Here is a 72089-nt window from a genome sequence, read left to right on the forward strand (position 1 = left end):
GGAATTCCATTAACCACTTTAGGAAGTGCCACGTCTCATCAGTTTACTAAACTGCAGTTCCCTCAGTACAGAGCCGAAGGCGGTTTGAATGTCGACAAATGCTATATACAACGGTTGCTTTATTTGGTAATGTTTGGCTATGATTGCATTTAGGGTAAGTAAATTAATGCCAGTGCCAAGGCCAGCAAGGAAACCTGTTTGAAATGGGTCTCTTAAATTCTCTTTTGACAGCCAACAGTTGAAGCCTCTTAAAACCAGGCGTGCAAAGATTTTACATGGACAATCTAATAGGGCTATGGGCCTGTATGAGCTTGGATCTAGTCTATCACCTTTCTTGAAGAATGCTATTAACCCAGACTTCTTCCATGAAGGCTGTATCTCTCCTGACTTTATAACCTGACTAACGATTTTATTAAGAATAGAGGCCCATATCTCAGGGTACTCCTTTAGTATTCTATTGTCGAAGCCATCAGGACCAAGTGCTCGAGACGTGCTCAGTTTGGAGATATAGTAAAGCAGGTCATCCCGATCAAACCGCACTATGTGATTCCAATTGCCTCCATTTAGGGAAATCTGACAATCAGGCAAAGGGGTTCGATAAATATCCTGAAAGTAATTGCACCATGATTTTATCGAAAATTGAATTTATTTGTACAGAAGCTTGGGATAATAATGTCTTTTCATTTAATAGCCCCCATATCTCAGCTGATTAAGACGCCATTTTTTTTGTTGAAAATTTGGTTTTATTGAGTTTTTATAATCATGTCATGAATAAAACAGTGCTACATCATTTGGAAAAAAAAACAAAAGATTAATGTTCTCAACTTTTCATTTTCATCCCCCCTCCCATCGTTCCCACCCCCCACCCTCTCCCACACCATGATACATTAATTAGCGATATCAGCAGGGTTCAGCATGTCATTTCACGAAGATCAAAATCTCAAGTAGAAGGTGGCCCCCCCTTAGGGAGGGTAGCTCAAACCGCCAGGGCCAGGCTGAAGGAGGAATGTCCCACATTTTAACAGGGCCCTATTGGGCATAGCGGAGGTGTCGAGAAGACAGTGTCCAGATCTAATAGACTGTCCAGGGCTTGTTATAGTCTATCAGGCCGTTCTCCCATATCTGTCGAAAAATGGAAGCCACAGGCCTTCGATGTTGGACTTGGATTCGTCTATCAAGTGGGTCAAGAATTCCATATAATAAATCGCCCGTACTTTAGAAATCCATTCCCCCTCCTCCGGAGCTCGAGGTGACTTCCACTTTTGGGCCCAACAACACCTGGCCGCCACTAGCATGACGTGTAGCATGTGGTTGTGTTTCACCCTTGGACCCCCCTCAACTTCGATGCCGAACAGTATTAGCCAGGGGGATAGGGTCCTATCCATTCCATCTACCTCTTTTATCCAAGAGCGGACTTCTCTCCAATAGGTTTGTGCAGCGTGACATTTCCACCACATGTGTACATAGTCCCCCATTTCTGTGTGGCATTTCCAACAATGAGGATCATAACCTGCTCTCATTCTGGCTATTCTTTGCGGGGGGTAGTGCCATCTATGGATCAGCTTTAGAGCCTGGTGACGGTATTGGGGGGCGGCTGTGGAGTTGCTGGCCTGTCTACATATCTAGGTCCATCTTTTCTCCGTTATGGGAGTGCCTAGATCCTTCTCCCACTGTGTCTGGGAGGATGGGGGGTCTCGTGGGGTGGAGAACAGCAAAAAGCCGTAGAGCCGTGATATAGCCCCCTTCGTCCCCTTGTGTGTAATAATAAATTTCTCGAAGTCTGTTAGCTCCCTCCTGAGAGTGTCTCCCCATCTACCTTCGGTAAGGGCACCCTTTAGTTGTAGGTATCGAAAGGGGGAGAGATTGGGAAGGCCGAGGGCATCCTTCAGATCCTCCAAGGATATGAACGCCCCATCCTTCCAGAGCTGACCGGCTCTACAAAGACCTGCCTCGTACCACTGCTGGAAGGCCAGTGGCTCATTGATACCCTCCCAGAGTGGAGGAGCCCAGATGCAACTCAGGGGCGAAGGCCACGTTGTGAGCACCTAAGATAGCCCCCTTCCTTCCATATAGTCCATATCACCCCTAGGACTGGGTGTCTCAATACCCTTTTTGGAATCCTAACTTTCGGGACCCAGAGCCATTCATCTAGCGTGACCGGGGAAAAGAGCAGATTGTACAGCTCTACCCACTGTTTCTTAGGGCCCGTTGTCAAGTGATCTACTAGGACTCGCAACTGGGAGGCTTTATAGTACATGTCCAGGTCAGGGAAGTTAACTCCGCCCTCGTCTTTGGGCCTTATCAGAGTGTCGTATGCAATTCTGTGGGATTTTCCCGCCCAAAGGTAGCAGAGGAGAGTACGCTTGATCTCTAGGAGGAACGGCTTCGGTAGCTGAGTCGGCAGCATTTGGAACAAGTATAAAAATTTGGGAAGGATGACCATCTTGATGGAGTTAAGGGGCGCCATCCACGAGAGACCAGATTTCGTCCAGCGTTCCAAATCAAGACGCCATTTTGCCCAGCATGTGCTCACTATCCTGCTAGTAGCATAAAGCTTTCCATCCACATCGCCAATTCTTGAAAACTGACTTAAGATAATTTATTTGAATCAACCTCTCATGCAGTGGATGATGATTCAACTGCTGAATTTGCCGTCTTAAATCAGATTTCTTATCTTTTACTACAGGATCAAACACATGTTGATGTTTATAACTGTGACCTTGAATGACAGATTTGGTTTGGATGTATTTCTGCATTGAGGAGACATAACATTTTCCTCGTTGCACTGCTAGTGAGTTGTCAAAGTCAATTAAGAACTTCTTAGACCACCTTGAGCGATTTCTACCATTGTTTGCTACTACTTGCCCTCTATATTTATCTTTATCTTTCCTATTATGCACTAATGTCTACTCCCAAATCAGACGCAATTGACAGCTGTCACTCATGTCGCTCGACTTTACATTTAAGGACTTAACTATGTTCATAAAGGCACTGAAGGCACGATTAGTCAAGATGTAATCAATCGTGGCCGTTAATGGGCCTTTATGCCATGTATTGTGTGCGGGGATATCACCCTCAATAGCCCCGTTTAAAAGGACATATTGCCTTTCATCCATCAGCGAACACCATCTTTGTTCTTCTGATTTGTGCTTTCCACTTAACTTAGAAGTTAAGTGGAGATTCCAATCGCCCACAATCAAAACGTAATCTATATTGCGTTCCAAAGCTAGATTGTCAAGAACTGCTTCTAAATGGTTAAAGAAGGAATCAGGCGTTAGATAGAACCTACCCCAGTACATTATTATAATCATAATGTACGCATCTTTCAGCAGCTTGACCACTTGTATATAAGGAGTAAGCAAAATATACGAACTAGCAATGAAGTCTTTGGATTTTCTAGTGGCTATCATTAAGCCCGGCATAGGGCGGCCTCTGCACTGATTCAAGGCAGGCGTTGTGAGTATATGAAATTCATCCCATATCAGTGTCTCCACTAGCCGCGTCTCCTGGAGTATGACTATATCGTAATTGTGCAGTTGACTTTCATTTGAATTAATGAAATGATGGAAACCTCGAGTGTTCCAGGAGATGAGCTGGATGGTCTCAGATGTTGGGGATTGTTATGCTTGATATTGATTATCTGACCTGTCATATTTATTAATGCTAGAATGTTTGACATTTAACTGAGCAGCACTCAATCGGTCTGCACCATATATTCACAAGCTCTTCTTGGATGACCCCTGTCTATCATCCAAATCTGACTGGCTATGATCTTGAATTAAATTAAAGCCAATTTCATGTAAGGAAGATTTTTCCCCCACATGATGTTTGCTATGACTGTTGAACGTATGAATATTCGCGACCTCCAAAGATCGCAATCATCCAAGAATTCAACTCTATCAATGTCTGTAAAATTTATGTTTCGCAGTTGCAGAAGTTCTCTACAAATGTTCAAAATACTTGAACGATTTAAATCAAATTTGGCAAATGGATGGGCACGACATTCGATTATAAATCGATGGTAACTCATCTGAATTTGTTGATTATTAGACAACAGCCTGTTCTTATATGCTATATCCTGCGTAGAAGGCTGATTTTTTTTTCAACTGAGAGTTCTGATCAGAGCAAACATTATGTTGTACAGGTTCTTTAGTTATAACATTCAAGGCTCTGGGGCCATGTAGAGTTGGTTGGTAAGAGGGGACTGGCATCTGATTTTTATCAGAGAGTCCCGTGCTCTGATCCTCTTGCCTATTAGACATGTACCATGCCACTGATTTATTTCGTCTCTTATCTGTTCTGGTAATAAATTTGTTGGAGCACTTGCCAAAGGCGGTATTGTTCCACCATATCCTTTTATCTCATCTCCAGTGACAGGAGGCTTTTGCTGTAAAGTTTTTTCAAAGGAATTTGGGTTAACTGACGCCGCAACCAGATCATCAAGCGGCTTGTATGTCATACTAGCAGGGGGCTTCATTTCACTAGTGATGGATTGTTGCGTTTTTGGTTCATTCCGTTCTAATTTGTCTTTTCGGTTTAAAGTCTCTGTTTTTTTGTATGGTATGCCTGTAATTTTTACAAATCACCTCGTCTTTGTCATGCTTTCAATGTTTTTTGGATTGATGTTAATTTTCTGTTTTTTACTTTTTTTAGATTGGATAATTGGGTCGTTTTCACTTTTTTCACTTCCTCTTTAGAAGAAATATTAAATGCATTTACTTGCAATGCTTTGTTTGTGTCATTCATTTGATTTGTGGTAAGCTTTACAGTTTTGGAACTGTTAAAAGAACCTACATTCTTATGTGAATTTGGCATTTTTGCTTTTAAAACGTCCACTTCCCTGTCTACTAAACATGGGTTTCCAATTGGGGCTTGATTAACCTGATCAGAAGATATGATCCTAATTTCATCTACAACCTCAGTTTGCGAACCTGCTTTTACTTGGTCACAGTGTCTAAACATTTCATATGCATGATCTGTTAAATTTATATTCTCACTAGTCACATTTTTGTCAGTGCTATTTGATAATTGCGACGAAAGAATTGTTTGATAATTAATTTTTTGGTCCATCGCTTCATATAATTTTGCCAAAGTTAACAGTGCAGTATTCATTGCCATCAACGTGATATTGACATTCATTGAGTCAATATGTGGTTCCACAGAAGGCTTTTGAGTTTTAGGCACATAGGTTACCTCGTGACGCCCTACAGCAGAGGTTACCCGTCGGGGTGTAGGTGGAATAAATGACAAAGAATGCACAGCAGCGCTGTGCTCTGAGCATTCAAATGAGACAGGTGAATGCGATATTGTGTGTTTTCCTAGCGTAGGTTTGCGCCTCAATATCATACTCATTCGACACAGGTGGATTAATGTTGGATAGACTCTTAATTGGGGAAATATCTACTTGCATTAGATCTACTGTGTTTGAATGCACAAATATAAACCCCAGTTTTTAGTATAAAAAACACTTTTTTTTCCTATACGGAAACGAAATAATGCATTTGATCCTTTGACTGGACACCGTTGAAACTTCAGAAGAAGTGTCTTTCATGGCATCAATTTCTACATTAATTTGTGCATTCAATTTCATCAGCTTATTTTGTTCAGTATTTGTCTCACTTGATTGACGCCCGTGGGATACCCCTTGATTATAGTACATGCATATGTCGTTCTCATTTGACATAGTGCGATGACGGGTTTTAATGGAGGTTTTTTTATCAGCTGCTAGAAAGGGCGTTCTTTTTTGAATGGGTGTATGCATATTTATTGCAATTGGGTTTGCAATTGTGTTTGTTTATGTAATTTCTTTTAGAAAATGATTTGCCAGCATGCCGGAATTTAAACGAGAACTGGCTCAAGGACAAATCGGCTGCACGGTCTCACTCACTTGTACTATGCAAGAGATAAGCTTTCACTTGGTCAATCAGATGGAGATGTTACTCTTCTTTACAGTGCGGTAACGTGGGTATACTAATGAGCTTTTTTAACGCTAGACCCAAGTTCCGTACAGATACCAGAAAACTCTCAAGAGTAACACACAAAAGTGACTGCAGTGACGTCAGTATGAAATTCACACTATTATATTAACCATGCAATACATCGAAAACACAAACAAAAAATAAAGGAAAAGGGAAAAAAAAAGAAGAATGTGCCTATACACAATGTGTTTCAAGGCGCAATAAGGCAAGGGGGGGCACGGATGACCACAACAAAAAACAGTCCTACTAGGCCTTGTGACATTCGGATCATGCAAGTGCAGTAACAAGAAGTGTGGGGGAGAGAGGAGGGAAGGGCCCAGGAGAAAGCGAGTGCCAGTGGAGGCCTGGTGGACAGAGCCAGGGTAATGCAGAGAGTGCACTTGAAGAAAGGTCCACGAGCTAATTACTTGGTGCAAATCAATCCATACCTTTTTTGCTAACAGGGTGGGGTCTCATCAGGCTAATATCCAACGGATCAAGGAGATTGTGGATGTATTGTTGCAAGATGTCATGAGGGAGCCGCCATGTGAGGCCACTACCCATCTCTTCGATTTCACCCCTTGCTCTGAAACATTTATTACACAGACCATTGCCGAAATGAAACCCACGTCTTGTCAAAACGACATTTGTCCATCCACTATGTTTATAGAGTGTAAAGACATCCTCGCTCCTTGGGTCACCAAGTTTGTCAACTGTTCCTTTCGAAGAGGGTAGTGTTCCCTTATTTTTGAAGGAGGCTTGGGTGACCCCCGTGCTAAAGAAGGAATCTTTAGGCCCATTCATCTTGGAAAATTATCGTCCTATTACCAATGTACCCTTCCTGCTGAAAATTGTGGATAAGGTGGCACACTCACAATTCCAAATGTTTCTGGAGGGTAATGATGTTCTTTTGCCTTGTCAATCCGGTTTCCGGAAGGGGCATGGTACTGAGACCACCATGCTTGACCTACAGACAAATCTATTATTGAACATGGACCAGGGACAATTATCCATTCTTATGTTGTTAGATTTATTGTCAGCATTTGACCTTGTGGACCATGGTTTACTCAGAGGCAGATTACAGTCCTTGGTCGGGTGTTCCCCCAAAGCAGCTGGTTGGATTGCTTCCTTTCTGGGCCCCAGAGATTCCAGGGTAAACATAGGCGAAATTTACTCAGAACCCTCTCCTGTCACCTGTGGGGTGCCGCCGGGATCTTGCATCTCGCCTACTCTGTTTAATGTTTATTTGATCCCCTTCCTGCTTCTGTTAATCAGCCTTGGTGTCCATGTGGCTAATTATGTTGACGATACACAGGTGACTGTTAAATTGTCAGCTTCCTACAAGGAGGATGCAGAAAACCTAAAAGTCATCTATAAAGCCATACATTCATGGATGGCGGCAAACACTTTGGCCTTAAACGCCAGAAAAAATGGAACTCTTAATTGTCGTAACCACATCAAGGCTGAGGTCTTTGTCAGCTGAGTATGGTCAGTTTCGTCTCCTGGACACCTTAATCCCAGTGACAGAGAGGGTAAAAACCCTTGGCATATTCCTGGATGCCGAACTATCTATGTCACATCAGGTCGCGTTGATTCGGTCCACATGTGGGCTGATCACAAAGCTTCTCTGGAACATAGGCCCTTTTCTTGCGCATGAGAACTTAACCACGCTGGCTTCTGTTCTCATTAATACATGCTAGGATTACTGTAATAGCCTGCTCAGTGGCTGTGCTCACTCCTCCATAGCAGCCCGGCAGGTCTCCCAGAATGGGGCAGAGAGGGTAGTTTCAGGGCTTACTAGGCGAGCACATGTTACAGCGGCGAGGCGCAGCCTCCATTGGCTTACTGTCAAGCTCAGAATAAGACACAAAGTTCTGACCCTCACACATAAATGTGTGACGAATATGGCACCCGGTACCTGGGAGCCCGCCTTCAACTCCAGTACCGTGTGAGGCTGGTTAAACCCATATTTAAACTGGTAAAGGTGGGCAGACGCAGTTTCAGTGTACAAGGTCCTGGTCTCTGGAATTTGCCCATGCCTGAGTTTACAGCTGTGGACACCACAGTTAAGTTTAAAAAGGAGTTGAAGACGTTCCTGTTCAATCTTCCGCCCTTAGTGTGCTTTTTGCTCTTCTATTTGACTCAGAGTTCTGCCATGGATTCCTCCCTCTCTTGCATCGCTCCATTGCTATTTGTCTGTCTTGTCTTTTGTGTGTGTGCCCTGAGGCCTGCGGGCGTGTGGCACGATGATATAAGAATTTTTAATAAATAAATGCCCAGGCTCTTTCGGAGGGTCACTTGGAGGCGCTTTCTGAAAAACCTCCAGCATTTGGAGACAGATCTTTTCTCGGTCAGCAGAAGATGCCGACTTATTCGGGAACTTGTCTGTCAAGAGAGGAGTCCGACGAAGACGACAGCAATCTATGGCGTTGTCTCTTCACCTTTTTGTGGGAGGAGGAGGGGGACGAGTGTTGAGATCTGGATCTTGGGCACTTCCAGTGTTTGGAGCGCTTTCTTTCCGGGGAAAAGTCCATGGAATCGTCCGACGACCTCCTTTTTGAAGGGGAAGTACAAGGGAATTTTGAAGGGGGCTTACCTGCCACGAGTTTCCCCTTCCTCTCCCTCAAGGCCTTCACTATTATCGACTGACAGGAGCCGCAGTCATCAACTCTGTGGTCCACACCCAGGCACCACAAACAGATCCGATGTTGGTTCGTAATGGACATTTTAGCCCCACAATTGGAACACCACTTGAAGCCCGTGTTCGGTGTAGACATATTTGACTTTGAAGAAAATACGCAGAAAGAATTTACTGAGGCAAAGAACCGTCCAAAGCGTGCGTAGCATGTTGAAAAACAGAACTGAGGCAACGGGGGCCACGCAAGCTACTTACATCAGCATCAACGTCACGGCCGAAGACAGGACGGAGGCTGTTGAGGGCCACGACTCAACAACACACGGCACCCAATACTAAGAAAATAAATGCCCGAAGCTGCAAGCAGCCTTACGTATATATCAAAGATGAGGAATATGTGGGAGGACACAATCCATTTGAATAATGAACTAAGCATCATGTAGACTTATTGCTCTGACCCATACAGAGAAGAACGGGTACGGGAACCCTACAAATATAAATATTTGGTTTTGCTTTTCCTCCCAACTATCCCTCAAGAAAACATGGCTGAACAAAAAGCCACCATAACCTGAAAGGGTATGCCGTGGTTTCAATTAAGTACATTACTTTGTTGTAATTTACTTTATGGGTGTTTCTTCAAAATACTTCAAATATCCATATGCATTTATAAGTTAACGGGCAAAAGGAGGGTGGGGTGGGGTTTATGGCAGGGGTGATAGAGATCGGGTAGGGGGGTTGGGTAGGAGCCCTCTCCCAAAAAAAATCAAAGTAACATTTTGAAAAAAAAAACACGAAGTAAATTCCAACAAAGTCATTTAATTTGTTGCAATGACATGGAACTCCTGAGAGTAAGTGGTGATGGCAATCAGTAGGTTCTCAACGTAAAAAAGCCAGGACCAGATGGTTAACTCCCCTGTTTATATATTTTTTTAAAGGAGTTGCCCAAGACTACTACCCAGCCATTTAATAGCTTCTTTGAAACCCGAGAGTGTCTTGCTACGCTCGTCCAAGACTGAATGTACTATTTCCTTACTTGTTAAATCTGAGGTTGTTTGTCTGGATTACTCCTCCTATTGACCGATTTCCCTGTTAAACCAAGAGGCCAAGATTTTTACAAAGGTTTTGGCTACAGTCGCAATCCCATTATGCCCTCCCTGCTCTAGCTGAACGAATCTGGGTTCATAAGTAGCAGGCAAACCTTCTATAGTTCCAGAACTTTTGACTTTATGAAATTGTCCAGCAAAATTCAACCACCTTCCTTGTGGCCCTCTTGTTCCTTAATGCTGAAAAGCCAATGGACCACTTAAATTGGATATACTTGAATAAAGTACTCACTAAATATGGTTTTGGTCCCATTATATCCACCTTCATTACAGATTGCCTGCATATTACAACTGGAAGAATCAGAGTCAATGGTCGCATTTCCATGGTGGTGTACCTTGAGCAGGAAACTAGACAAGACTGCCCCTTGTCCCCTTTAATCTTCACCATAGCCATGGAACCGGTTGCACAAAATATCTGACAGAACAACATGCATCTTGCGCTGCCATACCTCCCAGCAGCAGCACATGCTGGCTCAATTTGTGGACAATATTCTTTTCTATCTGCACATGGCTGTGCCCTCTTTTTTGCATGTAATGCAGGAGATCACATCCTTCCAGGCCGTATCCTGGGTTCAAGGTAAACTGTATGAAATCCAAAGGATTTAATTTAATTGAATCCCCAGCTACAGTTGCTGGTTTCCAGGCATCGTTCTCCTTCGCTTGGGAGTAGAACTACAATTGCTATTTAGGTGTTAATATCACCTCTAAAGATTCCACTTTGTACAAGCATACCTTCCCTTAACTGCTAGCAGACATACACCAAGATGTAAATAGATGGTTAAAATTGTAAATCTCACTCTTAGGGTGTATCACTATTTTAAAAAGTAACTTTATGTCTCGCCTACTATATGTCCTGCAGAATACGTCCTGCAGGCTCTACCCATTGATGTGCTGAACAATATAATGTCCTAAATTTAGGCTATACTTCATGCCTTCATATGGAAGAGGAGACTAGCATTCTTATTGATACAGACTGCCGTCCACATTATAAGACAGGCAATGCACCCCAGGCCTGTCTATACGTTTTTGCAGCGCAACTGATAAAAGCGTTCGAATGCTCCCTCTAACAAATAGGCAAACTCTATCGGAACACTCGCATTCGAGGATTGTATGAATCCCTGTGCCTCTTATACACAGAGTGACTGTCCAAAAATGACCCTGAAGGAGATCGTCTGTCCACCTAGACTATACTGTTATTCTTTAGGAAAGGTGTTACTAAATATCGCACCACCGCAAATCCTTCCCTGCTCACCGCAGTATTTGACAACAGGCACTTCATTCACACCAGGACTTCCCGACTGCTTTTTCACCAGATGGAAAGCTGGTGGGGCCAGTCAATATCGAGGCAGTTAGACGTTGGCGGTACCCCTTTGGACTGCATGTCTGTAAAAACACTTTCGGTCTGACAGAAGCAAATCGATACACTTATGTCCAAATTAGACATTGGATATTGCACAAGAAGGTTCTGATTAGTGGTTTTAGGGCTTTGATTGCTTTGGAAAGATGACTACATAATACGTTGGAAGTAGACCCAGCCCCCATCATCCTTTTGATAAATTTGCTATACATGAGGAGGTAGGAGCTTCAATTGGGGAGATCTTGGAGTTTGGCTAGAGTCAGATTTGGGACATTTCGACAAGATCCTTGCATTGCATTTAACTGCGTAGAAAATGCTTACAAGAACTTCCCTAACCCCCACCGCCTGAGATGTTTATGAAGATATAACCTAGAACATCCCCCATCTGCTGGAGAGACTGTGGAGACATGGGTGCAATGAGCCACATCTGGTGGGATTGTGGTACACAGCTTTTAGAGATATCATGTCCTTAATCTGATGTACTATTATTCTTTTTACTTTGCTGCTCGGCCCCGTGGTTCAGTTGATAAAGAAGAGATGTTCCCCCTCAGGTTCCCATCTATCAGGCGCATTGCGCTCATAATTTTGGCTGCCAAGGTAGCCTGGAGCCAATGGGAAGTGGCGGACTGGCCTACAGGGAAGTCTGGAGACTGTGGGCTTCTGTTTTCTGAGAGCACTCCCAATTGTTTGTATTTCCGCGTGCACTTTAGTGCACTTTAGTCCAGTCCAGTGCCTCTTGGTTCCCAGTCCACTCCTGCGTCTCATGTGTGGCATTACATTTGGAAACAATTGGTTATGGACGAATTAACATAGGTACTTTTGAATGTCTGTTTCAAAGTATCTAAATATGTGTGCCACGCTGTTTGGTTATATAGACACACGTGTACATTCTGTCCACATATATGAATCTCTATGCGATTCCTCCTTCTCCTGGAGGACTTCAGCCTCATGAGTTAACACCCATTTGCCCTTAATATATGAGGTTGATATTCCACGACCATGGGAATAAGCAATTTGTTGTATTTTTCTCTCCGAGTCTTAACCTTTAATTAGTAGACATATGTTTTAAAATAAAAGTATGGTGGTAAAGAGGTGCTGGCTCCCACTGGGATATTTGAAGATGTGTTTCTTACTTTTCGGTCGCCCTTGTTATGGATTTTGGATTTATGTGGCTCAAGTTTATGGGAGAACTGTTTATACTACAAATACGTATCTCTAAAAGGTTACACGGGTAAGGGACCTTGAGTTGCTCAATATGGTTAAACTGTTGTTTGGTTGCCTAAATCCGTCGGGAAAGTAGTTAGCTAATGTGCTTTAATTTGAATAAATAGCATGCAAAACAAGAAAAGAAAAAAAGAGAAACATAGGTATGGTACATTTGCACTGTGAGCTCATAAATGAAACTGACAGGAGCTGTAATCACGTAACACGCGTGTTTCTTGTTAAATTGCACAGCAGCATCAATGCTGAACACATTTAAACATACACTGAAACACTATAATACCATTCTGAAATCGTGTTAAAATTATACTTCACATTATGCTGCAAAGTATCAGAAAGTGGAATGTTCTCTTTAATTAACGGTATACTGATTTATTGTGTCCGGGCTGTTCTGACTATTGTCGCCTGTAAAAATAAGCTCTTGAAATGTTGCCAGTTATTTTTAGTGTTCACAGAAAATACAGAGGTGTTAGGTTTCGGACTGTAGCTTGGCCGAACGGCCTTAAGGGGCAGAACACAAATGCTGATCAAGCAAAAGGACATTGCATATAAGAGGGGCTGGTGTCTGTGAAGCTTTCAGGGACTCGGTGAGTACTGCTCGTCGTGCGTGTTGTGTGTTTGTCTATGGGGATGTTCTCTGTGAAAGTTGCTGCTCTTAAGATCATTTCATAGATTTAATGCCACCTACATTAGAAATAACATGTTACTTTGCAGCAGTGCCTTGTGTTCAGTTTTAAAACATTCTGCCCGTTATTTACTGAACACATTATGCGTGGTTAGATGCTGGGTGCGTTCAATGGACTATGTGTTCTGTTTTGTTGCAGACTTGTATTTAGTAGTGTTAATAATAACTGTATAACTCAGCACAAAAGCGCACGTGTACAGAAAGCGTCACACGACAGATGAATGATATATGTGTGCCTTCTTGCTTCTCTCTACAGGGCAGGCTAAAGGAACATTCTTTTTCTGAATAGTGGCATCACAAGGTAAGACCCGGGTTTGACACATGGGGCTGTGAAATATTATTCAACGTGTTCACGAAGTAGATAATGGCCCCCCATATTTCTATTACAAGATGGGGAGCACTGCCCCGGTAGCCACCTTGAGAGCGATGTTGTATGTTGAATAGTGACATTTTGGTCAACTGGAAATTATAATTGATCAAATAATTGATATAATTTTACACAAGGCATGTTTGTGAGGTTTAATGTAAGAATATCGTAGGTATGCACTCATGCGATGTTCGAGGAAATGAGGATCAACTAATAAGTATTATCCTGCCAGCTGACCTGCCTTTGGTTACTGCATGTATCCACGTGATCAAATGGCACTCTCTAAACACAGGGCAGAGGCAGAAAAGAAAAGCAAACATTGGAAAACAATTGTCTTCCTTGCGGTTTTACAGGAATTAGCAATTTGGGCCAGGGGTAATTAGCTGCAATGCAGATATGTCTATAAAAAAAACATCCGAGAGCAAAGAATTAAAATGATCCATCTTTAGGGTACAAATATTGTGCCAGGACCAATCAGATCGCTAAAAGTAGGCGTCCAGATATACTATAATCAATGGTAGGAGCACTGCAGAATTCGTCCTTAATTCCATCAGCGTTAACATTGATAAAGCAAAGGGTTGGTGGTGGCACGGACAGCAGCAACCAAAATATGACTAGCCTGATTAATGTACTAACTCTGCAATACCTCATGCTTTTTAAGGCTTTACAAAAGCATTAGAGGGGGCAAGGGGCCAGGTGTGGTGCCAGGCCCTGGCTTGGGAGGACATAATCCCCCCCCAACAGAGGAGGTCGCAAGCAGAAGGCACCACTCTGCCGTGACTCTTAGCTAGGCTCTCTCTGATGAGGAAGATGTGCTAGTACAGCAAGAGCCTTTCACATTTCTCACCTGGGAGAGCAGAGCATCTCCATTTAAACAATCATTAACTTGGCGGCAGCAGCCAACGTACAAAGGACGAAAACTGTACAGGCAATATCAATATACCACATTAGAGCTCACCTTTGAGATTGCCCAAACATCCAATGATTACAATATTTTTGTGAAACTAAAAGTACTCTAATTTGGGGTAAAAGAAGCATCTTAATGGACCAAAGAAAGGCATAATAGCTATTCAGCCTCCTGGGTTCAGAGGAAGGGGGGAGGTTTACAGACCAATGGGTAAATGGACCGCTTATGGCCAGCTTTTAAAACTGTCATACAGCCCTTCAAGTCCTTCCCCTGAAATGTTGACACTGCCTATGCCCCTGGAACGCGTGGTCAAAACGCGGAGGAACACACAAAATCAGACAGAATTTTAAATGAGCCAGCGTGTCAATCAAAAAGCAGGACGAGTAGATTAACTATTATTTCGATATCCAGGTTGTTAAAAGATACCGAATGTAATTTTTAAAACTTCTCAAAATGTCTCCCTAAAACACGCAAGTAACCTTTACCTAAGCCCTTTACATAGTACAGGTCAAAAATACTTGTTTTTGTTGGGATTAAATGAGTGTTGTGGATAAAAGTGTCACATGAAAGAATATCAACATGGACTAAAAAAGTACAGTACACCTCAGCCTCTGCGTTTAACATGAAGGGTCAAGCCAAGTGCGTTTTGGTCTGTAGCCATCCCCATGCCATGTTTCTTTTCCTTTTATGTAATGGTTTTAAAAAGGGTCTTGAAGCTTTCCCTTCGTTTTAGGCCCAGACAATCAACTAACTTTAGAGTTAATTTTAAATGAGCATATAAAGTGAATGAATGGCGACGGGTTGGTTCAGTTCCATGTATTCGTATAATAGAGAGGAGGGGCTGATTGTAACTTACCTTTCTGTCACCCTCTTCCTCTCTTGCCATACAAATACTTCTGCATTTGCACCAGTAAATGTTGAGAGTTCCTGTGCAGTCTGTCGGCTTTTTACACCAGCAAAAAGAAGGGGGCAGGAATCGATTGTAAACACTACCTACAATCAGTGCATGGAAGACTGCGTTACTCAATTTGCACAGTGGAGTGCAAAAGAGCGGGGCGCACGGGTGTACGCCGCCTTTTTGCCCTCCCCTTTGCACTCTACCAGTGCAAATAAGGACAATTGGACGGCGGGGACTCGAAAATGAGCTATGTTCTATCTGATAGGAATGAATGACCGTGAAAAACTCAGTCTGGCATCAGCTCCCTCTAGTGGTTAACGCAACATCCCTGTAGGCAGCTGCTGTTGGTTCTCCTGAGAAAATCCAGAGTCCCCCCCCACCCCCCGCCATGTAAAGCTATTCTATGGAAAGCACTACACTTTTTATTATTAGAAGAACATGAAACGTTAAAAATAACAGTCAAGGAGAGAAATTGGGCCTGATTTACATAAGTGTTTTACAATGGTGCAATACCATTGGAAAGCACTATAGGGCCTAATTCACATAAGTGTTTTATAATGGCAAAACCCCATTGGAAAACGCTCTGTAAATAAGGGCCTATGTAAATCAGACCCAAGTCTAGGGGTGGGGCACATTCCAGTGCAACCAAAAAACGACCCTAGATAGCCAAAAGAATTGCCGTCCGCAGTATCGGAAGCTGAGTTGCACAAATGAAGCAGCTGAGCTCTAGCCACAGCACAGCTGCTTGGAAGATAATACACACTCTATTGGCCAGTTTAAGAGGGGGTTTAGGCAGAGAGAAGCAAACGTTTCATAGCAGCGGGGGTGCGGGTGCAGGTGCTTTTGGCACCACATGCACACAACCGTGTATAATAGAACAGCCGCATATTAAAGCACGCCTTATGCTGCGCGCTGTGCCGAGGGCGGATATTGACGCAAAGAGTAAAACTAGCCGAGGAGCATGGTAGCTTTGGCCCGGGTTGGATCTCGAAATATACATGTCGCAGTGGCGTGCTCGCTGCAAAGAGGAACTCTGGAGAGTTGATCTGTGAAAAAGAAGGCCATCACTCCTCCTTGTGGTACAAGGCCGAAGTGAAACCTCTGTGTGTATTAGCACTAGTGGTCCCATTGTTTGAAAACCCTAAAGCCGTATAATCACGATATTTGAGATGTTTACTCAGCAGTGAAAACAGGGCCATTTTAATCTCCGTTTAAAAAAAGATGCGAATATCTAGAATCTACCATACCTCCCAGTCCCACATGGGGAAACGTGCAAACTTTGGCGGGTAGTTAATTATCTCCGTCCAGCTTTAGAGCCTCCCTCCTTGAAGGAGGAAAGTGCTGAAAGTGGGGTTGTGGGAGGTAATAGGGGTAATTGAGTGATTGCAAGGAAGTTTGTACGCTGCAGTGCAGCAGGTGCTCTGGCCCCTCCACTTTTGATTACTCCTTATGGGAAGGAGGCCCATGGGTGGTGTGGAAAGTGAGAAGACAACAGAGATGGATATAGCCAGTGTAAGCCGTCTCACCACCGCCTCAACTTCCTTTTTACTGCCCTAAATATGTACAGACGTGTGGAGGTGGATTTAATACTATATAATCAGGATTTGTTTCGACACTATCTCCACAGTAACAGTCAGCAGCCATGGGGGACTCAGAAATGGCGGTGTTTGGGGAGGCTGCGCAATACCTGCGTAAGTCTGACAAGGAACGGCTGGCAGCCCAGAACAAGCCCTTTGATGCCAAGAACACCTGCTACGTAGATGATGAAAAAGAGCTTTTCGTCAAAGGAACCATCACAGCCCGAGATGGAGGAAAAGTCACCGTGAAGACCGATGATGGAAGGGTAATTATCAAAGATGTCTGATAACTTCAGCACTGCATGACAAGATGCACTAAACTCTCTTCTTGTGGGGCAGACAACCCTTATTCAGTGAATTGGTGTGATGACTCTCAATTGGGGTTTTCTACACTTGTTAGATGGGCACGAACTTGTTTTTCATTTAAAAGGTCCTACACTTAAAAGCAACTTGCATGAAATTCCTAACTTTTGAAAATGACCATTGCTTGCAGTATGTGCTGATAAGTACAACTTTTATTTTATTTATTTATTTGGTAGTTGATTGTAACATGCCCACTCAATCTAAATGCATAGTCTTAAAATCAAGTGTGCTCCTCCTTTCCAGATTGAAGGTTTTAGGAGCTGTTAGCAAGTACGCGTAATTCTAATTTTCCACTTAAGCCAGCTCACCTCCAATAATGCACTTGTGACTTATATGGCATCGTTGAATGGATTCCGTCCTATTCAAGGCATAGGCTTGACTGGAGTAATTGTTACACTTCATATCCCTTTTCCCGTCTGGGTTTCTCTGCATATGTTATCTGCTTTCTCACTGGCATTTCTCCCTCCTCTTTAGGTATGTGGGAGGGGTCTCTGTGGTTTCCTTCCATTAACAGAGCTCGTTCCTCGTGGTCCATCCACCCCAGTGCAACCCAGTGTGTGCTTTAGGGCAGGCTTTTAGTGGGAAATCGACATCACCTCAAGCATAATCCTCTGCTCCTTTGCTCTAAACCGGGGAACATGTCACTGAAAATACTGTGCTTAGGACCTTTAATAAATTGGGAAAGAGGCTATTAACCCCATCTCTCAACAAACTGGAGCGAGTCGCTACCTCTACACTGGAAATGCTAATTTGTTCATGGGGCGGAAAGTGTCTCACAAAGTCCATGAGCTGCTTTTTTGTCAACAATAGCCTCTCTATTGCTCTGGTTCCATCCGCCTGAAAAAGGCCCAACCCAATATCTTATGTCGGAAGGGAACACTTCTTGTCCATGCCCTGAACATGGAATCCCTTGATGAAGGCAAACATTTGGGTTTCCCATCGGAAGACGCCATTAAGGGACTGCAGCGAGCTATAGTCTCAGTCTATAGTCTCAGAAGTGACTTCTCCCAACATTGTTTTTCCCCCTCAAGGGAAGAACACCAGGGGCGCTGCACTCTCTACTTAAGTGATAGAAAATATGCTTTAAAGACAGTCGATAACACACGCAGTGCAATACCAAAAATGACGTGTAAGCACCTTAATTAACAACCTAAGTGTTATGTGACTGACTATGTACCTACCGCCTGTCTCTCATTAACGTTTCCTGTGTTTGTTTATTTTCAGACTGTAACAGTCAAAGACACTCAGGTCTACCCTCAGAATCCTCCCAAGTACGATAAGATTGAAGACATGGTCATAATGACTCATCTGAATGAACCCTCTGTGCTGTATAACCTCGCTGAGCGATACGCGGCCTGGATGATCTATGTAAGTACTGCAGGCCTTGAATCACAGACTGAAGGAGCGCACATCAGCTGCTCCACCAGCACTCGCAGATGGTTTAGTATAACCCGACCAATTTAGCTGTGATCAGTGGAATATTGCACATAAGTAATACTCCCATGGCGTCCCCAAATGGATGTCAACGATATACACAATATTAATAAGGCTCTATAATGTTACTAAGCATTATAAGCATTGCAATTATAAAGTCAATTATGCGATGACGGAACCGAAAAGTACATTTAGCATTACATATTATTAACATGTGTCTGAAGAGGTGGGAGCCAAGAACAGTATGCAATTGTAACCGTTACTGGCAATTTCTCCCCAAACGATTAGGCACAGCAACGTATGTCACATATCTAATTAAATAGATGTGTAGATGCACACCATTACTGCTCATGAAGTGCAGTCATAACATCACAACAAATATGTTTCAGCACACCCCAAGAAATTATACAACACACCACACATAACAAACATCATCACACGTTAATGCACGAAGAGCATAAGAGTGGCTTTTTTTTAGTACACCATGAACCCCTTCCATACTTAGTTCAACAATTACAGTTTAAATTTCAATAAGGCCAATGTTTCCTATTCATCTGCTTTAATTTCAGACCTACTCTGGCCTTTTCTGCGCCACTGTAAACCCCTACAAGTGGCTGCCTGTGTACAACCCCGAAGTGGTTAATGCCTACAGAGGCAAGAAGCGACAGGAGGCCCCACCCCACATCTTCTCCATCTCTGATAACGCCTATCAGTTCATGTTGACAGGTGAAGTTTGCCTTTTCTATCTACAAGCTGCCACTGAAAAGCACAAACAGAAAAACATTTTTTTCCAATCAATCCTACTCTAAACAATATTTTCTCTTCTCAGATCGCGAAAACCAGTCAGTCCTGATTACGTGAGTAAAACCTTGATGCAGTAATGTGGTAATCATACAGTGTGTTCTTGCCTGAGTTGTGGTTGGGTGACTGTATTTAAGTTTATTACAAGTGTCCTTTCCATACCTTTAGCGGAGAATCTGGTGCCGGAAAGACTGTGAACACCAAGCGTGTCATCCAGTACTTTGCAACAATTGCAGTGGCTGGTGATAAGAAAAAGGATTCACCTGCCATGGCAAACAAGCTGCAGGTTTGTACAATATTTAGAATATTTTTAATATATGCTGCTCATTATCAATCGTGTAATCAACTAATCAGTTTGCATGCAACATTGCTTTCTCTAGGGAACTCTTGAGGATCAAATCATCCAGGCCAACCCGCTGCTGGAAGCCTTCGGTAACGCCAAGACTGTGAGGAATGACAACTCCTCTCGTTTTGTAAGTCTTACGCACTTCTTCAATGATACGCAGTTATAGCGTGTTTACAGAAACCCAAAATCACTGAAACCTCTTCATTATCCTTTAGGGTAAATTTATCAGAATCCATTTTGGAACCACGGGAAAACTGGCGTCAGCAGATATTGAAACATGTAAGAAGTGTTCTTAAAATCCTTATATACGTTTAAAATGGTTCTTAAAGCATACTCACAATTGCAAACCCCACCTAATTTTATATTACAGACCTGTTGGAAAAATCCAGAGTAACATTCCAGCTCTCAGCTGAGAGGAGCTACCACATCTTCTATCAGATCATGACCAACAAAAAGCCAGAGCTTGTTGGTAAGTTTCAAGTGTGTTTATTACGTTGTTCACTGCACAGCATAACAATAACATCCTGTAAGAAAAGCACCATTTAGAAGATTAATATAATGACATGAATAACATTAGATGAAGTAACAGTAGCATTGGCCAATTATTTTATATTCTTACATTACATTTGGACGTATGAGCGTTTGTAAATTCATCCTCTCTGAAGCTCCCCCCTTTCTGCTGATCTGCTTATCCCACCCAACTCCTCCTCCACTCCTGCACCCTTTATTGTAACCTGCGTGCGCCGTTATTTCCTAGATAGGTTCGTACTTGAAGAATCACATGCATACATACAAGTGTGCATTCATAGGACTTGTACAATAATAGCCTAAAAACACACCTGTCAAAACTGGCGTTAGAATGCTGAGATTGACGTAATAATGCAAAGTTCCCAGGGCATGACATTTAGCATCACAAAACTATCAGATCATTACCATTTTTGTGACCAACATCTATAAGGAGAGCAAACCAGTCCTTGCTGTGAGAGTTCCCATTTCGCTGGGGTTTTTATAAATAGTTGAACTCCACATGAAAACATAAACGAAAGTAAAAAATAGCACAGGGGGATAAAATCGACCAAATATCGACAGAGCTTTAAAACAAGGCTGTGCACCGACACGCCCATTGCTTTATTGCTGTCAGACTTTACCAGTGCACTTATCTTAGTGCCATTAATTTTCGTCTTCCAAGAATGTCGCGCTGTAGCGGCAGTGCTTTTATGTTAACCGTGCTACCCCAGTCAGTCACCAATGGGCAGCGTTTGTTGTAGAAAGGGAATGCAAAGAGTAGAACTTCGGATCCCTGAAGCATCATAGTTTATACTGAACGCGATCACATATTTCATTATATCAGAAAATGTTAAATATTGATGAGCATGATTACCCAAAACATTGGTTTCATTAAAACATTGACTACATGGGAGGACTGTATATAAATTAAAGAATGCACGGTACATCAGACGTAACTAGGAAATAAATAACTACTTATTTATTTTTTTAACATGAACTCGATCTTTGTGGTGTAAGATTATTTGTATATTTTAAAACAAGATTAAACAAGATTAACACAGCACTTCAAAGCATGCTCCTCGTGGAAGTTTTGCATCCCTCATTTTTATGCAGTGGAATAACTTAGGCAGAATACCCCGTTACAGGCATAACTTACTTGCCTCTTAGGCCCTCTGAGTATTAGAGGGTTCCAGGCACTGTTCTGCCCATTTCCCGACCTCCCTCAGCTTACCTGCTTTTTCCATGATACTTGCCCTCTAACCTCCCCCTTAACTTTTTCCTTCCCCCTTTCCCTATGCTTACCTGCTTTTCAATTGTGCTTGCCCTTGGGCCTCACCTTAATAATTGCACTTCACCCCTTCTCCTTTCCCTTACCTCCTTAGCACTTTGTTGGTCACCGACGTGCGCTTTCCCCTCATTCCCCTTTCCCTAGCACTTCTTGTACTGCACTTCCACGATCTGAATATCACAAGGCCTAGTAGCACCGTTATTGTACCTTTCTCCCTCCCCCCTCCCCCACTTTAGTCTTGTGGCCCTTGAAACACTACTTGTTGTATGGGCGTCTTTTAAATAACCACTAAATAAATAAATAAAACCTGATTTGGCATAGCACACAGACCCGGGTAAATATACTGCAGAAGAATCCATGGACATTGTGGAAGGGGGCACGGTGCTTGCTTAGCTTAACAAAAACAATATTGTAAAGAAAATGGTGCATCAGACCCACAACGTGCTACATCATTGTGGACAATCTACGCAATATTTAATGGGGGAACAATAACTTGTGTACATGCAAGGACTGTCAGATAGAGGTCTCATTAAAGTAAAACATATGGATCCTCTCGTGAAAGCCTATTACTTGTTGCTGTGGGGGAGAACATTATAATAGTGTTTTTTACAATTTATACCGTTATATTCACAGGGATCTGCAACCCTAGGCTCTTCAGCTGTTTTGGCTTACGACTCCCTTGATCCTTCATAATTGAGTATGCTATCTAGAGCTGGTGGGAGTTGTAGTACAAAACATCTGGAGCGCCAAAGGTTGCAGGCCCCTGCACTAGCTAATAAGATAGGAAAACAAAAGCGGATCTACCTCCTGAAAACATTGGTTTACGTTTTGCAAGATTGTAAATATTAAAAGGGGATTGCGCAAAACGATAGACCAGTCTCAGCATTTTCTTATACATGCAAAAACAGCCAGAATAACGACCTAACTTTAACCTTTTTTACGAGATGCAAGTTTAAAAAAAGGAATGAGTCAATGCAAGATGAATGTACATGTGATCCATTTTGTGCTACAACATTGACACTATGGAAATTAACCTCCTCAACTGTATGTGTTTCACAGAGATGCTTCTCATTACCACCAACCCATACGACTTCCCATCCATCAGCCAGGGAGAGATTGTGGTGAAGAGTATTGATGACGTAGAGGAGCTGCTGGCCACTGATGTAAGTTATATACGAACTGAAAATAGTGAAAACACTCATTTTACACACAAAAAGCTGATCGGGTTGCTTTCTCCGATACCTTCAGTGTGATACTTGAGACCCTAACAAACTTATGCAAACCTTAACTGTCGTCTTCACTACTTAACTGATTGAATGCACAGAGATTCAGGCACTGTACTCTAATCTCGAATCACATTCCTTCCTTGACAACTTGCAGTCTGGTTTCTCACCTGGCAGTAACAAAGAACTGGTACTCACTTTGATTCTCAACAACCTCCAACCAGCTAGTGGCAACGGGGAGGGGGCCTTTCCTTTGGTCTTTTGTGTCCTTCACGCAGCTTTAAAATCAATCAATCTCTACACCCTACTTTAATGACTACAAATATTTGTCCTTTTCTTCACTAGTTAGCATTCCGACAGACATTAACTAATCCACCTGCCTAACCCGTCCCACCATCTCTTATCTCCGTTCAAAAAGCGGAATTGGATGTCACAGGCTTCAGCACATCCTCTCCATTGTCACATATGCATGCGTCCTATTGGGGGGTGTCATCAGATTGCTCTTCATATGCACACTGATGACACTATCTTAGGCTAAACCTATGCAAATTATTCAACAGTCGTTACAACCGTGCCACACTGCTTTTGGTACCCAACCCCCATCTCAACCCACCAACGGCAAGCCAACTGAATCCATTTATTACAATGGATTCTACTGAATAGAAACCCTCCTTGAGCCAACTGGTCAATGCAGATGTTAAGAACTGCTTCTGTAAAGTTAAAACCTTGAGACTATTCTTTCACTCAAAAAGAATTAATCATTTTCCTCATTCCATTTAGTCAATTACACTACTGCAAAGCCTCCTTTTTGGACGTTCAGTTTGACACTTCTAACCAATACTGTGGCTGTAAAATCTTGCATTACATCTCCGCTCACACTAAATGCTGAGACGATCATTTCACACACTAATAAGGCCCTACAGTGACTTTCAGTCTACAAAGTATCAAGCTCTAACCCATTGGCATTTCCCAATATGCTTTTTACAACCAAAGCCCTCCAAACGTTTATAACAAGTTCCGCCACTACACCCACTCAGGCCACATCCTAACAGGAACCAACCTCTCTTCGCAGGTGGGAGGGGTCCATCGCTTCTGAAGACACAGCAGGGTCATTTGCACCCTCCCTATCCTTGGTGTGCATATCTGTAACTTTGTTCCTCTGTTTATTCTGCCAAAAAGAGAACTACCAATTTAGAAGAACTGTTAAAGTGTGTTGCTTTAGCCAGAAATCACCCCACCCAGCCTGCTAGGATGCCACTAACCTTGGTATAAAGAGCTAACTACAAATGAGAGCAACACTAGAGATACTCTAACTTTACAGCTACTGTGTTTTCTTTTGACAGGGGGCCATTGATATTCTGGGGTTCAATGCAGATGAAAAGATCGGCATCTACAAGATGACCGGCGCAGTAATGCACCACGGAAACCTGAAATTCAAGCAGAAACAGCGTGAGGAGCAGGCTGAGCCTGATGGCACAGATGGTAAGTCTCACAGTGTAAACGGGTCACTAGCTAAGGAGCCGAGAACTCAAATACATCAAAATGTTTTCAAGAGAAGTACTGAATGTTTAACTGGGATTATGGTTTAACGGTCTTACATTAAAACCTCAAGAATTCAAGTGCTAGGGGCTGCTACACATATCCAGATGAGAGTGATGAGAAAAGTAAGGATGACTAGCAAGACTGTCCAAACAAACATGCTCAAAAGGGTTGTTTCTACGGAAGGGTCCTGCCAGTGACAGCATAGTCACCATGAGCAGAGGAGAAGTACTTTAGGGTTAGCAGTGACTCTTTGAGATATGCTGTCTATTGACAGCTTTTCCAGTTGGCCCAATTGTGCCATTCTTGGCTAAACACTTTCTTACCTTATTTCACTTCCTGTATCTGCCAAATATGCGATCCTTTGAAAACAGGATAAACCCACTATTGTGTGCTAAATGACTGCAAAAACCAAAGCAGGGAACAGATTCCCCAATTCTAGACGATGACACATTCAGAATCACTTGTTTCTATGTGAAAGAAATTAAGCAGACAATTCAGTAGAGATGGGATCAAATCTAAAGTAACCTGGTGTCTTCAGAGTAACCTGGTGTCTTCAGCCAGAAAAACAACAGCTGGACACTACAGTGTTGCAGGGGGCAGCAAATTGGCAGACTAGATGAGTCAGGAAAGTTTCTAATTTGTTGTCAACACCTATATAGCTAATGGTTACCATAAAAGACTGACATTAAACGAAAACAAAACACCTATAAGAAAATTTGCTTGGAAATGCAATAGTAAGCCATAACGAGAGCACACCAATGAAGTTTCTCTACTAATTTCTAATTTCAGTTGCTGACAAAATTGCTTATCTGATGGGTCTGAACTCAGCTGACTTGATTAAAGCGCTATGCTACCCACGAGTTAAGGTCGGCAATGAATATGTCACAAAGGGACAAACCGTCCAGCAGGTAAATTTACACTGTTCCTTGTGACATATACCGAAACCGAATAACAAAGCAAAACACAACACATGCAGGCGAAGAGTACTTTTCAATCACTGTGATTGTTTCTCCACCAGGTCTATAACTCCATTGGTGCCCTCTCCAAGTCTATTTATGAGAAGCTCTTCTTGTGGATGGTGATTCGTATCAATCAACAGCTGGACACTAAACAAGCCAGGCAGTACTACATTGGTGTCCTGGATATTGCAGGCTTTGAGATCTTTGATGTAAGTTAATTTTTTTCATAAGGCATTGTAGCTCAATGGTGGCATTTAAGTGTATACACACATCTAATAAACAACGATCTGTGTTCAGTTTAACAGCTTGGAGCAGCTGTGCATCAACTTCACCAATGAGAAACTGCAACAGTTCTTCAACCACCACATGTTCGTCCTGGAACAAGAGGAATACAAGAAGGAAGGCATTGACTGGGAGTTCATTGACTTCGGTATGGATCTGGCTCAATGCATTGAGCTTATTGAGAAGGTGGGTCACTTCCCAGAGAACAGGTAGTGGTGTACATATCCTTCTGTACTATGCCCAAGGCTCACAGATATCTTCTATATTTTAGCCCATGGGAATCTTCTCCATCCTTGAAGAGGAGTGCATGTTCCCCAAGTCCACAGACACCTCCTTCACCAACAAGCTGTATGACCAGCATCTTGGCAAGTGTAAGTGCTTTGAGAAGCCCAAGCCAGGTAAAGGAAAGGCTGAAGCTCATTTCTCCCTGGTGCACTATGCTGGCACTGTGGATTACAACATCTCTGGCTGGCTGGAGAAGAACAAGGATCCATTGAATGACTCTGTTATTCAACTGTATCAGAAGTCATCTGTGAAACTGCTCTCCATGCTCTACAGTGCTACCGCTGCTGAAGCAGGTAAATACTAATCTATAAAGTATCTAAAAAAAACATATGCCCACCTTTCATAAAACTTGCTGTATTAACAGCGGTTCCTCATGTGTTTCTTAACAACAGAGGCAGCTGCTGCTGCGGCTTCTGGAAAAGGTGGAAAGAAGAAGAAGGGTGGTTCCTTCCAGACAGTGTCTGCTTTGTTCAGAGTAAGTTCTACAGACACACATTATTAATACGATGTGCATAGTGTAATTAATACTAAAACGCCCACTATGTTACTACAATACACATTTTCAGTAAGTGATTGCCAATATAACTGCCACAGTTTTAAAGATATTCATATTTTCACTAAAACAGGAAAATCTGGGCAAGCTGATGACTAACCTGAGGAGCACTCATCCCCACTTTGTGCGTTGCCTGATTCCCAATGAGACAAAAACTCCAGGTAAAGTAGCTATGCTCAGCATTAAAGGATAAACGTTTCCAAAAGACATCAAAGGAATGTACTCAAATCACTGTGGCTCTTAACTTACAGGTGTTATGGACAACCACCTGCTAATCCACCAGTTGAGATGTAATGGTGTGTTAGAAGGTATCAGGATTTGCAGAAAGGGATTCCCAAGCAGAATCCTCTATGGTGACTTCAAACAGAGGTAAATAGTGTGTGCTCAAGTGTGTAGCCTCCCTTTAAACACAGTGTAATGATATGTTCAAGGTTTTATGCAATCCAGCAGGTCCAGTAGCATCCAGGTTTCTTGCTCGCTGTGGCCTGATGTGCTGGCTGATTACTGTATCTTTGTCTGTTTGTCTTTGAAAGCGCACTGATGCCTACAGGCCTGTTGTGTCTGGCGCTATACAAATGATAAATAATAATAACAATAACCCATGTTTTAATTTGGTCTTCAGAAAATATGTTACTGCTCAATAATGCATGACAGCCTGCAATATCCGTTTAAAAGCCTGGAAATAATTTTATTACAGGCTACTTGTGAAAACACAACTGACCTGTAATAAGAAAATGACATTGCAACTGCTCTGTAATCAGTTATTATGCTTCAGAATTCCTGCTGCTTGAGTCTGCAGAGGTCAGAACTCCAGCTTTCAACGCCTCCAGCTTGAAACGCCAAACCTAATTAAAGCCGTGACATGCTTTTCAAATTGCTTGCTTGTAAAATGGTTTATATGTGCACTAATGGAGTTTAAACGTGATCAAGAATCTGCATGTTTTTACTTCTTTTGAAGCACAAAATAAAAACATGTTTTTGATGCACTTTATTAAACTGCTTAAACTATTTTCCTGCAAAACATTAGAATCTGCTTACATCTAAACACATTTTACATTGATTATATGAACCAGCAAATGGAAGATCTCTTACATTAGATTAAGCAAGAGACCAGGCAGTAGAGGAGATTACCTCGTGGGGCCATATATTATAAGGAATAGAATCCCCCTACCGTACATAAAAATGATATTGCAAGTCACCTCAGCGTTCCGTGACCTTATAGAGGAACTCAGCCTTTGCCCTTGTTCCTCTACTTGGCAACAAAACTCACGTGTGGCTTGCAGTATCCTTATACCGTACAGTAGGGGGTACTTTATTCCATATGTAATCCAGAATTCGAGTGAGGAGCTGGACGTTTCTAGTCAATTTACTTATATAGCAAAGTTGCCTCCATAATGGGTAAAGCAATGCTCAGTAGCCCGCTAAGATAAAGCAATGCTCAGTAGCCCGCAAAGATATTGCTTTGGGGTTGACAAGAGGAGGAGGAGAAGGTGGAAATCAGATAAGGCAGCTTGGGGATGTTTGTCAGACCTGTTGTAATTGTTATGCAATGATGTTTTGGCCTTTCATGATGTTAAAGGCCAAAAGTTGGCCTCTTAAAAACAATCTTTTAAGAGAAATCTCTCCTTGTGTATCATTTGGTTGGGAGACCAAACCTTGGCTGCCCAAAGAAATAGTAACCTATTTCCTGCATGTGTTATGTTTTGACAGTTGTAGCTCACACATATTATATTTAAAACCGTTTTTATAAGAAGTCATACACAAATATGTATCATAAAAGACAAAGAATCAGGTAATGTACAAGCACCTTAGAAAGGACATTTAGACAGTGATGTGGTATGCACTCTTATTTAGCAGGCATATGTTTTAAATTGGTTCCATACCTTTACATTCGTGGTCTTATTTTCTGTGTAGTTTTGGCTTTTTAAATTTTGTTTCTGCTTTCATTTTTTATAATTCCCCACTCATACATTTCTACTTGCCAAATGTTTTTACCGTTTATGTGGTTGTTTTTATTTTGAGTTGATCCACGATTGAAAGACACAAATGAAAAGACCCAGCTTTGATTTTAAACTGATAAAAAGACATGCCACCCATGCATTAACAAACCTTGTTTAACACACATGTATTATTAAAAGGTACAAGGTTCTCAATGCAAGCGCTATTCCCGATGGCCAGTTCATTGACAGCAAGAAGGCATGTGAGAAACTGTTGGGTTCCATCGATATTGATCATACTCAATACAGATTCGGACACACCAAGGTATGAACCTATACAACATCATCATAGAAAAAATGGGTCGGTTTTACAAGAAACAAATATGAATATTATCCTTCTTAATCTTTAAGGTGTTCTTCAAAGCTGGCCTCCTAGGAACCCTAGAAGAGATGAGAGATGAAAAGCTTGCAGAGCTCATCACCCGCACTCAGGCTGCTTGCAGAGGGTTCCTCATGAGAGTGGAATTCAAGAAAATGATGGAAAGAAGGTATGCGTTCACAATTCATTGATGAGTTATGCATATGGCACATGATGGCCAGTCAGTGGCTCATGCTTAACCTGGTCTAGAATTAGATCATTTACTTTCCCTCAGCACCCATCTCCAGAACCATCTCAGCCCTTTATTTTCTGCCCATCCCTTCTCCCAAATCAATTCTGCCCATCCAAAACACTTGTCACTTTAACAGTGAATTGAGGCCCTCAACATTTATCACCTCAACAGTCACCTTTTACTGGATAACAGTCAATAAACACCCATAAGATCTGCTGTCACTTCAATTTCGATACAGACAACATTTTTATTATTACATCCTCATTGGTCTACCACTCCACTCCTTCAACCCCACTGATTTAGTCCTAGACCTTGCGACACATATTTTATTCAAACTGCCCGCACCAAGGCCACCTCCCCTAACATTACCAATGTGGCTGCCTGACAGTTTAGCACAGATAGCTTTATGAGTTTCTGGTAGTGGTATTGAAACCTACCCACAGATCTACTTCTCTCTACCTACCTTATACTTTGCTACATTCTCACCAACTCCCATAGATTGCAAAACCTCCACTGTTTTACCATCCTGACAACGCTAGCTCAATCTTCTCATTCAAATACATCACAGGTCCATCCGTCTTCTGGCTTCCCACAATTCTAACACCCTCCCCATAAAAGTCAAACTAACACCACTCTTGGTGCCTCTAACTTGAAGAGTATCCCGTGGTCAACTTTCCCCATTGAGGCAAGTCCAATGCCTCATTGCACATATGCATCCTCAGTCAATGATTCATGTATTCACCCATTGCAATGTTGTTATGTAGCACCAGCGGCTGCATGTGCAATAAGATTGCACATATAACATTTATGATCAAGATGCTTAATAAATAAAAGAAATAATCTAAAGTATTATAAAAGCATACACCATGCCTTTTATAATCATTGTACATTTTTTCCTGAACAGGGAAGCTGTGCTTGTCATCCAGTACAACGTCAGGTCATTCATGAATGTCAAAACCTGGCCATGGATGAAGCTTTACTTTAAGATTAAGCCTCTTCTGCAGAGTGCAGAGACAGAGAAGGAGATGGCGAACATGAAGGATGAGTTTGAAAAGACAAAGGAAGCTCTGGCAAAATCTGAAGCAAGGAAGAAGGAGCTAGAGGAGAAGATGGTTTCCCTCCTTCAGGAGAAAAATGATCTTGCATTGCAGTGCCAATCGGTAAGAGAACAGTACATGTACGCATTCTATAGTGTTTGAAACCTTAAGGCAACATCTAAAAGGAATCTAACTCTAATACCATTGTTCACTAGGAAAGTGAAAACATTGCAGATGCAGAAGAAAGATGTGAAGGTCTCATCAAAAATAAAATTCAGCTGGAGGCTAAAGTGAAGGAACTGACGGAAAGACTTGAAGATGAGGAGGAAAGTAACGCTGAGCTGACAGCCAAGAAGAGGAAACTGGAGGATGAGTGTTCTGAGCTAAAGAAAGATATTGATGACCTTGAACTCACTCTAGCCAAAGTAGAGAAGGAAAAGCATGCCACAGAAAACAAGGTACCAACATAAGACAAATATAAATTTGGCATGCAAATATACCTAGATGAAAACTGTAAGCAGTAAAGAACTTGCAGATGAAAGTAAATTAAAGTAAAACAAGTCATAATAATCAAACTTTTTTCAGGTTAAAAACCTAACAGAGGAAATGGCTGTTCTTGATGAAAACATCTCAAAGGTCTCCAAGGAGAAGAAAGCTCTCCAAGAGGCCCACCAGCAGACTTTGGATGACCTCCAGGCAGAAGAAGACAAAGTCAGTTCTTTGACCAAATCCAAAACAAAGCTGGAACAGCAAGTGGATGATGTAAGTTGTCATGTAAATTACCAACAGCAATTCTACCAAAGAATGGATGCACAAACAGCAATACATATAGAAATACATTTCAAAAAGGCACGAGAAAAACTGATATTTTCTCAAAATGTACCCACACAATGACATTCTATAATGTGCAAGTTCACTATTTATTAGCCTTTTGGTGGCAATATTGGCCTGTGTATTCTATTTTTATATCAGATTATAACTTTCCTTTATAACATGATCGCAGAACATTTTAATTTGAGGATCATTGTTTTATTGCCTACATTGTCATTATAGCTGCTGTCAACATGCATCCATGTGCCTGATGATGTTATTAAGAATAACTAATCACTGATTTGGCTAACCAGTTTCAAACTTTATTGTCAAATAAACAACATTTCCTGTATTCATATTATTAAATATAATCTATGCACACAAAAATACAACTTAAACAAATAGAAGAGATCACAAAAATAAATGCCTGTCATCATTTTTCATGAAAGTCACACTAATATGCACATATAGCTTTGGTGATTCAGAGTAAAAGCAAACATCAGCAATAATTATGCCACCCATAGTAACATGGTTTTGTTTTCACAGCTTGAAGGTTCATTGGAACAAGAGAAAAAACTTCGCATGGACAATGAGAGGGCCAAGAGAAAGCTTGAAGGTGATTTGAAGTTGTCCCAGGAAACCGTAATGGATCTTGAGAATGATAAACAGCAAAATGATGAAAAACTAAAGAAGTAAGTAAACAAAAAAAAAACCACATTTCTTACGTGACTCTTTTTAGCTGAGCAAAAGGGACAGTATGTTTACCCTACCCTGCTCAATACAGATGATCTCACAACCAAAATACACTGACTGTTCAAAAACAGTGCCCTGAAGCTCTCAAGCTACACACACCCTTTTCACATTTCCTGGTGCCAGTACTTCTCTAGATTTCTACCAGAATTTAAGTGCAACAGGGACTCCCAGATGAATGACAAGAGAAATGCGGGATGGGACGGGGCGTGTCTTTGTGGAGTCAAAGGCTGCATTTCTAATCACATTGTGGATTCTGGTTGGAAAAATATACTAGTAATAAAGGGGACTGACAGTTTTATTATTATTATTATGGTATTTATTGAGCGTGGACCTAGCTTAGAGAAGACTGAGCGCTTTACAGAGGTATACAACAATACAGACACATAACAGTGCGCTTTACAGAGGTATACAACAGTACAGATGCATAAAGGAGCGCTTTTCAGAGGTAACAACAGAACAGATATACATCAGGGGTAGAATACAGAGGGGCAAGTACGAGAGGGGCAGGCGGCGTATAGTGAGTCAGGTGGTGCGAGAGGCGACGTGATGGCCTATGTGTTGAGGAGAAGAGACTCCTTGAAGAGGTGGATCTTGAGTTATTTTCTGAATTGTAGAAGCGTGGGAGCGAGTCTGATGCCGAGAGGGAGGAGGTTCCATAGTCTTGGGGCATAGGCACAGAAGGCTTACTTTCTGGTCCTTTCCTTTTTACCGTGGCGGATTTCAAGTCTGCCGTGGCCTGGCTTCGAGATGCTGAATTTCTCTGCGAGGTAGCTGGGTGGCTTGAGGGCGACTACCTTATAGATGATGCAACAACACTTGAAGGTGATTCGTGTGTGCAGTGGGAGCCAATGAAGGTTGATGAAGGCCGGGGGATGTGGTTGTATCTGTGCAGACCCTTGAAGAGGCGTGCAGCCGCGTGTAGGACACTTTTTTGCAAGAACAAGGAGGACAACGGGAGGTCTTCAAGGAGTGCATTGCCCCCATCCAGGTGGGATAGGACCAGTGTTTGAACAGTGGATCTAAAGCTGTCTGAGGGAGGAAGGGCTTGACTTTCCGCAGGAAGGAGAGCTGATACCAAGTGTCTGAGTTTTCTTAGCTATGTGTGTCTTGAAGGAGAGGTGTAGATGTGGAACCTTGGCGCGGGGGGTGAGCTCGTGTGTGAAGCCCTCAGAGTTCATGGTTGATAGCCAGGACTGAGGAGTAGGAATTCGGTCTTGGAGGGGTTGAGCTTCAAGCATGCAATGGATACAGACAGACCGGCAGACAGTGGGCTGGGCTGTCTAAGGAAAGGAGGAGTAACAGTAAACAAGACTACCAGGACAAGACTCATTAACATGAGTAAGTTGTCTTTAAAGGTATGTCCAGTGCCTATTCTATCAGCCTCATAGGGAGATTCAAAATCATGTCTTCTAACAGAAGGAAAGGCAGCCACAAATAAAACATCTAGGTAAATGTCAGAAAAGAGCCTTGCCAGATGTACTCAAATCTACTGTCAGACAGAGATCGCATTCATTGGATAGTGTTTGCTGAATGCACGGTACATGGCCCATGTGGCTGATCTACTGATGATATCCAAGCTGTCATATCAATAGAGAACAATATTTGCCACCTTGACCACAAATGCATTCATACGTATGCTCTCCTGGGAAGGAGATCAGCCACCTTGAAGCACCCAAGAGTGCGCTGTTGCGTACCGAGAGAAGTGCTCCAATGTGTGGCAAACAACCCACCCAAAGAACAAATAGCCTTCTGTATACTGTATAGTAAAGATCAAAATTTAAAGACTTGAACATTGAAATATTTAGGGGTCCTCTTAGGACTAAAGGAAGATTTAGGAAGGAAGACAGGCTTCTGAATTACTCTTTTTCTCTAATAATAAGTTAGGCAAAAAGTAAGGGTGTTTCCTCCCAGGGTTGTCCAACTCCAGGCCTCGAGAGGTGGATCCGTGTCGGGTTGTCAGGATACCCCTCATTAATATTCACTAGATAAATCTGCATACAATGATTCTAAATGTATGCACATTGTTCCTCATGAATATTAATGAGGGATATCCTGAAAACCCGTCAGCATCCCACCCCTCGAGACCTGGAGTTGGACAGCCCTGTGTATCCAAAGCACAAATTATCTGTATTTAACAAAAGGCTAGCATGATGACAGAGCCTGTAGCTCATTGATCCACCTGACTGGGGTGACAGCAACCAAGAACACAGTTTCCCAAATTACTAGTTCCACGTAACTGTTGGAGACTTATTTGAAGGATAGATGAGGCAAAAACAACAGAACAAAATAAAGATCCCATATAGTCTCTTGTCATCCAAATGTAGGACATCCAAGAGTCTACTTTTACCTAAATGTATCTTGGTGAGAAATTAAGGATGAGACATCATCCAACTTATAGGATAAGGGACAGTGATTCATCCCTTGTTTTGGCGGGAGGTGAAAAATTCTATGCCTGGAAGATCACATTAATGGAAAATTAGGGGAATACTGAGCTGCTCAGCTCCAACTCGTTATAGTGTTGATCAGGCTGCCAAGGGAGTCCAATTGCCTGTTGGAGGTGCTTGCTAAATGCATCGCTAAAAGTCACACCGCTCGGTGAAGACCCAGGACCACCTGCACACAGCAAAGAAGCAGAACTAATGTGCCCTCTGGTTGCTAATATAATAGATGGCCAATATGTTGTTGGGGATTATCCACACCCCTAATTCCCTTCCAAAGATGACACAAGTACCCTAGGGACAGTATGAGGTCCTGGCAGTTCCATGGGACCATGTACTGCATGGTGGAGATGTGCAGAGACTTCCATACAAATCTTTGACTTTGCAAGGGATGTTCCAATGCCTTACGTTGCAGGCATGGAGTTTCCAGAAGCCTACACATAGGAGAACTAGATAAACCACGAATATTTATAAGGCTTAAAATTGCACAGTCAATCATTCCAGAGTTATTACAACCCAATTACAGATCCTAACCAGTATATAATGTTTAACAGGAAGGACTTTGAATTCAGCCAGCTACAGAGCAAGATTGAGGATGAACAATCTCTGGGGGCCCAGCTGCAGAAAAAAATCAAAGAACTTCAGGTACTTAATTTGACAGTTACAGCAACACTTCAGTGTATATTGTGGTCACGTATATGCAAATTTGCATTGAAATTTAACATTAAAATGATCTAATCTTTCAGGCCCGAATTGAAGAACTTGAGGAGGAAATTGAAGCTGAGCGTGCAGCTCGGGCAAAGGTTGAGAAACAGAGGTCCGATCTATCCAGGGAACTGGAGGAAATCAGTGAAAGACTGGAAGAAGCTGGTGGAGCCACTTCAGCCCAGATTGAAATGAACAAGAAGCGTGAAGCAGAGTTCCAGAAACTGAGACGGGACCTGGAAGAGTCCACTCTGCAGCATGAAGCTACCGCTGCCGCCCTGCGTAAGAAGCATGCCGACAGCGTTGCAGAACTTGGGGAACAGATTGATAACCTACAGCGAGTCAAACAAAAGCTGGAAAAAGAAAAGAGTGAATTTAAAATGGAAATTGATGACCTTTCTAGCAACATGGAGAATGTTTCAAAGTCCAAGGTATGGAGTTGGGAGCATTCAATTATTCAGCACGCAGTGATTTACTTACAAGTTAGGATTAGGAAAGAGTATGAATGTGGAAGAACTAATGTTAATGTTATTTGTTTTCCAGGCCAACCTTGAAAAGTTGAGCCGCTTGTTGGAGGACCAGCTTAGTGAAGTTAAGACTAAAGACGATGAACATCAGCGTCTTATCAATGACCTCACAACCCAGAAAGCACGCTTCCAGACTGAAAATGGTATGTATTAACTTTATAATATCCTAAAGAAAAAATTAAATATGATAAGAATTGCACTAAAAGTAAACAGATTTCCACTTTAGCAACACGTGTGATATTGCAGTCCATGCAAGCCTTCAAATTCAAAACACTCCACCAAACAGTTAACATCAGGACTGCTTTAAAATATAGGTAATTTTAGTCTCTTCACAGCTACTTAAAGAAACATGCTACAAAAAAATATGAAACCGTTTTCAACCAAAAAACAAACTTCTTTGAATTTTCCTATAGGTCCTTTCAGAATACATAGTATTGAATATTGAAGACTTGTGTTCCATTACATCACTTTTCTTTAGCATGTTTTTATTACTAGTTGTTTTTCAAGTTCTTAATATATTTTGCGTCATTGTTAGAGTCTCTGACCAGCCATACAGAAATTAGTTAGTGGTGATTCAAACCAATTGCAAATGTGTCTTTTCTGGTCTTTCTATTATTGTCTGATCTTGCTATTTACTTGTTTTTAATCTGTCACAACTTCTTATATCATGGTTTCAAAAACTGCTCAATATATAAACCACATTTTCAAGTACAACAAGATAGTACAGCACTATTCATTCCATCATTAATAACTTAAGCAATTGATTAATATTGGACAGGCCAAGACAAAGTACTACAAAGCTAAAGTTTTCCCTTACAATGCATTATCGGTTACCAGAGAATAAATGATGGTAACATGACATTCAATTAGGCAAGTGTTGCTCTGTGTTTGTTAGATAGAAACAGTTTTCCAGAGTTACTTGGAAGAGACGATGGTGCGAAAAACATTAAGAATACATTTTCTTTTATAGATTCAAATGAGTGACAAAAATCCTTCATGCCCTGTATTTAAGAGGCTTGCAGGTGTTATATGTGAACATTATATCATTTAGAGGTATGGTAGCTGAAAGTGTAGACATAATCGGGTTAGCCATTTCCCAGTACCCTAATCAAAAATGTGCTAAAATAGTGATATACAAAGTATATGCAAAATAATGCATGGCAAATTATTTTTGACAGGTGAGCTCTCCCGACAACTGGAGGAGAAAGAATCTCTGATTTCTCAGCTGACAAGAGGAAAACAAGCTTTCACTCAGCAAACGGAAGAACTGAAAAGGCAACTGGAAGAGGAAACAAAGGTACATCATATTATATGGCCCTTATGTAGGCCCTTATGTACCTATGAAATTGTAAACTAGGAATACAAGACCAACATTTGATCAACCTACAAATTACAGTATAATGACTGCCATCAAAACAAAGGTGATGGTATAACTGATTATCATCCCTATGGTCCCAATGAGCCGATCAATTATCGTACAGTACAGCATATAGTGATCTCAATTTCACAAAGAGGAGGGTGTTGCCATCCGATAGTAACAGCAGCACACTATTGATCTACGTGATTTAATTGAGTTGTTTTTTTCGAGGACGCTTTGATACTATTTTTTTCACCGCAAATATATACGGGGGAGATCCCCGCAACACCCTTAGATCCCCCACCTTAATTATCACCCTAACCCACATCTCCACATATATTTGCAGTGAAATTTGGTTAAAGAAATTCGATCAAATCGTCCTCGATAAAATCTACTACGATGTGATGAACGTACACTGCACACAGATATACTGCCTACTAGTATTCTACCATTGGGATGGAAGATGTGACAATTACAGAATGCTTGATGAACCAAGGTGCATTGTAAAGCAGCAGGAAATCATGCAAATACGGCTCGCCCCCTCCTAAGGCTGTGATTCCTTTGAGGTTCACAATGTCAGCGAAGGCTAGGGAAATACCATCCACATTAAGATATGCCTCGAGTAGGTATTGAGGTGTGAGGAGGATAGTGAGCCTAGCCACTCTCTGAATCCCAAGAAGGAAGCAGCGGCTACACATGGGCCCAGATCACTTCCATTCAGAGCTATATTGGCCTTCAGGCAAAACGTCACAGTCAGGGGAAATCTGGCCTGTTCTTCGGCACAGCATGACAGAAAGGGATTAGAAAGCCATTAGCAAACTTCATGCTACCCTTACAACACTGAAACAACTTATTCTGCTCAATATTCACATTGCTAAGATTTGATGATATTCACTACGGCTAAGAAAGACAAATCAGCTTTATACTGTTTTGTTAGGGAGTCCTAACATAATAAGTACCTCAACAATGTATCTGATGCTTTCACATCTTTATCTGCTTGCAGGCCAAGAACGCACTGGCACATGCCTTACAATCTGCAAGACATGACTGTGATTTGCTCCGTGAGCAATATGAGGAGGAACAAGAAGCCAAAGCCGAGCTCCAGCGTTCGCTCTCCAAAGCTAATGGAGAAGTTGCTCAGTGGAGGACCAAATATGAAACTGATGCCATTCAGCGCACAGAGGAACTGGAAGAGGCCAAGTATGCCAAGTTTAATATGACAAGCAAATATTTTCATTTAAATGTATTTTTCAATTTCTAAAACTCAATCACACTTGCAAATTATTAGGAAGAAGCTTGCTCAGAGACTACAGGATGCTGAAGAACAGGTAGAGGCCGTGAATTCCAAATGTGCTTCACTGGAAAAGACCAAGCAGAGGCTACAAGCTGAAGTGGAGGATCTCATGATTGATGTTGAAAGATCTAACAGTGCTGCTGCAGCTCTTGACAAGAAACAGAGGAACTTTGATAAGGTACAAATTTAGACAACATACTTTTATAGTGGGCATTTTATATTGTTCTCCACCGACTTTAAGCTAAATGTTACACTTTTTTGAAAAAGGTTCTGGCTGAATGGAAACAGAAGTTTGAAGAAGCACAAGCTGAACTGGATGCATCACAGAAGGATGCCCGTTCCTTGAGCACCGAGATCTTCAAGATGAAGAATGCGTATGAAGAGTCTCTGGACCATCTTGAAACCCTGAAACGTGAAAACAAGAACTTGCAACGTAAGTTTCCCCATTTGCACCATAAGCAACTATGATCAAACAAAGCCGCCAGCATTAGCATTTGTTCAACAAACCATCGGAGCTAGTGTGCATGAAAACAACTGCCCCACAACAAATGCTTATTATCTTTTTCCGACCATCATACATTCCAAGCAAGAAATCCTAAAGAGTCATCACATACATATGCAAAATGCACTTTTATTTTGGCCATGAGAAACAATCATACTCCATAAAAGAAGTGTTGTCCATGATAACTGTTGTTTTTTCAGACAGAATAAAAACAAGTTTATGACATGGAGTAGAAAATGCAAAATGGTTTATCTGCTTCGTTCAAACAATGAGTACAGCCTCTCCATGCAGTTAGTGCACTAGTTGCCCTACATTAATATGAAGCACAAAGGATAACCACAATTTCATGTATGCTTTGCTTGCAGAGGAGATCTCAGATCTCACTGAACAGATCGGGGAAACAGGAAAGGCCATCCATGAATTAGAAAAGGCCAAGAAACAAGTTGAACAAGAAAAGAGTGAATTCCAAGCTGCATTGGAGGAAGCTGAGGTATGTCAATATGCTTTAACAAGGGAAAGAATACTGTATTCTTGCTATTACAAATCTAAGAATTCTCTCCAATGTACTATTTTTTTGTCACGATAGGGAACATTGGAACATGAAGAGGCAAAGATTCTGCGTACTCAGCTTGAACTCAATCAAATCAAATCTGAGGTTGATAGAAAGATTGCTGAAAAAGACGAGGAAATTGAACAGCTGAAGAGGAACAACCAGAGAGCTGTGGATTCTCTGCAGAGCACTTTAGATTCTGAGATCAGGAGCAGGAATGATGCTCTGAGGCTGAAGAAGAAAATGGAGGGAGATCTGAATGAAATTGAGATTCAGCTTAGCCATGCCAACCGCCAAGCTGCAGAAGCACAGAAGCACCTCAGAAACGTACAAGGGCAACTCAAGGTATGTACTGTTATTGTATGCAGCACAAGAAATCTTGTTTACATGTGCTTCTCGTACTGTTTCCTTAAAAGGTAATTAATGCAAAAAAAATGCTTCCTTCGCCCTAAAGGATGCCCAACTTCATCTTGATGACGCAACTAGAGGACAAGATGACTTGAAAGAACAGGTGGCTGTCACTGAACGCAGAAACAATCTGCAACAGGCAGAACTTGAAGAGATGCGGGCTGCACTTGAACAGACAGAAAGATCCCGCAAAGTTGCTGAACAAGAACTTTTGGATGCAAGCGAACGTTTGCAGCTTCTCCATTCTCAGGTAGAGAGTTTTTACACTTAACACTCATAAGTCCCCAATTAATTTTGTTGGCATGCTCAAGGAACGCTACATAATGTCTGTCTTATTTTGTACAGAACACAAGTCTTATTAACACCAAGAAGAAGCTTGAGAGTGACAGCACCCAACTTCAGAGTGAAGTGGAGGAAGCCATCCAAGAATCTAGAAATGCTGAAGAAAAAGCCAAGAAGGCCATAACTGATGTAAGTTTTTTGCAGTGGACGAAGCATTTAGCATTTTATTAGAGTAAGACTGTACTGCAGAGGCACCAAAAATAACATGAAAAAAATCTAAATCATTAGTTCAGCTTATGTCAAAATTGTATATAGAATGTGCATTCAAAACAATATTTTTATGCTTCCTTTAAGGCTGCCATGATGGCTGAAGAACTGAAGAAAGAGCAAGACACAAGTGCCCACCTTGAGAGGATGAAGAAGAACCTGGAGCAGACCGTGAAGGACCTGCAGCATCGCCTGGATGAGGCTGAGCAGCTTGCAATGAAGGGAGGGAAGAAGCAGCTCCAGAAACTGGAAAGCAGAGTGAGTTACAATCAGGACATTCACACCAATATGGTTGTGAGGTATTTATCAATTACCTACATGATATTCATATCAAGTTTTATCTCAGGTACACGAGCTGGAGAATGAACTTGAATCTGAGCAGAAACGTGGAGTAGAAGCCATTAAGGGTGTCCGCAAGTACGAGAGAAGAGTGAAAGAACTGACCTACCAGGTAAGTTTTGTCTTTATCTTCATGTTTGAACTATTTAATTATAGTGTTTTGTATAGCATGAATATGCCACCTTATGGCTATTTGAACACACTTTGAGACACTATAAATATACAGAGCTGCAGATTAGATAACAAAAGCTAAACAATAGAGCAGTAGCAACATCATGAATCAGAGGTATAAGCAGGGATGTGAGCTTAGAATCTACATCACTGTGTTCCTGGAACCCAATTTCCATACAATTAGATGTTGACAGTAGGAAAGAGCACCACGCCCATCAAGTTTGCTAATACACTCCCATTTGTACCTGGCAGTGGCCCCAGGCTTTGCTTTAACCTGGACTATCCTCCAAAAATCACAGTCCATTGTGAGTGTTTTGATTTTTCAATAGTTTCTTTGTTTCCAACCACTTTAAGTAGCTCACATTATTGCACTCAACAGTGCATGCGGAATTGTTTAGTAATTACGAATGCTATCATAAAATCAAGTGTGATATTGAAAAAGATACGGGGCAATGAACATATTATACATAGCAGCATTGACATTTATTAAAAACTAAACACGTGTTCCAACTTACTTGGAACTGGCTCTGAAACCTCAACATGATTGTTAGTAAAATGTACAAATGTGTGGGAGCCCCTCTACTAAGAACAAACATAGTTCAAATAACCAGTTCTATAATACGTACACCACTCAGGATGGTCTACAACTACGTTTGAGCTTACTGTGCCCTTCAGAAAGAAGAAATATTAATTTGCGTATTAGTCTGGTCCCACCCACAAGAGCAGTCTAGCACCGAAATTCTGGGCCATTCTGACCTGAACAAGAGTACCACCAGCAACCTCAGACATTTGCTTGAACCTCATCAGTGAGGTGAAGCTGAGCCTCTCTAAGTGAGTAAGGAGTACACATCTGAATTCTCTACAAAACCTCTCAGTAGAGGGGCTCTGACACTTTGAAACATAGTTTTTGACAGTATTAGGGAAAAAAATCTGCTCATCTCTTGTTTCTTTCTAATGTGTACATTTTTTTAGTCAGAGGAAGATAAGAAGAATGTCATGAGACTCCAGGATCTGGCAGACAAACTGCAGTTGAAGGTTAAAGCCTACAAGAGACAAGCAGAGGAAACTGTAAGTTTAATGTTTTTATACAGATGATTCACACCTGGGGAAGAGTGCTCAGCAAATCAGGTGGCAGGAAATGTGGGTAGAAACTGCCAGTGACTGCCTGTATTTCACCCTCCACCCGTACCTCTTCCCTGGGTGCCACCATCTTTTTTTGGTGCTTTAGCACTGCGGCCCCCATTTCCTCCCCTAACCCCCTGCTACCCAAGTCCCGTGTCATCTCCAACACCCCCTTTGGACCTTCCTTACATTCCTACATTCCTGCAGTCCAGGCTTCAGCTGCCACACCCCTTCCTGTTTTCACCGGCTGACACAATAGAAAAGGGACCTGCTTCCATTTCTATTTCCTATGGAGGAGACTATCTTGTTTTTCGTTTTTTGAACCCGGAGATTGGGCACGCGCAAGTCTTGCGCAGTCTGTCTCCCATCCAAAGAAAACACTTGTAAACTATTAACACTCAAGACTAAGACCTGTTGTGCAAATAGTTATCACGCACTTGTTGGGGGGTGTAAAGGACGTAGGCTCGGACTGATGGACAGTTAGCAGCCTTGTACTCCTCCGACCACGGAAGTGATTACTTTAGAGCAGGGGTCTGCAACCTTTGACTCTCCAGGTGTTTAGAACTACAATTCCCATGATATCTGGCTATTGAATATGCTGGTTATGGATGATGGGAATTGTAGTCCAAAACATTCGGAGAGCCAAGGGTTGCAGACCCCTGCTATGGAGAGTTAGAAAAACAACACTTCTTTAGTACTTATGGGCTTTAAAATGCAATTTGAAACACGCCTGTTAGTGTATACAGGCATCAATGTTTAATTTTCGGCAGAGGGAAACTGTATCAGGTTAGAACGGAATGTTTCTGTGTAAAAATTGTAGAACAATTCCTCTCCCTGGGCTACCACAAAGGAAATGAAAATATATGAAGAATAATTGTTACTAATTATTGCAAAACAGAATATACCTAGTAAATTATATATTGTTTCACAAGTATCGTTCAAATACATCTTGAATTGGAATAAAATTACATCCATGAACATTACAGTTTAACTACTAAGGTATGGTGTGTTTTTTTAATTATTCTAGGAGGAACAAGCCAATGCACATCTGAGCCGATTCAGAAAAGTGCAACATGAGCTTGAAGAAGCTGAGGAACGGGCTGACATTGCGGAATCACAAGTGAATAAGCTCAGGACCAAAAGTCGTGATGTAGGAAGCAAGGTAAGATAAATAAATTAGACAGAGACAGAAATTGTTAGGTATTTATCAGTCGCTTTGTTTCTTCCCTGTGTATCGTTCTATCCAATTTCAGGAAGAAACATTCCTGACATCAGTAGCATGCTAGTATATCATGCATGAAAGGTAGGAGATTGTTTACACTCATCTGTACAATCTGGAAGCACATGTGACAGGAGGATCTCTTTGCATGGGAGTGCAATCCCACCATTGCATCAGAGACTGCAACGGGCAGGACACTGGCTGGGTTGGATATTTAATGCCAGAGATCAAAATGAGCGACGTGCAGCTGGGTCACTGAAGGGTACCTCCTATTTCTCATGAATGCTAGCCTCTTCGTATTTTCTAACACATGGGGAAAGTAAGCGATTGAAACCAAAAAGGGTGGCACAAACCAATATTTTTGAAAATTGATTCTGGGTGAACTGTGCATCTCACTGGGAGCTAATGACGCAGGCATATGATGTTCGAAGAGATGCAGAGTAAGCCTGGACAAGAAGTTGCATTTGAGCAGGCCTGCTCAAAGACTTTCTGTTTTTCCAAAGTAGGAACACGTCTGCGAAATGCAGAAGGAAGCAAGATGCATTCATCTTTGATCTCAAAATTAAAGCTCATGTACACAATAAAGTGTCTCATTTATAACAGATCCGAGGCAAGCCTCTAAAGGAGACAAAGGCCGAGCAATATGTCCACATGACAAATACCACTTAACATTATGCGTGTGAAAACTCCCGTCCTTCTCCATTATGAGAAAAGCTAGGACATAGACCTAATTGTTCACTGTAACACGGCCTCATGAAGGATCCTAACAAGGGTATGAAATATGATTTTCTTTACACGGAATACGTGTAACCCTTTGGGACTTTGCAGCAAAGTAGTTTGCTGCTCACCTTTTCATTTTGTATTTGAACTATACTGCAGAAAGACGGAAATATGTGTTTTGATACTATTTAATAATAATATACAGAAGAAAAATGCTTTGAACATATGGGAACATTGTTTTGTGGATATTTAGGGGCTCAAATGGTAGTACTACAAAGGTTTTCTTTCAAACTAGGTGTATCATCAGCGGTGTTGGGTGGACATGCAACCAACCCTTGTTAAGGCATTTAAGCAGAAGACAAGTTAATCAAGATGGCTCATTGAAAGCCCTCTAGTAAGCTGGTGAAGAGTTAAGGAGGCTGAGGAAAGGGACCATTCATGATAGTACTCAAAGAACCAGCAAGAATGCTGAATTATTTTTGCAAAAGCAACACATACAAAATCTGTTAGACATAATCGAGTAGCAGACTTTTAGTAAATAGATGTTTAGCCTGAGGAACGACTTGCAGATTGAAGTCAGAAATCTTGAGATCCTGTAATCTTACGTATTATCTTTGTTCATTTGTTTTTTTCAAATAATGCTATATGCCACCATGCCGCCATTTCAAAGGGCTGAGCTACGCGTAATGATGGCATAATGGGTTTGCAAGTAAACAAACAGATTTGAAACAGGAGAAATAAAAATCACACAAAACATATGCATCTGCCATTAAGTTTTGAAGCCCTCAAGTATATTATAGTTTTAATTTTCTTTTTTGCTTTCCACAAGATAAAAATATAAACATGTATTTTGTAATTTTGCAATTAATTCCCCGTGTCCCAATATTAAAAAGGAACATGAAGTGTTACTCAAATCGTTTTATTGTCATCATAGATTGAACAGTATTTCTTTTTTTCAGAAAGCTGACAGCGAAGAATGAACAAACCTCACAAATTAAGGGAACGAGCTGAAATTTGCAAAATGTAAATTTTAATGTTCCTCTCTGAACTTTGTAAATTATGTATTTATTTTCACATATCTACCTCTGTAAAAATAAATATTTCAACTGCTTAACAAATGTCTTCTTTTGGGTAATTATATTTCTAGTGAAACTTATTTTTCATCAGCTTGCAATATGTACAAATTAACATGAAGGCTCTAAAATGCCTAATACTGCCACATCAAAACACCAAGTCTTACACGTAAATAAACAAATCAAGCATTGGCGATGCCAACAGTTTTGGCTTTTGTGTAGAAATGGGAAAGATATTAGCCATGCATTGCCGTAATGGCACTTCCTGGCCATTAATGGTAGCAGCTTCAGAATTGTGCACGTACCTGGGAATTTGATAGCAGTGTCTGGGAAATGCCTATCTAATACCTATACAGAAGCCAAAACTGTTGGCTTTGCTAATGCTTGTTTTTACGAGGACGTCAGTGAAGAACACGCACACTACTTATAAGTCAAGTAGCTAAAGCCAGACCTGGTTAAAACATTTTTATTATACCAGTAGTGTGGTTACAGCACCAATTCAACCGTTTGCTCTGGGAAGAATGCTTTGGAAACATTTAAAATGCAAAGTTTGATTTTAAGGATGGATAAAGTTAGCCCAAAGAGATCCCAGGCTGGTGTGTTTTGGGCAGGGAGGGGCAGGAAGTGGGTGGAAATGGCCATTAATGAGTGGGTTAATGAGTGGGTAAATATCCAAACACCTGCAACCATTGTGTCCCCCCTATCCCACCTCTCCCTATCTGTACTCCAATGCATTAGTTTCGGTTTATAGGTGGCGCTAACGTGCCACCTTACAGCCAAAACTAGAAAATGTGCTTTCTGGTTCAGTATGCATTTAATTTTCTTCGGTGATCATCATCAGTGTACTTTAGGAGAATACAACTAAAAGAAAGAGATTTTATAAGCACAGTCAAAAACATCAACACAACTATGCCTATATAGTTCTGTGTGTTCCTGACATCCATTCTATGCCAACTGCAATTAAGGCCACTTCTAACAGCACTCCACCTATGCCACACCATTTATACTGCAGCAGCCTTACTAACGAATGCCACACTTCACAGAGCACTGTCTTTTTAGGGTTGGGCTTTTTCAGATGGGGTCATCTTAAACCATTTTCATGCATGATCAACACTCCCTCTGCCTTTACAATTGCCCCTCACCCACTGGCAACCCTCAACTCCCCCCAGGACAGTTTCTAGCCAACTTGGTGCCCAGGGCAAAACATCAGAATGCGCCTCCCCTCCCCGACGTGCTCACGTCACTCCCAAACCACACCTCTGTCATGCGATAAAACCCCTCCTCAATATCAATAAATAATTGCTATATAGATGAAGATAGTTTAATTACATTATAATGCAAGTACTTCACAGAAGAATTCTAATGTGAAAACACAGCTGTTGCTGCCCAAGTAAATGGTTTTTCTGTCACCTGCTCTTAGGGAAGGCCTTGCCTGAATGCAGTTTCAAACGGTCTGTTCTAGCCCACTGCGGTGTGATCAGCCTACCGAGGTCTGAGGGCTCACTGACCACTGGCCCTGTGCTGCAGGTGTTCTGTTCGTACGACCTCACTTGTATTTCGCAAGGGGCAATACTAGACTAATCATACAAATTATTTTCTGATAAAAGGTTATCATTCCAAGATGGACAGTCTGGTACACTCTTATTGTACTCTTTCAAAATACCTCTCTGAGAGTGGGAAAGGGGACAAATAGCACCAATGAGGATTTACGCATGCTTTGCATTAAATCACAGAGCATTTCAGGACTATAACAGTGATCAGAGATCTCTACATTTGATAAGCAAGTCTGTGATAAAAGGATTGTATGTGTGAATCTCTAAATGCATAACCGATGCATGGCTTGGTGCTCACATCACAGTTCAAAATACTCACCCTAACATTAAAATTGTTGTAATCATGAACCATACATGCTCATTTGGACAGCTTACATTTTTGGATGCGAGTATTAAATGACTGCAACACCAGCCACTCAAATGTGGTACAAGGACTCTTTTGCTCCTTGTTTCTGAAGAATTGTAGATGAGGAAGGGCTGGGTCTCACTGTGGGTATGCCCAACCCCAATACAGAAACATCTTTAGGGAATTATATCTACAGACTGGGAAGGATACCGTACAAGAGAGACCCAATAAACAATGCACAGAAAGGCAACACAGAAAGGATTGTACCACTTACAAACTTGAGCCTGACCAGTAATAAGCTGATGAAGGGTTTTAAACAAAATTGGCTTCTAATGCATGGTAAAGGGTCCACAGTTCCTCAGCCACTACCTCCTCACTATTACACAGGCCTCAGGGGTTATTCCAGCAAAATAAGAGCAGGACCATGCTTTATCTAACAGAGCTGTCATTAGCATTTCTCGTTAGAGCTGGCCTGCAGCTAGTGAAAATCATAGTTGGCAGCGTAGAAAGGGCGTTTGGCCTAGTGGATGTAATATGAGGCAACTTCTTTGATTGCTTTATGTGTTTAAGTGTGGGCACAGTAGGGCATGCTCATCAGAGCCACATACACAAAACATCCCAGTGTGCTCTTGTATGGACATTGGGCACATCAGACAACAACAGGTATATGTTCTGTTACATAAGGGAGCATCACATAGACACCATTAACCAACAGCGTGGAGACATGTGTAGCGCACAAATCATTGCTGCAAACATATCACAGCATTGATTTGCCACAGCATTGATTTGTCTGCACAGTGACACAATACACCCTGCTTTGCTAATCAAGGTGACAAGTGACATTGCGGTGCCATCTGGTGGCGCGCTAGGCAGTGGCTTGTTTAGAAAACGAAAAGACCTTTGATGCTGAGCGGATGCATTTAGTCCATGTCCCAAAGCAGCCACCAGAATACTTAGCAAGAAAATGACAGTTAACCTTCCCAGGGATGCGCCATGTGTAAATAAAAAGTGATATAAAAAAACGTATTGTTGTGTCAGATAAAGAGACATGAAAATAAAGAAAATAGTTTTAAAATGTTCCTGTGTGGCATTTTAATTCTCTTTGAAGAATGCATAGGTTTCTTCAGCTAACCGATACTTGTACAGGCCTGGTGAATAACAAATGCCCCATGTTCAGTTCTTAACACTGAAATGTTGAGCGCACAATGTGTAAAAACAATGGCTCGTTAAGTGAGCCATCACTTATAAATTGCCCCACTTGAAAGGCTGTCAGCACAACGAATGAGGGGCACAGGGTGTGTGAGTCCAGAGCATCTCACACGCTGCATTTGGAATATGCAATCCTTTGTTTATATATGCCAACGCATCACAGTCGGCAGAGAGCAGCCAGCCGCACATCACACAGGAGCACACACCGACACAGCAGGCTGCTTCATCTGTTGTCCAGCAAGGTCGGAAACACCTTTCTGGGTGGGCCCCTTACTGCGCCCCCCTTATGAGCTCTTTAGCTCTGTGCCCCGGGCCATTGCCCGCTCAGCCCGGGCCAAGAAACAGGACTGCCTCTCCCCCTAACCCTCCTGCTCCCCCTATCGATGTTCAACGGGTGTTCTCTCGCCAATACTTCACTTCCCAATTCCACCACCCAGCCTTACATCGCCTGACCCCGTTACCCCCTCACCCTCCACATCGTAACTTTCCAGGCTCCTTATTGCACCCTTCCAGCCCCAAAACGGATGAGGAGTGGCTGCAAGCAATTGTGTGCAGCTTTTGCAAGACGCTGCACGTCCCAATGTGCTTCCAAAGCAGCGTCTCCCGGAGGTCGCTTTATCAGGGTACAGCATACCATGCGAAGCCTCTGTTCAGCAATGCCTTTTCCCGGAATCCTTATGGCATGGAACCAGTGGCGTTGCTAGGAAGGCTGGTGGGCAGGCCCCCCCCTCTGAAATCCTGGGCAACCCCTTGTGCCCCCCTACCTGAGCTGGGCTACTTTCTCTGCACTGTCTGCAGTGCTGTGTCTGCCAGCAAAACACACAACACACAGGGCCACAATCAATGCTGCCGCACAACAAAGAGCTGTTAAGTCAACCTGCAGCCAAGAGCAGCCCCTCCAATCAGAATGTAGGGCACAAAATCACTAATGATGGGTCATTAGTGACTTAATGGTTGAGTGCCTACATTTGGAGGAGAGGGGCACAAAAGGGGTGTGGTAGTTTGTGTGCATGAAAGATTATCTGCAGGAGTGCTTCTGACGTCACACCCCTACTTTTGTCTGTGGCCCCCTCTGTGCCCCTCCTAAATTTGATTCCTGGCACGCCACTGCACGGAACTGCTTGCACATTTTATGTTATAGCTATGTTTTTATACTGTGCCAAATTGCCAGCGTGGTAGTTACAGAGCGCATGTAAGCAGAGAGTGCAGAAGGAAGATGTACAAGTAGGGTTGCCACCTTTGAAGCAAAAACCGAACTTTTAGCCACAACCACATTTTAGATTCCCCCACCCTTGACTAGATTAGATTCGAAAACTGCAAGGCGAAAGAAAAAATCATGTTAGCAGGTCTGATTTTAACTGACCTACATTCGTTTTTTAAAAAAGCAATCTGCATTATAATAAAAAAGAATTACATATGGCTAAAAAGACATTTCACACCATTATATACCATACATTTTTTTTTACCTGGGAATGATGAAAAGCTGAGCTCGTTCTGACAAAAATGGATCCACCGAGGTCAAGCCAGACCTGCAGTTGAAATCAAAATCCTTTGCATCCTGCGCCTAACACCGCTCCTAGTTATTAAACTTTCTGCCAAGGACATATCTCAAGGTAAAAGAGGGTGGGTATAATCGCACGCACACGCACTCATGACAACACTTTTAATTATGTAGAAATTGTTTTAACAATTGTAATCAGCACTTTTAATTAATTTCATCTGGGCAAATCTAAATATATATTACATCTTCCTCTAGTGGAAAAACAGGGCTTATGTAGTTCCCATTAGATGTGCCACAGATAAGGCACAGAAGGATAAACTGTTTTGTCAAGGATCACACACTTTAGTTTAAAGATTAAGCTAGGACTGGAGACCAGTCCACCACTTAAGGACTTGACCTCGTATTGTACTTGCGAGAAGGGAAAATTCCTCTCACTGAGCTGATGACACTGTGCATTGCAAAGGTTCAATTGCCAGTGGGGTATCCAAGCTTTTTAACCTTTATTCCGCCACCCCCACAGTGCACAGCAGAAATCTGTAGGTCTCTCTCTCCCCAGAGAAAGTTTCAAAAAATCTGAAGTATCCAGGCCAATCATGGATGTATCGAGCTGTTCAGATTTGATCAAGATGTGCACTAACCCACTTGTCTATCTGGCCAGATCAATAGATGACAATGAAATATTTAATTTCTAAAAAAAATCTTAGTTTTAAAATCAGCTGTAAAATAATTCCTGAAAGCTTTATTTTAAGTTTTGAAAGTCAGTAAATCCTTAGAATTGCTCAGTGGGTTAGGAACCGGCAGCAGAGATCTAGCTGCAGGTTTCACATAAATCACTGCAGCTGGCAGGTTAACCCACCAAGTTTACATTCCAAAAGAAATTCATAGCGAGAAAAGGTGAGAGTGATACTTCAACCTTTTTATAAATCGCACACCAATAACAAAATGGTCTGTTGACATTTTTAAGATACATTGCCAATATTGCCCAAGCAAATAAATTGTTTCGTTAACAAGCTGGTTAAGATACATCTAGCATTAAACTTACTATTCACAAACTCTACTAACATTCCAGAGGCATAGACCAGTCATAAAATCCTGCCAGATAATATTTTCCACCAGAATCGTATTCATTTTGTGACACAAGAGCTGAGCAGGGTACACTGAATTGCGACTGACTTACCCTGTTCCTCAGAGCCTTTTACAAAAACTTGTCTGTTATTTAATCTCCCCATTTTATCTTTGTTGTTGTACTTGGTAAGCATATCATACAGCATTGTTATAGACATATTGCTCCCTTACAAAATAGCGAATTGTAATTAATGTTCCTAATTGGAATGCAGATCTACAAGAAGCATGCTTGAAGGTTTATGTGGGCCTGCAATCCATGAATGGTGTAACTCTCACTAGAAATTGGTTAGCTTGACAGGTCTACAGAGAAGGGACTACATTCCAATAAGGTTTTAAGCATTGAGAAGTGGTCCAATAACATGTCTGCCACCTCCCACCCAGGCCCAGCTGTACCTTTAACAGTGGTTTTCATTCTAGGACTTGTAGTTCAGCTTTTCCCAAATGTGTGTACCGCAAAGAGAATGCAGATTGTCACTTGCTAAAAAGCAAACACTGACCACAAGTCAGCTTCTTTCCCACCACTGCCTCCATACTCTATATGGTGGTTGTGAAGCAGAGATGCATATTCCGTCACACCATGTAGGTCAGGTATAAGTAGTGTATTCTGTGCTGAGTGTTTCTCTGCATTCTGGTATTCGTAGTTTTGTTTCTCATTTCTCATTGCAGAGCTGTGACAGAATGCAAAAAAGGAGCCATGCCTAGGTGCCCTCAACATGCATGACAATGCAACAAGGAGCTGTGGGTTGGTTATATTATTAATAAAAGTGACTTGCTTATTTCATTTTTGAAAACAGGCATCCAGCATACAGTTTTGTAAAAGTGTAAATAAAATGTGCGGTTTTGAAAAATAAAATCTTTTTGTTATGCTTTCAAACAAGCAGTTAGGCTTGTACCTTTTTTTCAATAAATATTCAATTGACCTATTCTTTCACAAATTGCTTGTGAGACCCACTGGTAGAACTTGCCTTGAAAATGCATATGGGCCATCAAAATTAACAACCCCAACATTAGCACTTTGCATACAGAGTTGGTACCTTGCACGTGAAAGGGTCACTGGAGGTGTACTTGCCCCCATGACCCGGTTTCCTTTAATTGCTGCCTGCTGGGCAGCCCTTATCTGACAACAGAGCTGTAAATCTGCAGGAAGCCCATTCAGTTGTGGCTGACACACACCTTCAAAGACCACAGACTGCTCCTGCTGCAAATTCCCTGGCTTCCAAGTCTTGAAACTCAGACTGCTGCTGTCCCAGGAGACACATTGTTAGGCAGAATCACATGCAGTACCCTTGGGGAACACTACATGCAATTAAGACTACAAGTGTCAGTACAATTTCACCTTTGGTACAAACCTGTACTACAGTTTATGTGGTAGCAGTGGCTGAGCAGCCAGACTTATCTCAAGAGTTGAGTGAGCAGTAGAACAAGTTACACAAAGGACCAACAAATACGGTGATTCAAATATACACTTACTCAAGGTTTCTTGGTAAAGGAATATACATTTATTTACTCAGTCAGTTAGAAAACATTACTCTAGCATAAGCAGCTTAATATCACAAACTAATACACCACAGAAATCCAACCGGTAAGTAAATGAACACGTTTAGCTCCAAAATGAAGTGGGAGCAAAATGGCACTTCAGATACTTAAAGGAGGGAAAAGACAAGGTTATAAGAATAGACAGCTCAAATACATTCATAGGCAGGGCAAAGGGTTTCAGTTAAATACAACCAGAAATTCTTCTCCACAGGCCTGGGCCAAGGTCAATGGTTCAGAGTCTTTTGTATAGGATAGCCCAGTTCTGGTATATAACGGTTAAGGGGGTAATTCATAGAATTCCACGCACAAGTGGCGCACGCAGCGGGCGCACAGTGTGCACGTGCGGCAGTCTGCGCCAGCCGCGTGCGTCAAAATCAATTTCCGCGCACAGCGTATTCATGGATTTCAACATCCACAACCAGCCGTAGCGCAGAGTAGCGCAACGACCCTGCAGCAGCGCCAGTTACGCCCCAACCCCTCCCCGTGCGCCATGAACAGCGCACAAATCCCGTCCATGGCGCACAGGCCAGTGGACCAGCATACAGCCCCCTAACCATGAAAACGTCAGTAAAACTTCCCGCTCACCCCTCCGAATACACATACCCCGCTGTGTGGGGAAAGTTTAACACACGATTGGGCCTGTGCGAACGGGGTACGTGTATTTCAGGGGTGCGGGGAAAGTTTCACACGCGATTGGCCCTGTGGGAGCGGGGTACGTGTATTTCGGGGGTGCGGGGAAAGTCTCACACGCGATTGGCCCTGTGCGAGCGGGGTACGTGTATTTCGGAGGGTGCAGGGAAAGTTTCACATGCGATTGGTCCTGTGCGAGAGGGGGACGTGTATTTCGGGGGTGCAGGGAAAGTTTCACACGCGATTGGCCCTGTGCGAGCGGGGTACGTGTATTTCGGGGGTGCGGGGAAAGTTTCACACGTGATTGGCCCTGTGCGAGCAGGGTACATGTATTTCGGGGGTGGGTGGGGAGAATCACACGCGATTGGCCCTGTGCGAGCGGGGTACGTGTATTCCAGGGGTGCGGGGAAAGTTTCACACGCGATTGGCCCTGTGCGAGCGGGGTACGTGTATTTCGTGGGTGCGGGGAAAGTTTCACACGCGATTGGCCCTGTGTGAGCAGGGTACGTGTATTTCGGGAGTGCGGGGAAAGTCTCACACGCGATTGGCCCTGTGCGAGCGGGGTACGTGTATTTCGGGGGTACGGGAAAGTTTCACACGCGATTGGCTCTGTGCGAGCGGGGTACGTGTATTTCGGGGGTGCGGGGAAAGTTTCACACGCGATTGGCCCTGTGCGAGCGGGGTACGTGTATTTCAGGGGTGCGGGGAAAGTTTCACACGCGATTGGCCCTGTGCGAGCGGGCTACGTGTATTTTGTGGGTGCAGGGAAAGTTTCACACGCAATTGGCCCTGCGCGAGCGGGGTACGTGTATTTCGGGGTGCCCCAACCAATTGGCAGTGTGTGTCCTCCCAGGTGTGCCCTCTCACCCCTCCCCAGACCCTGCAGGCAAACCACAACACAGGGGAACACACTGCACCCCTGGCCATGCCCCACAGGCAGCCCGTCCACCCTGGCGAAGCTCCCCAGCCAGCCCACATGTCACCACGCACAAGTGAGCACTGACTCACGTCCCCCAGCACCCCCACCCCCCCAGCAGTGAGGGGCACCTGCCAGCAGGCCCCCACTTATGTCCCCCAGCACCCCCACAACCCAGCAGTGAGGGGCAGCAGGCCCCCACTCATGTCCCCCAGCACCCTCACCCCCCCAGCAGTGAGGGGCACCTGCCAGCAGGCCCCCACCCATGTCCCCCAGCACCCCAACAGTGAGGGGCACCTGCCAGCAGGCCCCCACTCATTCCCCCAGCACCCCCAACCACCCAGCAGTGAGGGACACCTGCCAGCAGGTCCCCACTCATGTCCCCCCGCACCCCCATCCACCCAGCAGTGAGGGGCGCCTGCCAGCAGGCCCCGACACATGTCCCCCCAACATGACATGAAGATGCACAATCATGGGCCTCATGTCCACCAAAATACCAAAGCACGCCATCCCAGTCTTGACACGCAATGATCTTCCCAATCCACCCCACACTGACTTGCCCATTTCAAGACAGAAACCAAAAGTCAACAATGTACATAAACACATGTCCGTCACACACACACACACACACACCGGTTGCCATTGATAGTGTAAACCCACATTTTGAAATGCATGAACCCAATGAGCAAATCACACACATGGAAGTAAAATATAAAAATGTATTATGACCAAAATCAATGTAATGAAATCATAAAAAAATGTCAAACATGAAATGAAAAGCATGTCCAAAAGAGAAGAAAAAGAAAAGTATAACCAATCCAAAGAAATCCAAATGATCAATTGTCCAAACTCTCCGTCCACCAAAGCAAATCCAAAGGAAACGTAAAAAGTAAAATCCATTGCTCCATGGTGAAATCCAAATAAAAAGTCCACATAAATCCAATGTCCAACTATGTACAAGCAATGTTCAAGGGTCCATGAGCCCAACGAAAGAAATGAGACCTACCTAAGAAACAAACTAAGAAAGAAACTATATACAAATGTGTGGGGCATAGTCCAATCACCCCAAATCAAAGGAAAACGAAAATGAAACCTAACACAAAAAACTATTTACAATGGTGGCGGGCTAGTATGACGGCTCACTTTCTGATGTCCCGGGCCAGGGCATCATCAAACTCCCGCTCAATGTCCTGGAGGTGGTCCTCTTCCATGGCCCCGAGGGTTCGCAGGGACGATGCCATGTTGGACTCCAATACCCTGCGAATAGCCTCGAGGCACTCAGCCCGCCTCAGTGCCCTCCGCATGGAGTTCTCCGCCCTGACCATTGTGAGCCATGCCTCTTCCGCCTGCTGCCGCTCCGCACCTATGGCCTGGCCCAACCGCTGCCACACGGAAGACACTTCCAATCCTGGGTCCTCCTGCCCTCTGGCCGATGCCTGCCCCTCCGATGTTGATGGCCCCGAGCCATCATCGCTCCCACCTTGTTGCTGCTGTGCCTGTGCCCAGGCTCTTGCTGCCTGCACATCCTCCTCTGGCTGGGGTGCAGGTGTCGTGGTGGCCACCCCTGCTGGACGTCCGACTCCCGACTGTGGCAGGGATGTGTCGTCCACCAGCCTGGCCGCTGGGTCAGAGGCAGCTCCACAGGGTACCCAGGTGACACATGGGTGGGAAGATGGCATGGAGGACAACTGACGCATAGGGGGTTCAGGTGAGTAGGTCAGAAAATGGTCCAGCATATGGAGGAATCCAGTCCTGGTGACCCGTCCCAGTAGGTCAACGCGGTCAACGAGGCATCCGAGATGACGTGCAGTGTCTTGACGAAAACACTGCAGGTCAACTCGCATGCCCCGTTGACGCAACGCCATCCCACCCACGACAGGCTCAACCCGGTCCCGGATAGCCACGTCCACAGGGAGAGGAAGGCCAGTTGTTGTGAGCTCATCCCCTCCCTGAAAACGGGTCTGGACGTAGGCATCCCTGCTGGTGCAGGATGATGCAGTCACAGGATCGGGGACAGGATTGCACACAGGCACCTCAGCGGCGGCCTGTGCTTCGTCCTGTCCCTGCACTGCACCACTAGCACCAGTGGAATCCCCACCTCCAGACCCAGTGTGTCCCTTCCACGGCCTCCTCCTCCACCAAACCCCCCACCAACCTGGATGACTCCGTGCCATCTTCCTCCGTCGGACCCTGTGGGGTCTCAGCTGCCCCTTCTGCTGCCGAGGAGTCCACCTCCGACCTCCGCCTCTTGGACCTACCCTCGGCAGCTGCGGCCTGGGATGCGGCACCAGACTCCTCACTCCCCAACGAGATGGCAACCTGGGAGGGCAGCCGGGCCTTGCTTCTCCGGCTGGTGGTGCGATCCCTGCCGCTTTGCTCCACAGCACCCTCTCCGCCCTCTTCATCAGTTGACGCTGAAGACAGGGAGAGATAGAACACAGGCATCAGAGCACTGTACAATGGACTGATACACACGTGACAGTTGTACATGAGTGGCAGTGTCAAACTTCAGACATAGCATCACACTCCCCAACACACATATCATTTCAACTCACACACATGAGCAATTCAACAGCAATATTGCACCAGGCAGCACTATCCATACACAAAGAACAGCACGAGCAGCCGAAGGTGAGCCTGACGTCACATGAAACACGGGGAGTGCACAACACATGCACACACGCCACCAGACTTACATGGATGTGCACATCTCCACCAACTGTCGCAGTGATGAGATCGCCATCCATGTCACATCTGGCATTCAGCCTTCTACATGTCAGTGTCACATGCATCCATGTTGCATCACAGTTAAACACTTGTCAAATACACACACATGCACATGTACACAGTGCAGATACATGCAGCAGGAACCACCATCCATGTGTGACACCACAACCATGCCAACGTACATATACAGAAATTCAAACCTGTGTGCTCCCACACCTGCATTTGGCCAGCATGCTCACCAACACATACACCATCGATGTGTCTCACACATGAGAGGACTCACATGTGGCAGCCTCACGCCCCTGTACATACACATTCATACATGGCCCTACAAAAACACATGTGCAACCTGCACACTACTGGCACACCACAACACGCACAGAGTCCAATCAGTATGCATGTACACTTACCGCTCGACTCCAGATGTGTCTGCCTCTCAAGGACCTGGACGTGGAGCGCTGGGCGTAAGCGTTCCAGGACCCTCATTTGGTGGTCGGACAGGTGGCCCTGGCACCCTTTGGCATCTGCTGCCTTCAAGAGGCGCCGGGCCTTGTCGAGGGACCTGGACCTGATGTCCTCCCAGCGCTTCCGGACATGTTTGATGTTGCAGACTGCCACCCCCTCCTCGTTGATGGCAGTCACGATGTCCATCCAGATCCTCGTCCGTCCTTCATTGTCAGCGCACAAACTTCCAAAGAGGGCATCATACTGCCCCAGGACTTGCTCCACCAGGAGGGTGCTTCTCTGGCTGGGGGTTGCCAGTGGTGCCAGATGGTGTTGTGCCCAACATGGCAACCCCAGAGGCAGGTGTGGGTGGGCAACTGGGTCCTGGGGCTGGGCTGTAGAGCAATGGTATCCCAGTCGGGAGTCTTCTGTTCCAGCAGGGGTGGTCACAGCAACTGCACCCCTGGCTGACGTGCAGGCAGCAAATAGCAGGGCACGTGGGAAGCAGGCAGGCAGCAGCAGATGGCAGGTGGGAGCATGCTCGGGGCTCTGGGGGGCAGTAATTCGGCCTTCTAGGCAGGAGCGTGGTCTTCCGTGTGTTGTTGCGTGGCCAGCTTGATACGGAGTGATTTGGCACGTCAAAAAATTGCACGTCAGCGTGAAATCCGAGGAAAGGCCCCTAGCGCGTAAGCGCATCTGTGATGTCATGCGCGCGGGCGTTCCCAACAACATGGGTGCATAGTGAATTAGCACCTGAGGAAACTGCACGTCACCGTGCTATTGGAGGAAAGGGCCTTAGCGTGTAAGTGCCGTTGCACGTGTGGGCTGGCTTAAAAGGTACGAGTATGACGCTATTTACTTGTACGTGCTTTTTCGTGGAGAGCGAGCGGGTGATACTTGTGCTTCTTGTCGGTTCACACGCGATTACTTCACAATGTTCCCAGTTCGTACTCCCTGTTACCTCAGACTGCGTCCTTGTCTTCTTTTAGCAGGGGGGGTTGCCAACGCGCACACGCACATACTTTTCACGTTCTTTTTCAAGGCAGGCGATGAGTCGCACACGTATTTTCCTACTGTGGTTGTCCCCGTGTGTCGCGTACCCCTTCAAAGGTCATTGTAGGCTGCGTGTAACACGAGTACGCTTATTTTTGTGTTTCTGGGTGCCACAGCGTAGTGCGGGTTCATTTTTCCACGCACGTGGTCTACCAGGGGTTGCGTGCACGTGTACTTTTGTTTTTGGGGTGCCTGTGCGTTGCGTGACGCGTCATCTTCCCCCAGGGGTCACACACAGCCTTGCTAGAGCACTAGGGTACGAATTCCATCTAGTACCCTACCCCTTTCACCCCAATTGCCCAGGACAATTGTTTACTCCAACTCCTATACACACAACAACATCAGTGCAATGGTTGGGAGGCGACCAAGCAGTAAGGGAGGCAAAGGTGGCTGATCTCAAAGAGGTGGGCGTGGTGGGCGCAGTAGGGGACGTGGCCAGGATTTGCAGGGTGCCCCTAGAGCCCAGTGTGTGGAGGAACAATCGGGGCCACCTATGCCCCCCCCAATGGTTGTGGAATTGTAGCTGACACCATCCCAGCTCAGCCCTTGTTGGACCGGCCCATTTTGTCAACTGAACCGGCACAGGATGACTCCCAGGCTGACTTCCAGGTCAACAAGTCTAAGCCACGTGTGGCGGTGAAAGGTGCCGTCACCAGGCCACGTGGATCTGGGTCAGAAATGTCATCTGCTGACCCAAGTAGCCAGGGTGAGGAGGCTGCAGGGGCAGATGCAGCTCAATCCACCCCAGCTCCAAGTCTCCCAGCCGGGACAGTGTCGGTCCAGGTCCATCACACCGATGTTGGCCCCTGCCAACATCACTCTGCAGCCAATGCCTGCACCAAGACCTTTGGTCATTGTGCCTTTACAGGATTCAAGTACCCAGTCCACCTGCGCTTCTGCCCCTACTGACCAGAGCGGCGTAAGCCACTCAGGATCCGCACCACCTTCGAAGAAGAAGAAGGGTGCTCTTGCACTACAGGCTGAGACCCCAGACACGGCTACAAACTCTGGCATGTCAAGGAAGCCTAGCTTCAATGACGCCAAACTTGATGCCCTTGTGGCCTATGTGTTGGCACATATCCGCGAAATGGTGGTAACTGCAGGCTGTAAGACTACGCCGGCTCAACGTAGGGCCCACTGGCAGACCATCGTGGACCACATTAGTGCCCTTGGATTTGTGAGGCGCACAGCTGATGATTGCTACAAGCGGTGGAATGACCTTAAATGCAGAGCAAAGAACAAGCTGGCTTCCAATCATGCCTCTACTCTGGTGCCTGGTGGTGGGTCTCCACCAGAGGACGACCAACTCACTGAACATGAGTCTGTTGCTGGAACCTTTGTCACAGAGGAACAGATCCAAGGCGTGGGAGACCTACCAGATTATGAAGCATTGTCCGGTGAGTGCCCAAGCAAGTGTGTGTAATCCATGTGTATGTTTCTTGGGTGATGTGTAATGATTGAGTGCCAGGTGAGTGTGTGTGTACTCCTGAGTGGTATGGGTCACCCATGTGCTTCCTCCAAACCATTCACCGGCCTTAGATTTGGGTATGACAGTATCCCTTCTGAAGACAGTGGCCAATTAGTGCCACATTACTGCAGTTGCCCTTGAACTGTCATCTTGCAACAACATTGTTCTGAATTTTCAGTGTTCATTCAGCCTGATTGTTTCAACCCTCCCATTTTTCCAATGCATTTTTCTGCCCTAATGCCACATATGCGACATGCTTCTGTCATAGATCACACCCCACATTGGCCCATATTTATTAACTTGTTATGGGAATGATTTGACCATTCAGGCTGATTGAGTAAGGGCCTGCTCACATACATTTTTGGGGCCTGTTTGAATGTGGAACATGATAGTTGTTTCCTGTCATGTTGAAGTGACCAACCATTGATGTATCCATCTGCCTGCCATCACTGTATAATTGTACACTGGATGTGTTGCAGTGTGTGGCACATGCGTATTTTCTCACACTATTTAGCTTTTTTCATCTCATCATGTCCATCTCACATGGATGGGTGACAGTACTCATTCACTGACATATGGCTGTACTTGTCAAATGTACCATGGCTATGCTACGTGCCATCTGTGTGCTGGCATGTGTCATGTATGTGTATTGGACATGCCACTCACAGGCTAATCTGTGATGCCAGTGCTATCCAGCATGCAGAAAATGTGTTGCTTTTCCATCTTGGTGTCCTCAGTGTCTGCTTTTTGCCTCCCCTTCCAAATCATTGACAGTGCATGCATGCCAGGGTTATAGTCATGTGGGACATGTGTAATTCATGTACTGGATCTCTGGCTTGTCAGGCCTATGTGTGTGCTATGGTGCTCATGCCTGTTTCCATTTGTTGTCTTTCATGTTTTTGCAGGTGATGACGCACTTGATGCTGTTGAGGTGGAGGAGATGGTGCAGACCCAGGAGGAATCTCAGCCACGACCGGGCACCAGTGGAGGACGTGGTGTGGTGGTGGGTGAAAACCCTATCCTCCTGCAGACCATACTGTCCACGGGTGTCTCTGGGTGCACCTCCCCAGACCTCTATGATTCAGGTGCTGAATCGGACAGTGGGACATATGTGCCGTCGCAGGTGAGTGTTTCTGGCAGGGATGCTGTTCTGTCCAACCCAGCTGCACCGGGGGTAGACCCCTCTATTGGGATGTCAGTGTTGGTAACTCTGCCTTTGGCGGTTACGGATGCAGGGTCACACTCCACAACATCTGATCCTGTTCCTGGGCCAGCAGATCAGTGGGGGAATGCAGTCCTGCAGCCTCAGGCAGTGCCAGCACAGCAAGGTGCAGATCGCCTTGCCCCAAACAGGTGTGGTGCCCGCCGACGCGGTGGCCGTACGCCACCAGGCAATACTGTATGGGAAAACTCCATGTACAGTATAGCAGCACAACAGGGAGCATCTGTTGAAATGATGGCTCAGGCAATAAAGAGGGTGGCCACTTCCATTCTCCCCCTGAAAGGCAGATGGAGCAACAACAGCAGGCAACAGACTCCATTTGCCAATCACACAGGGAAGACATGTTGGCATCCAACAGGGACCGACGGGCAGCACTGGAGGCTCTGCGCGAAGCCATATCTGTAGAGTCACAGGGTCACAGGGAAGCCCTGAGGTTAGAACTCCATTTCCTCAGGGAGACTCTGTGTGAACTTGAGGCTTCCCGTAATTTTAGGTCAGAACAGCAGCTGGAGTAGTTCACACGTTCGCTCTCAGCTGAGCTCCAGGCAACGCTTGAGGAGATCTGGGCATCACGCGAGGCCATGCATGCAGAAGGGCAGGTAACCCGTGAGGTGCTGCATGGGGATCTCCGTACTATCATCCTCCAGAACCAGACCTTCCACACCTGCATGCTTGCTGCCATGGAGGACCATACCAGGGCTTTGCGTGGGCTGCCTCCCATAGCACGGCCACCTCCTGATGTAGCAGCAGAGGGTGAAGAGAGCGACATCAGTTCTCCCACATTAACGTAGCCGTGCAGGCCATGAGCCCATGGAGATATTTTTTTTTCACAACATCCACGCAGGTGGGTGTTGGGGTGCACCCTGTCCTCGAACCTCCTGGGTGGCCTCTCCCGGCCCCCTGGTCCACACACGGCCATTATTGATTTTAGTATTTCTTTTTCTTTTTTTTACTTTACAGTGTGTTGCCTTGTGTGGCTCCCGTGCATCCACTGTGTATTCCAGCTGGGCACATGCAGGCTTGTCCTGTCTTTGGGTTAGATGCTTGGGTTCCTGACACACACACACCCCTCCTGCTTCCAATTTCCATGGGCTTGCAAAGGGTGTGACCAAGTGACAGAGACTTACACAGTGACATTGGGCTCCCATGAGCTGTGTGGGCAGTCTGTAGTCAAAACTGTGTGGACATCCCTAGTGGGGATTGTTGTTGGATTGAACACTGCATGGTGTATTGATATGTGCTTGTGCATCCATGTCTTCCTCCTTATTCACATGTACCTTCTTCATGTCTTCAAAAGGCCGTCTCCTTTGCAGATGCAGTTCATGTTGTATGCAGTGCACTGACACATTTGCCTGACAGCAACACTCTGCAGTTGGAAGGGGTCGATGTGCTGGCTTATTCAGGTTGTAAGACTTGCACTACTCTGATTTTGTACTGTCATTTTGCCACTGTTTCATCCTGTGTTGCTGTATTGGGTTGCTGGGAAGTATTTGTTCATATGTGCTGTTTCTTATTGATTACTGGGAGCATATTGTCTGTGGCCTGTTTACATTTGGGACAGTGCACTTTGTGACACTTGTGTCATGTGTTGTGCATTCATTTGGTTGCTTTCACATTGCATGACATGCCATGGTGTGTTGGGTAGCTGAGATGGGGAGGGGTTGGGTGACATGGCACTATTTTCATGTTGTATTTTGCAAGGGGGTAGTCATTCATGCAGCATAAATGTGTGTATTTTTGTCACACAGCATTGGTTGTCTTTAAGTAGGTAGGGATGCACACAATGTAACACTTCCAGGTGACCAATCTCAGGCTGGTATGGTTGTGACAGTTGACTGTCCCTTATGTCATCATCATTGTCAGCTGGCATGTGTCAGGGCTGTGTGCACTCCACAGGGGTGTGATTTTACGTGAAGTAATTATCCATCAGCTGGGTACGGGCTGCCTCACCACGTGCCCTTTCCTCTCCCATGCGCAGCGGCCGTGCATGTGGTTGGGGATGTGGGGGCACCACCATGTCCACCGGCAGGCCCCCGGCGGGTTGCAACGTTGTGCAGGACACATGCTGCCAATATGATCCTGCACACTACTGGGGAAGCGTATAGCAGCTGCCCACCAGAACGGTCAAGGGAGCGAAAGCGTGACTTGAGCACTCCGAATGTGCGCTCCACTATGCCCCGGGTTGCAATATGGGCTGTGTTGTATCTTACCTCGGGTGGTGTGGTTCCGAATTGGCGTCATCATGTGGGTGCTCAGAGGGTAGGCACTGGGGAGGTGATGATGGGTATCATTAGTGGGGTTGAGACATTACTCCGTATCTGACATGCATGCATGTGTAGAGGCATTTATACTCACCAAGCAGCCATGTATCGCCATGCCGCCCAGCAACTAGGTCCCGGTTTAGGGGTGACATTCTGAAAATGAAACTGTCATGGGTAGACCCTGGATAGTTGGCATATACTGAGGTGATAATTCCCTTGGCATCACATACTACCTACACGTTGATGGAATGCCAGTGTTTGTGGTTTTCTATAGATGTGCTCAGTTGCCCTGGGAGGACGTAGAGCCACATGGGTGCAATCAATGGCACCTAGCACTTTGGGGAAGTGTGCCGCCCCGTAAATGTCCTGGACGGCAGCCGGCCTTACTGCAGGTGTTCTGGGCATGTATATGTGCCTGCGGACTAAAGAGTGTGCAGTCATGTGGCCTGTGACACCCCCCCCCTCCACTATGGCACTTGTCCTCTGAAATGAACCAGTGGCCAAGAAGTGCAGTACATTGAGCACCTTTTCCAAGGGGCTCAGTGCTTGGGAGCACTGGGTGGGTGATGTGAGGTCATCCTCCCACTCACTCACCAGGTCGAGTATTATGTGTGGTGGGAACCTGTACCTCCCTTACACCTGGTCCTCAGGCATCCCAAAAAGGCTGGTCCTGGGTGTAGAAATTCTGGGCCTGCCTATCCTCCTCCTCCTCCTGCGGTGTCCCACGACCACTGCTGCGAGGAATGGTATATTCATCGTAGCGTCTGAGCTTGTTTGTTGTTTGCGCGCACGTTTATGCTGCGCGGGCCACGTACGCCTGCTTCCTGCTTCCTGCTAGCGTACGTGTTTCCAGATTAGCGCGTCTTTTTTGGCGCATGCGTTTCCCCTGTTCGATTCCATGAATACGTGTTGTAGGCGCGCGTGTGGGCGTTCCGCGCATTTAACTTCTGTACTTCCCCTGTAACGCCCACATTTTCACGCGTTGTTCCCCATTTCGCGTGTTACGCCCCGTGTTCTGCCCACTTTTGTCGTGTGCGCCGCGCTATGTGCTATGTGCGCTTTCGCTGTGCTTTAGCACACATCCCAGGATTTACACGCGCACGGACTTCCATGAATCGATGTGCGCGGCTTTCGCACGCTTGCGCTGCGATTTTCGCGCTTGCGCTGCGATTCGCACGCTTTTGCACGCTTGCGCAGCGATTTTCGGCGCACTTTAATTGCATGAATTGGCCTGTACGTCTTTGCCACAGATTTTTAAAGGGTTTGGCTAGGCGAAAAGCTTGAAGAATTTTTAGGGAAGGACAAGTCTTTGCAGTTGAGGAAAGTTTCACGCACTTTCTCGATGGCCGAAAAGATTTCCGGACCGCGTTTGCACAGTACCTTGTCAATGAAGAAGAGCTGTAGCTGAGGCAGTTGTTCCTGGCAGATCCTGCAGACCACGCTGGTCCTGAGCTTCAATTGTGGGGACAAGAAGGAGGACGTCGGGAGATTCCTGCACTGCCCAGGGAAGAGGGCAAAAGCTGTAGCAAGACGTCTGTTTAAGGTGTGAGTGCCTTAAAATCCACGAGCTGGTTTCTTTCCCTCTGGATATCCGGTTTTCAACAGCACCCTAAGGAAAATTCGACCAGATGGGGACGGTGTCCAGGTGGCTTGCAAGTTGGTTGTTCCCACCAAACTCAAGGGAAGAAGTTAACCTTGAAGGGCTTCTCTGTCATCGGAGTTTCAGGCAATTGGGACCTGCAGCAGAGCTTCACCGGTCGTCGAGGAGTTGCAGCAGTCCTCTTACTTCCTCTCCTCTTTGGTTCTTTTGTTCCAGTGGTCGACTCTGCTTTCCAAGTCCCAGAGACCTGCTTTTAAACAGTTTTCCCCCCATTCATTCCAGCCTGGCTGTCACTCATACAGCAGGGTGGCTGTCCTTGCCGGACAGCCAGCCGGCCAATCACGCCAGAGTGCATTAAGGTCTCCTAGGAGACTAAGCACAGGGAGTTTCGGGCACCTCCCTCACATCCTGTCCACCCCAGAAACACCGGTGCCAGAGGAGGGCTTCAGCACTGAAGCCTGGCAAAGGCCAACAAACAAAGGGACCAAACCTGGTTTGGCACGCAGAGACAAACACAAGAAGGACCTTTCCTAAAAGAAATGGCGAGAAAAGATGACCGGAGTCTGTTTTTACAGATAGGTCTTGGTTGTCATACTGAAAAACATGGCTGACCCGATTTTTAGCTACTGTTGTTAGCGGTCGGAAAAAATCATAGTAGTTTGATCTAAACCACTGCCACCAGCCATTTAAAGTAGGAAAAGATAACATTTTACTGTTACTTGAGTGTTTTGACTCAGGGGAAGCTAAGCAACCCCTACATCCCTCTATGGGAAGATAGTGTGTGCTGGGTAAGTAAATTTAAAGAGACTAGTAAAGTCAATTTAACTTTACATGCTCTGGCAGAGAGTAGTCAGTCCCAGTGAAGGTATTTAAAACTTGGGGAGTCTGAAAAATACCCCTCTGCCACTGCACTGAAGGTGCTATGTGACACACAGAAAAAGATGATGCCATGGAGTTTGTTTAAAACACCATAACCAAAGAACACAAAAGTAAAACACACACAAAATACATGGAAGAGTGGGAAAAAAAGCTCACACTCTTCCCAGGTAAAAAATCAAATCCTAGAAATCCAGTTGATGGGGGTCTCAAAAGGTAAGGGAAATTAGCACATATTGAGAATTCTCCCTAATACACATCAACCCCGGATGTATTGCATCTAAACCAAACAACTGGACAGACCTCTAAAAATATGGTTAGTTCAGTCGAAATCCAGGCAGTTGGCAGCCCTTTGTACAGGAAAATGTCAACCAATATAACTTTAAAATTAATGGCTCTTAGGAGTTCTCCTGATTGGTTGGATTCTTTCAATCCACTCAAAGTAGTTTACAACAAAAAAAATGATTCTGAAAATACTTGCATCGGTCTGACGGTGTTGCCAATTCCAATGGGCACAACTTTCACATAAACACACTTCCCTTTCAAACCTGCACAAAGGTGAAACTTAGGGAACAAGCAACCTCGAGAGGGTGCAAAGGTATACTGTCGAAGTCTAAACAAGCATTGTCAAAGCAAAGAGGTCTGGTATTTTTTTTACAGTGAAAAGCCTTCATGTGTTGACTATGATGATAGGTTTTGCACATTATTTGGGACGAATGTGTGTCTAGCACAGGTGTGACTGATGTTCAGAGAAGCAGATACCTTGAGAGTTTCTACAAAAAAACCTTAATCTAGCTCCCAATAAAATATATTAAAATAGTCATCCAAAGTAACACTTCAGATGAGAAGCGTTAAATGAGAAAAATCACACAGGGTTGTGATGTCTGCAAAAAGCATTAATTGGGATGGCCAACTTTGAAAGTGCTTTTGCAGGACACTTTGGACGTGGTAGCGCATTAAAAGTGTCCCCCAGCACATGCGCTTTGATACTGTCTCATTCGCGCCTCACCCCCAACAGCTTTTTTGGCAACATGAGTGGAAGATGGCATTTTAATGCATACACATAACAAAACAAGAATAATAAAACTGTAGGACTATTACAGATGCAGAAAACTCACCCACTAGAACTCTGTTCAGACCCAGTGGGGCAAAATACACGTAAACCTCCTAAATTACACCAATAGAAGTGACTTCACAGAAAAGAGCATTGCAAGGAGCATTATCAGTCATTGATACTTAGGGGAAACATAAGAAATTACATTATAAGTAAGCCGAGTGGTGAATATCTGGTGTGAAATACACAAAGGGCACTATATTATATATGAAGCAACTCTAAAGTCATTGGGCATTTTTCATACAGTATCACAAAGTGCAACCTATCGTCTCACACAGATAGCACGTACAGTGCAAACAGAAGTACAAGCTTCACATTCACACTGAATAGGTACAAAACAGACTGCAAGTTCCTTCACAGGCCGAGCAAGCACCACCAGCAGGTAGAGCCATAGCCAACTTCCCTCACAAACTAAACATAGGGCAGGCATTACCAATGAGAGCTGCTTCACATCTCGTTCAAGAGGTATTTTATAAGCAACTGAAGCACACACGTCTCTCACACAAAACAAACGATGAGTATAGATAGCAGCACACTTTGCTTGCTCGCTCACACACACAGACACACACGAGATGTCGGCATTGGCAGTAGACATGGAAGCTTTCTTTACAAGCACAGCCAGATGTGAAAAACAGGGGCCGAAGCAGGGTAGAACAGAGTATTACAGACAGTCAAGAGCAGATAAGTACAGGCATCGTCTGCCCACACACAAAGAACACATAACAAAGTGCAAGCGTTCTTAACCACATAAACAAGTACATCACAGATATTAAAAAACAGAACAGGTACAGTATAGGCAGCAGCCGTGCAAGCTTACCTCTCTCTTCAGTCTCACAAAAAAGGTAAAACATACACACGCCTGTTACAGTACAAGCAAAGAATTGCAAACTTTGCGCCCGCACATAACTCTCACACCAAAATATATAGCACATGCAGCAATGCATGCTTCATGTGATGATACGTTTATTTATGAATTTATTGGAGAGTTATTTATAAGGCGCCAACAGCAATAAGTGCAGTGATTTGCAGCACCACAAGTGAAAAGAAAGGAGGAGAGAAACTAAGGAAATGGGGATGATGAGGAGACATAAAAGTTAGTCACAGTTCTTGGAACATTCAGACCTTGCGAAAAGACAAGTGGACAAGAGCGGAGACCAGAGAATGACAATAATATTTGAAAAGACATAAGACTGTACTCAACAGAAAGCTCTAAGCCCCTGTTATTGAGAGGAAATTCAGTGCATTCAAAAAACACAAAGTCACAATTGTTCAGTGTAACCAGAAGAGACACGGTCCATGATTCAGTATGTCCTGATCAGGACAGAGGGCATCCAAGGACTTACAGTCAGGAAGACCTGCTTGAAGAGATGGGTGCTGAGCTGCTCTCTGCATTTAGGGAGCTTGTATACCAATTTGATGAGTGGCGGTAAGTTGTGTATTGTGTTTTGCTTGCCTCTTTCCAGGTCTTCTCTGCATGAATGGCGATGTCATGAGAATTCTGAGAGTGAAAGGTTGTGTGAGTGCTGGTTGCTGAGGGTTCTATGTATTACAGATAGAGAGAGGCTGAGAGAGAGGTTGTGCTACTTTACCAGAGTCTTGTGTCGAGTAAACATTGAGGCTGATTTCTCCTGTGCTGCAACCAATAAAGAAGATTTCCCTTTGTACCTGCGGCTCCTAGTCATCTCTGGGAAAGGACACTTTACAACATTGTTCCAAAGGGTACTGTGACGAATTATGGGATCATTCCAGCTCTGCCTAGGGGGAGCCCTTTCTTGTGAGGCTAGGGAGGTGAGCCTGCTACGCAACATTCCCCTAGGGGTGGCGGAAAGTGGGACCTTTCAGGGAAAGAGTTCCCTCACGGGGACAAGGACTCCTGTTACGTGAAGGAAGTCCGTAACCCTCTTACCCTTGAGTCCATAAAATCTATAAACTCTGCTGAGAAACACTCTGAAAGCACTACTGTATGCTATTGTAATACTCCTTCCTTTCTTCCTATAAATATTGATACCACCAAGATCAGGAAGACTAAAATAGACATACAGTCTGCTCTCAAGTCATCTTTGAGGAGTACTGTGAATGAGAAGATTGATGGAGTTATACAAACTACTCCTTTGGCAAGTACAGAAAGTACTGGGAAGAGGTGGCCTCAAAGAGGCATGAAGAATACCCAATGGACACAAACAAAGGGCTGTGACACTCCGCTGGGGAGGACCCAGCTGAAGGAAATAAAAACAGAGAAAAGACCCAATGAGAAGCGAAGCAGGTGTAAAGCCTGGTAGACCCGGGAAGTTCAAATCTGGGTGCAAGAAGCTGCGTGGCGAAAGCAAACCTCCGGTCGGGAGGATGCTGACAGCAGATTACAGACGTTTTTTTCAGGCCGATCCAGAGCAGGCCTAACTGGAACCGGGAACCTCGATCAATTACGGCGTGACCTCTACGAGGTGGACCGAGCGGTCCATTAACTGCGCCATAACCATCCTGCTGGTGACCCCAACGGAGAGGAGGTAACAGGAGTCACGGGAGACTGGTAGGGGAATTGGGGAAAGCTGCTGAAGTTAAAGAAGACACCAGGAGTAATCTCCCTCGTCTCAGTACTTGTGCCAAAAGTATCAAATGGGAAGAAGAAATCGGAAGTAATCTCCCACGTTGTAGTAATTGCATCAAGAGTATTGAAAAGAAAGCCTTGGGAGTGATCTTCCTCGTCTCAGTAATTGTATCAAGAGTATTGAAAGGAAAGAAAGCCTCTGGAGTAATCTCTCTCATCTTGAGTTGGGATAGAAGCATAGACGTATTCACAAGAAGGCCGACTAGGCACAGGCATAGGGTGACAGATTGCCAAAGGAGCAGAGTCCGGCCGATCCACAACACTGTGGGCAGCCCTTACGGATAAGGGGTGTATTGGCCACTTTTACTCCCTAAAAATAGGCAGTAAAAATACTCCCAACAAAACATAGGATTCAGACCTTTGTGCCCCTGCTTTCGACTAGACAGCTAGATGGATATGTTTGTACCATTAGTGCACAAAGTACCACAAGAAGAAACTTTTATAACTGCCCAATCGGAAGGCGTAAACATGTATCTTTTAATGTGCATGAATAACTAGGTGAAAAGAAATAATTAGTACAAAAACATTTCCGTTTTCCATTTAAAACATATGTTTACTCGCTTATACGATACACTCATTAGGAATTTTCGAAGTACTTTTTTTTACTCCCTAAAAAATAATTTTACTCTCAACTTTAAAAAACAGGGAGTAAAATACTCCCACTTCCAAATTTGATCTGGAGCACAGGCTGCAAGTCATTTTGAGTTGTTAGGAGTCATCCCGCTCGAATTTTTGTCCTTCTTTTATTTTTATGCGGGGTACTGTGCATGGCCGTAACCCCGCCCTCCTGAGCTCCGCCCGCACATCGCCTTTCAGTCCTTTTCTATCGCCAGGTCTGAGACCATTTAAGCAATAATAGAGGATACCCTTTAGAGGGCACAGTGGGCGGGCATATGGAGGAAAGGGGACTATGAACTAGGAGTTAGGAAGTCACTATGGTGAATAACTTTGTTATACTCCTAAGTCCGTCCCCTTTCCTTCATACTTGTGGGAGATTCCCAAGCACGCACCACAAGCTACAAAACCATTATATTAAAAAAAGACAGTCACAAGGGGCAAGGAAAAACCCCTTTACTGGAATAAGTTCTTAAGAACAGCCTGGCCAAACTGGGCATCAGCCCTGGAGCTCAGGTCCAAGCAGTAATGCTTACAAAAAGCTGATGGGGAAGCCCACGTAGCCACCTTGGCGATGGTTTCCCAAGGAACATACTTTTGGAAGGCAACAGCAGCCGCTTTGCCATGTAAAAGATGAGCATGAATGCCTTTCGGAGGTTGAAGGCCTTGGATGGTATAGGCTTCTGAAATGCAGGAGGCAATCCATCAGGAGATAGTTGCCTTGGAAGCCAGTTTCTCGTTCGGGTACCCGAATGTGACAAAGAGTTGCGGGGAGCCCCTGAGTTCACTCGTTCTGTCGAGATAAAACTTCAGGGCTCGCCTGACGTCCAAATTGTGTAAGACTCTCTTGGCAGGTTAGGAAAAAAAACAGGTAAGGAGATCAATTGGTTCAAACGAAAATCGGTAACCACCTTAGGCAGGAAAGAAGGATGAGTGCGGAGCACAACCATATCCTTATGGAAGGTGAGGACCGGATGTTACACAGAAAAAGTTTGCAGCTCGCTTACTCTCCTTGCCAATGTCACTGCAATCAGAAAAGCGACCTTTCAAGAAAGGTATTTAAGATCGGTAGTGGCCATAGTTTGAAATGGTTTATGGCACAACACGGTGAGGACCACATTCAAATTTAATTTGGGAGGAGGAGTGCGCAGTGGTGGAAAAAGATGCAGAAGACCCGCAAAATGCCTTTTAAGGACCGGATTAATCAAAGAAAAGAAACAGCTGTCAGTGGACAGGTAGGCCGCAATGGCAGATAAGTAAGTCCTGCAAGACAAGACATGAATGCCCGAAGCTGCAAGGTGAGACACAAATGAAAGAACAGTGTCAACCGCAGCGTGCCTGGGGTCAAGCTGTTTAGCTAAGCACCAGTGGCAGAAACGGAGCCATTTGATCCTATATTGAGCCCTCGTAGAAGGTTTTCTGGCTGCTTGGATAATGCGCATATTGTCCTCAGATAAATTAAACTGTGCTAAAGATCTGAATTCAGGCACCAGGCTGCCAAGCTGAACGATTGAGGGGATGGGCGTCACATCTGGTGATCCCATTGGTGAAGCAGGTCAGCAATCAACGGCAATCTGATCGGAGGAAGAATCGACAGATGCTGAAGTTCTGAAAACCAGAATCTGGCTGGCCACCAAGGAGCTATGAGGAGGAGAGTGCAATTTGATTCATTCCTGAGCTTGCAGAGTGACCGATGAATAAGAGGCAGTGTAGGAAAGGCATAAACCTTCATGTTGTGCCATGGAATCTCGAGAGCGTCTCCCAGGGAGGCCCCCCCGAGACTGTCTCTGGATGCATACATAGGAAGTTTCCTGTTTGTAAAAGTCGCAAAGAGGTCCACTTCTGGAGTGCCCCATTCACGAAAAATGGTGGAGAGAACATCTGTGTTCAATTCCCACTCGTGACTAGCTGCTGACTGGCGGCTGAGTGAGTCTGCAGTTACATTGATGTGACCCGGAAAGTGTACAGCCAGGAGCCAATTCTTGTGCTGGATGGCCCATTCCCGAATCTGTATGGCTACGTCCACAAGGAGAGGTGACTTGGTGCCACCCTGCTTGTTGATGTAAAACATCGCCACAGAATTGTCCGTGCGAATACGGACTACCTTGTTCGTGATAGACGGTTGAAAAGCTTTGAGCGCCAGAAAAACAGCCAGGAGTACCTGATAATGTATATGAAACTGCCTGTCCTGAAGTGTCCACAGGTCGAATACTTCGAGTGCGCCCCACCCCAGACGGGAGGAGTCTGTGGTAACCGTAACTTGTGGGCAGGACTCCTGGAAGGAGGCCCCCACTGAGAGGTTGTGGGTCGAAGACCACCATTGCAGATCCGCCGTCATGCAGGAAGGAACTGGGATCATCTTGGAATCCGGGTCCGAAGCCTGAGACCAAGAGCTCAGAAGAGCCAGCTGAGTACGCCTCATATTCAGACATGCAAGAGGAAGGGCTAGCACGCAAGAAGCCATGAGGCCCAAAAGTCTCTGCAACCATCAAGCCGTCATGTGCGAAGACTGAAGGAAGAGCTGACACGGGACGGATAGGTCGCAATCCTGTCCACTGTTAGGAAAACCTTGGTGCTGACCATATTCCAACAGAAACCCAGGAAAATCAGGTCTTGAGAGACCGTCATGGAAGATTTCCTCCAGTTCACCGACAGGCCAAGGTGGAACAGGAGCTGGAGGAGAGACTGGAGATTGATCAATCCCGTCTGTGGGCAGGGACTGTGTAGGAGCCAATCGTCTAAATATGGGTATACATGAACTCCCTGAAGTCTGAGGAAAGCTGCGATGACCTACATCATCTTCGTTAAGACACACAGCGAGGATAGTGCGCAGGCCAGCCTGGTTGGGTTTGGGCACTGTGAACAGACAGGAGTAA

General features: G+C 44.3%; 1 protein-coding gene across 1 annotated transcript; it reads left to right on the forward strand.

Annotated features, from left to right (window-relative positions):
• Positions 1-13152: 13152 nt before the first annotated feature.
• On the forward strand, positions 13153-44457 carry LOC138569509 (myosin-4-like). Its single transcript, XM_069647544.1, has 40 exons — positions 13153-13259; positions 16758-16973; positions 18295-18438; positions 19074-19230; positions 19334-19361; positions 19474-19591; positions 19686-19778; positions 19867-19930; positions 20022-20120; positions 22506-22609; positions 24013-24151; positions 25001-25119; positions 25230-25379; positions 25468-25638; positions 25724-26030; positions 26130-26212; positions 26364-26451; positions 26542-26659; positions 28429-28552; positions 28639-28775; positions 29743-29998; positions 30091-30333; positions 30461-30637; positions 31232-31377; positions 34431-34521; positions 34623-35012; positions 35125-35251; positions 36287-36405; positions 37469-37665; positions 37754-37937; positions 38027-38192; positions 38627-38751; positions 38848-39156; positions 39266-39469; positions 39565-39690; positions 39856-40026; positions 40115-40219; positions 41251-41346; positions 42428-42562; positions 44299-44457. The coding sequence occupies exons 2-40, from the start codon at positions 16773-16775 to the stop codon at positions 44317-44319; spliced, it is 5832 nt and encodes a 1943-aa protein (XP_069503645.1). The 5' UTR covers positions 13153-13259; positions 16758-16772; the 3' UTR covers positions 44320-44457.
• Positions 44458-72089: the final 27632 nt, after the last annotated feature.

The sequence above is a fragment of the Ambystoma mexicanum genome, chromosome 2q, assembly GCF_040938575.1.
Source record: "Ambystoma mexicanum isolate Mex_15411 chromosome 2q, UKY_AmexF1_1, whole genome shotgun sequence".
Lineage (NCBI taxonomy): Eukaryota > Metazoa > Chordata > Amphibia > Caudata > Ambystomatidae > Ambystoma > Ambystoma mexicanum.

Bases quoted from the DNA above. Each gene is read 5' to 3' on its own strand.
- LOC138569509 (XM_069647544.1), top strand. From the start codon at position 16,773: ATGGGGGACTCAGAAATGGCGGTGTTTGGGGAGGCTGCGCAATACCTG. The intron at 35,252-36,286 runs GTATGTATTAAC...TATTTTTGACAG, and splicing joins ACGCTTCCAGACTGAAAATG to GTGAGCTCTCCCGACAACTG. The intron at 39,470-39,564 runs GTAGAGAGTTTT...TATTTTGTACAG, and splicing joins TGCAGCTTCTCCATTCTCAG to AACACAAGTCTTATTAACAC.